This window comes from Trichoplusia ni, chromosome 2 (genome assembly GCF_003590095.1).
Source record: "Trichoplusia ni isolate ovarian cell line Hi5 chromosome 2, tn1, whole genome shotgun sequence".
Lineage (NCBI taxonomy): Eukaryota > Metazoa > Arthropoda > Insecta > Lepidoptera > Noctuidae > Trichoplusia > Trichoplusia ni.
Window position 1 is genome coordinate 15,197,370 of NC_039479.1, and position 60,948 is coordinate 15,258,317.

A 60,948-nucleotide genomic window follows, 5' to 3' on the forward strand; every position below is an offset into this window, starting at 1 on the left:
TATAAAATTTGAAGAACAGCTGGTCGTTCTTCATGCATATCTTTTTTTCTAATATACAATGAAAATATTACGTAAGTTTTTAACGGCTTTATTCATATTTAATGTCTTTTTCTTCGCTTATTATTGCTACTTTCAATACAATGAACCCATGTATGGGTCGGTAGGTTCATCTGGGTTAACTTATTTACTTCTTCTACTTTCAAAACATTTAAACAAATACATGGCATAGGTATTTTGCGAAATGTATCAGATGTTTTTAGAAAATTTTAGTTTGCTCAATTACAAAGGTAAACAGGCACGATACAAAAGCCGCTACGAGGCGGCGTAGCGAGCAACCGCTACGTAAGTTACGGCCTCGTAACCTTGTTTACGTTGAAAAACTACGAGTTTCTGTGTTTCGTAGCGGTATAACTTATTGCTATTACTTCGCTACGTATTGGTAGGCCGTTCTAAAGCTGATCAAGAAGGAATTTAAAGAATAAGTTTAGGAGTCATGCCGTCGGACAAATTACAAGGAGGTACTTACGTTGTAGGTTCATGGATGGTGGGAAGATGTGGTGGTTTCTCATGGCAGCGTCCTGCGGGCGAGCACACTGCGGTGGTGGCGGCTGGTAGCGCATACCCTGGTAGCGGTAGGCCGCCTGCGACATCTGGCCGCATGACGCCAGCTCGCCCCACGACAGCTCGCCGCCGCCGGAGCCCAGGCAGCCGCCTTCAAACCCGCCGCCAGCGCCGCTCAAGTACCCGTACTCCATAGCGACAAGCTTCAGCACCGGCTATCTACCCAACATGTGCTCCAAACAGACTCCTAATTAATTTCTTCCTTAAAACAACAATCAGGCCGCGAAAGCGCCGCGCCGCGCGGGGCGCGTGCGTCTTGTGTGTAAGGGCGCCGCGCGAAGGCTCACAGCCGCATAATTGGATGAGCCGCGACTATATCGAATTATGCCGATTACAGATGGTATCGGATCCCAGCGATAGTTTTTGCCGGCGCGGAGAACCGTGCGCTCGCCCCACTTGAAATCGAATGATAAGCCTAATTCAATAAGGACGATCCTCGAGGCCGGGGCGGGGCGCGCACCCCCGGCGCCGGCCAATGGCCGCGGCCGCCGGCGCCGCGCGCGCCTCGCATTGGTCCGCCGCCCCCGCTCCCCGCACCCCCGCCGCCGCCAGCAGGGGCTGCGTGTCACGACACTTGTCTACTTTTCTTTTCGCCGACAGTTCCTTTGTCATTGAGGAAAATAAAAAAGTTGTAATTAACGATCCAGGTAGGTACCTACTTAACGAATGACTGTAGGTATTTAGTCTTAACTCTACTTATTAATTGGAAATTTGATCGTCATTCTTAAAATGTTCATCTAATCATTCAATAAATTAACTTAACTTAAGAAGTTCATTGATAGATCTTACTTAAACTAAATTAATTAATTAAATTACGACCTCCTCAAAAGTTTTCTACAGTAAAAAAAGTTTATTTCTAAATTTCAAAAAGAAAAAGATGAAAAGTTGTATTATCAGAATAGAATGGTATAACTGATAAGAGACGTATTAGGGAGAGCCCCGAAGTCTTGTGATCCGCGGCGACCCGTAACGCTTCTCTTGAATAAGTAAAGACACAAATACTAATACATCGCGCTTGTCGCTTTGTTTTAAAAAGGGATTTTATGCAGATTTATATTTAATTTAAGCTTATTTCTTCATTAATAAATTTTAATACAAGTCCAGTAGAATTTTTAATTCAATCACAATCATATTATTGTAGCTCTTAATCATCAAGATATTTGGTAGCATAATTACTTGCCCATTAATTATCGGTGCTTAAGTAAAGGACAATCTTGTTGCCGAATCAAATTTTTAGCGTAAGGGTGCAGTGATTATTTGTTTAAATTGATGAGCGTCGACTAATATTCTTTATGACTAACAGAAATCTTTCAACTTATGTGTTTATAATAAATTAACAAACCAACTTACCATTCATTAATAGAACGTTTCCAACATCAATAAAATATCATTAGTTTTAAGTGGTGTCTGATTTTGTACATATTATAAATCAATACCACTACTGTTGCATTTTAATGTAATTCGTACCAACATATACCAATCTTCTTGAAACTCCATCAAATTTAACTTTTTTTATTGTTATCATCCAATTTTTAAATCCTATAGTCCCATTGTACAAGAACGGTATTAAAATAGTTTGATGGCAAACACTAATGGTATAGTCACACTACGTTTTATGGTAACTTTAAATAGATTAATAATAAACCTCAATGGTGTAATTAAAAATCACTCTGCTGCCAATCATGTTATGTAGCGTAACGATAAAAGTAAAAAACAATTGTCTAATGTTGAGTGAATGATAGTCAATCATTCACTTTCCCGAATTCTTAGAGTGTATGTAAAACCTCATTGAACATATTTGACCACTATTAAACAATTATAAAAGAGGCCTTAATCGGAATAGTTGCTGGCTGTCATTATGGCATTAGACACTTCAAAGATGTATTCGTTCCAAATTTAAAACTGTCGCAATATAATCAGGGATGCTACACATACATCTAAGCCCAGCGGGTGTCGCGTCAAGTGCAGGGGTCCGTGTGAGAAAATGACGCGTATAATATTCACAATATTGAAATTACAACGTCTCCAGTCCTTGGGGACTTCGCACGCGACCGCGCCCGCTCCGCGACTCACAGCCCGCTGCCTTATTTATTATTTATATTAATTACACTTGCTACAACGTTTTTTGTTGTTGTTTGTTTGTTTGTAACTTTTTGTATTTGGTTTGTTGAAATGCACCGTGATTAGCCCACTTTTTTCTTGATTGAACGGGTTTTGAGTTAGGTGAATCCATGCAGCTATTATGTTATATTTCTATAACGCTTAGCTCTATTCGAAGAAAAAATAAAATAAACAGAAAAAAATTGAAATGATCTAGCATTCAAATTTAAAGAAAAAATAATGATGCTCCGTTTAAACTAGTCAACACTAAATAAGATACGAAATGCTAGAAGTACAAACATTTTGAATAACATAACTTCCCTCTGCTAGAGCTCTCACAAATTTTAAAGTTGACAATCGACGTTAATAACGTAAGAAAGAATATATTTGTAAAAATATATTTTAAAAGACCAATGTTACGTAAAAGGGATCTACGTATTATTGATCTATGTAAGCCATTCGATATGGAACCTTCGTATCAAATTAATTATAATCAAAAATCATTAGAACATCTATTGTCCTACTTAACCGCGATCCTGTTTGACATACCATCGTACCACCATAACATCGACTCTTTTACTGTATTAATAACTCATCATCATCCTTACCTTTCCCAAATATGTTAGGATCGGCTTCTACTTTAAACGGATACAGATTAGTACTTGTGTTTCACAACGACTGCCTATTTATCTTACTCAAACTAGTTACCTGGGCAACACAATAGCCCTTACTAAGACTGGTTGTCACATTTTCTAGCCTCGTAACAAAAATGTATAAAAATAGCCGCTAAGCTAAATGTAGCAATAGAAGGGCCTCGGTGACCTGTAAAAGGTATTTCTATTCTAAACTTATATCAGCTTTTCGATGAGAAAATAAACGATGTAATTATTATTTATTTATAATCACAATCGTATCCAATCGCTTCGTTATCAGTAATAAACTTTAGCCCTCATTAGCCTTCACCATGCCTCGTACTCACACCGCTACTTAAAAAAAAAACCATTACCCGAAAAACATGCAAACAGACAAACATATTTCGACAACTGGCACTTGTTTAAGGAAAACCCCAGTAATACTTACTGAAACCAAAGTGCGTAGACAGGGGTAACGTAAATAGCGCGTATTCTGCGCCTGTCGCGTCTCGCGGGATGAAAAACAAGAAGTCTGTGCGGTAAAATATGTGATCACTTAGCAACCTGCAATCAAACACCAACTGCCGCTTAGTTTTTCTTCCCTGTCTTCGATGAATGTGCTTTTTGTTGTTTTTGCTTTGTCAGCTCCGCTAATAAACATAAATTGTTATGTTCTTTTACATTGCTCAAAGTATGAATAAATTGTCACAACAGTCATGACATTACTCTATAAATTGTGCTACCTTGCAGCCTGTGCTACAAAACAGCATTTAATTTTGTTTAAATTATTATAACACTGTTAGATAATCCCATTACATTTCTTTCTTGCTAGTCTTTAAGACAAATCATAAGAAGAAAATAGATTTTCCGTAATACAGGCTCTGTACGAGCAATGCAATTTAAGAAGTGAAGAATTATGAAAAAATCTTCCGTAAGAAGTAGATCCTATTACTTCTTTCATTCGATTTATTACAGCTTACATTGTTTAATCGCAGCATCGACCTTGACACTTGAAATCATGAAATCAGTTTAAGCAAACATTCTTAGTGTGCATGTACTTGTACCAGCACCGACGTCAACTCGCAAGTCGCTCATCTAATCTGATAATGCGTCGGTTACGGGCGGTGTGCGTGTGCCATTCTCCACTTACCCCCGCCTAATTCAATTTGCGCCCTCCGCTGAGCCACATGCCGCGCTGCATCGCGACTGTTCCCATATTCGTCCTGTACTATTTTTAATTAACATTTTTACTGAAATGTGAACGAGTTCCTCAATAGAAATAAAATAGTCTGTAAATGTCTTAACTATTTTTTTTACTTTTGCGGCAATTCAATTTACTAATTCTGCTGATGTTTTTTCGACCGCTGATCTTATTGCCATAGCGCCGCACTACGATATACATTTGGTACATTATTCAGAATTAAAAAACGACTAAGGACTCTCTCGTCCTTAATATAAAGTCTTAAAGCAACCAAATTGTATATAGTACAAGAGGCCGCGATGGTCAGGCCTTCGTTTTTGTATAAAAGCTAAGTCTTATGTCCTAACACAAGTGTGACCACCTACTTAAGAATTTGGTTTGTGATTACTTACAGTGATCAGTAGATAAATGTTGGTGCATACATAAAGCTGTACCTTAAATTGGTTAAAGTTTAAATCTCTTAATCAATCGTGGGTTTTTGTGCTCTCAGTTTCAGATGATATATGGAACTGTTTATTTCGGATAAGTCTCTTCAAAATGTTTTGTGTAAATCTAAATGTTTTGTATAACCAAAAAGGATATTTTAGATGGTTATAAACTGAGAAATATTTACATTTAAATTGAGTATATATTTCTCACAAAGCGTAAAAAATTACATCTTTTTTCCAGCCAACCGGAAAGGAGCCCAGAAGCCTGGCAGCATTGCAGGGTTGAACGGCAATGCTAATTCTCTGAGCAAAATACAGACTGGGCTTCACGGGTGGAGTCAACCAAACGATATTTATAAACTATAAAAAATATAACCAGTAATTCAAAACAGAGTAAGCTTTAAGTGTTCGAAGTTTAAATACCTTACAGGTCACACAAAAGTCATTACATATGTTTATTTGCATACAAAGGTAATCGTAAGTGTCTTATTCTTGTAAGACCGCAAATGCCAGTTAGGAAGTTGACGCCCCTCATACAATGCTTATATACAGTCTGATTGATTTACATGCATTGAGAACTGACTTCTACCTGAAACTATTTACGGTCATCTGTGTTCTGGGTCGTTTCGATATAATAATGAGAAGTATAAAATTTAAAGTTTCTTTTAGATCACTTCTTGTGAAAAAAGGATAAAAATATCGTATTAATTTACTTATATTCCTTAGTTTCCTTTCAGTTTTACGCTAAGCAATTGAAATAAATTAGTTATTTTACTCGTTTTAAACATAAAAGCAACACACTTTTACAAGTTTTAAGTCGTTTAAGCCTACTGAATACTATGTTAAACTATATTATATTTTAAAACGATGAGTGACCTGATAGCCTAAATTGCTCTAAATAAATTAAATTAATTATCAAAAAGGTCATTGATTATGAGTGAAAACATTTCAGTAATTAAAAAGTTGTGTACAAACCAACATGCTTATAAATATGTCGACTACAAACTCAGTAATTGATATAAATGACCAAACCTAACTAACATTTAGCAGTCAAGACTTACCTATACGAACTTTGTAATCCATTAAAATGTTGACTTTGTAAAAATAATAATGCATATAACGATAGTAGGAATATACCTAACCATGCAAAGTTTTAGAAAGATGTCCTCTATTAGAAATGAACATTTTTCTAATGTACTTAGACTCTCAGCAAAAATCGTGTCCGTTGGAATACCTCAACCAAGTCTAAATATTCAACCTCTGAATCAAATATTACTCGTCGACTGTCTACGTTTACATAGGCACATAGCTAGCACATTGAACTATGTTACCACATAAGACAATTCTGTAGTACGACAGCTATAATTGAAGACTGTGAGCGAGGCCCTTTGACTGTGCAGTGCAGACGAGGGCAGGGCCCGGAGGGGGGCGGCGGGCGCGGGCGGGGCGAGCCTGTAGTGCACCTGAGCCCGTGATTGATGAGCGCTCACCCATCGCCATGATTGCGAACTGACGCGCCGCCATTAACAAACAACTCGTGACGTATTTTTGACGCTTATCTATATGCCACTACTAATTACACATGGGCAAACACTTCATACTCTCTCCATAATGACTCTCTCAAACTTTAGCTAGCTGTATACAATATGTAAGTATAAGTATATGTATGTGCCTTTACCCAGAACAGCTAGTTAAGCCAGCCGGATCTATGCGAACGCCTATGCAAAGATACCGTCGTTTGTCTAATAAAACAAACCGCGTATTTACTATCTGCACTCCCGATAGCTCTTTATAGTTAGCGTTAGATCGGTGAAGGGGAAGATCGGTCCCGTCGCCGGGACGGAGGCAGGTCCTGCCGCGCTGCTTGTCAAAGTGGCCGCCGGCGTGTTTGAACAACTAATGAGCGGCTCCCGGGAGACGCCGTGTTTGCCCCGAAACGCCCCAAGCGCTCGCCTGGGTTTTTCCTACAAACGCCTGGGTTTGCCGAGGTCTCTCCCCCCACTGCCCTCGCGGCGCACTCCTTGTTTGCTCGCCACTCGGTGTCGTATCGGACTTTCGAGTGTAAATTGGAAATTTGTAGATAAACCTACCTATATAAACGAGATCAAGTCTCTGGTAAATCTTTGCACCTGTCTGTATACATGTTAAATTACAATAACCCAAGAACAGTAGCATTACTTCACAATATTTACTGACACATCACACACTTTTTATACCAGACGTTTCGCTGGCTGATTCCGTGCAAAAAAAATAAATATTAACGAGTACTTTTTTTAATAATATATTATGTTAACTTCAGCGGTCTTAAACCCAAAAGCTCCGAAAAAAAACAAAAAACTTTGATAACTATAGAATACATAAATAATTGAATGAATGCATTTGTAATTTATGTAAAGAAACAAATAATATAACCAGGACCAGCTCTACAATTTAAACTGAGACATCATAAAGCTTCATGCCTTAACATAATCATATCAACTACACATAAACTAAGACTTATACGACTTCGTTAGTCTTGCGTAGCGTATGAAAAGCTTCTTCCTCTGCATACTAAGATTTATACTTCTACATCACTTAATATACAAAAATATGTATAGGTCATACTCAATCTAAAATAGTCCTTTGGAAATAGGACAAGTCAGCCGGTTAAGCTTTGTTCATTTAAAAAGAGGCTTTACTTTATATAGACAACTAGCCTTATTGCTAGAGAAATAAATACTGAAGTAAACCAATCAATCGGGTTTTTTTAAGGTTCCATACAGAAACTGAGCCGTATTAATTACTAAAGCTTCGCTGAACTACTACTAAAGCTCACTTATCAAAGTGAAGTATTTAAATAGCAAGAACAAGTAAGTATTTACATATTAAATAATCGATAAAATTCGAGGCGACGAGGGTACGATCATAAATGGGATAGTTTTTCAGCAGCTTATTTGTAAGGAGGTTTAGAGTTCGAATCCCGACTGGTTTATCTTCTTCAATATTAATAATTCACCATTAATAATCGCCTAAAGAGAAATCCTGAGAAAAATCTTCACGTACTGTACGATAGTTGTGATAGTAATTATTTCTGCGTTCCATTTACTGTGACAAAGTATTTATGATACTAAGTGCGAGTGAGTCTGATGTCTTAGTATACGGCCCTAAACTTTTCATTTGAGAGTATACTGTAGTACATTTCAGAGAAAAAACTCGGCCTTTTCGATGTTTTCTAATGCAAAAGTAAGCTCTAAAACAAGAAAAATACCCCTTAGTATTAAACCAGTAACCTTATACAGTTTTATAATGTGTTAACTCTATCCCAAAGTTGAGAGATATTTCTAGAACATTGTAAGAAGAATCAGTCGGATGAGGCCGGTTTTAACCAACCCGAACTCGAACTGAAACCGGAGCCAAAAGGCCGAACAGTCACGGCACTTATGACCGAAGAGTTAAAAATAAATAAATTCGTTAGTGCTGCTCTCTGTGGTCAAATTAAGGTACTACTTGTTCGAAAACCGACGCAACGGGAGCTTTGTAGCGATTCGTCCTTCGGGAGCTTTAGTGTTTTTGTCATTGATGTATAGAGGGCGCTGCTTAACGATTCTATTCGCTAAATTCCTTAATGATAGAATAAGCAATTTGTTGTTAGAGTTATCAGTTTACCTCATTTTAGGTTATAATTAAGTAGCTATTTAAATTACTTTACTCAGGGTATTATGAATTGAATATAAAATTTCAGAAATACAATTTACGCTAAGCTTTCACCTGCTTATTAGGACTTTTGTATAAAGCGCGTGGACGTTTTGATAACTGCCATCTGACGGCTTATGTCGATACTATTTAGTTATAGAAATGGGCTCGTTTTTGCAGCTGTCGCTTGTGGAAGACTGGCAGGCTTTACATAAGTAACAAGGAATTTGGGCTTCTGAGTATCTATTAAAACTATGTTTGGTTGTGATCAATACCTAGGTACATAATAAATTAAACAAAAAGGGGTAACTTTAGATTATTAAAGAATCAAGCCATGAAAGCTACTACTATATCAGACGAACATTTTTATAATGCTTTCACTGTTGCTGTCATTCAGTCCTATCAAAGCTTCATTAAGTTTAGCTCAGTAGTTTTTATTTAAAGTCAGTTTTATGTTCTTGTTCTTAAATTAATATTATAAGTCAGACCCTTGGTATAATTTCTTAATTAAAATTGTTTTAATATTTTTCTTTGGTGAATTATCATTTACTTTCTTTTACTCTTTCAGAGTAAAGACTATGTCTATTTTATTTTATGGACGAGCATGAAAGCTCCCTCCGAAGCTTTTTGAGAACGGCAGCTTTTTGCAAGACCATGTGCGCGACCAATTAAAAAAATATAAATCAACAATGATATAAGACTGCTAATGATAAATTATTTTATTATAACTTTGTCATTAAGAACTCTACCAATCAAAGAATTTCAAGAATGAATGTGAACTGTGAGTTACAAAATAAAAATAAAAAATACAGACTTGTTTGTGTTTGCTTTTATTATAAAACTATACATTTATTTATGGCCAGCCAATAACAAGGCCATACCATACACTTTCATACATTAGGCATTATAATAATAGGTACCTAAACACGATCGCTCTTTAAAACAAACCTTAACTAAAATGAACAATAGCTTTCCAGTTATTTAATATCAAAATTTTCTCATAATTACAACTTTTAAAGTAAAAATTTAAATTAAATTTGTTAATCTTTTGAACAAGTTCGAGATGGACAGATAAACATGTCACGGTGTCATGTATCCACCTCTTAACCGCCGCTCGTTAACCAAAGAGGTTGAAGAACCCAATTAATTTACAGCAACCATAAGAAACATTTCGATATTATAGCAATAGGATGTCTTAAAGATACATGTCTATAAATATAAAAAAGATTTAAAAACCAAAAAAAAAACAATAAATAATTCAAACAACGGAACGAGAACTTGTAAAAGGTAACTTTTACAAGTTCTCGTTCCGTCCCTATGACACCGGCGCGCTAAAGCCGAGTATCAACGAAACAATTGTAAGCTGCCTAATCAATTCAAAATAATATTAAAACTACGTGGTTGCTTGAACATCATTTTAAAACTTATGAGAAAGTTACATCGGCTCGAGACGGCTTGGAGAGAGAAACTTGAAAGCTCGCCCATTAATTTATGACAATTAGTATAATTAACATTGCGTAACGTAACGCTCGGCGGGTCTGCGCCGCTTTATCACTTACTCTGCGGTGTTTATCCAAGTTTCTCCCTAACTCACCTTCGCCCAATAAATACACCTACATACTAATTACACGCAAGGAATTATTCTTTCTATATATTAACTAACACAGTACCAATGGTACTGTCCCCATAATGAGTATTCCATCGCCTCCTACGTATCGCCGAACAAACTAAAACATTATAATTACTTACACGATAATACTTAAACACGACTCTATACATCTAAAACATTAAGTTTGGTCGAAAACAGGAATGTGTAAAACGTTTGACTAGAATTTACTAAAACTTAACATCGACCTAAATAAATATTACATCATTTTAACATTTTCACTCGTTCAGCAAGTACTAAACACACTCTTACCCCCTTAGTAATAAGGGACTAAATCAAATTTACATAATGAGATCTTACAACATAGTTACACACAAACATAAAACATACATAACGTTTACTGAAAAGTTTGTCTTTACGTAATTTTGATTGGTATTTAGTAAAATTTTAGAGTTGATGGTCTTTTCATAAAAGTTAGTGACTTCATATGCTTTTCAGTCTTAATAAACATTTGGAATAAACAGAGATCAGACGGCACAAAAGTTCATTTGAAATGTTCAGCCGAAAACTACCTATGTTACAAATTGAACAACTAACATAATGGATCTATTTTACAATAAATAACATTAATCTACTCTAATGTTAATATTTCACATAAATAATTTGAGATCAATGAACAATCAATTCTCCTACGCAACTCTCCGCATATTGTCAGCATTGACATCACTTCTTTGGGTTGAAGGTACTTTTTTTTCGTTTTTGATGGGTCTTCTCTCATCCAGGTGCACGAAATAAAAAATATTCGTAACAATACAATCCTTACTTTCATAAACACTGAGATCGTTTGATTTGGGATGTTGATTTTGTACGATTTTATATACAGACTCTAACACGTGGTTCGAAAATAAATCGACTGCAAAAGTAGGTACAAGGGGTCTGTTTTTTTATAGTTTTTGCTTCAGAAGTGTACGTCTTGTACGTCTGTGGGTGTATCTGGTAGTTGGGTCTGTTCTGGTGAGGATATTTTGCAGGGCTGCGAAGGCCTGCTTCTGGGTTCCTGAGGCTGGGTCTCCCTGGCAAGCACGCGCTCCACATGACGCGCCACCAGCTCCGCAGCTGCAGATGGGGTCCTCGTGAGAGCACACAAGTCGCTCACAGACATGCGCACACGCAGACCTCGGGCAGCCGCAGTGATACACGCAACGGCTATTAAAGATGGTGGTACTAGAAGAAATTCCGTCTCTGTTGACAAAAGAAAAATGCCTTTATTGCGTGATCGTTTTTTGATTCCTTTAATGCTGGTTTTGATAGCAAACACAACATGTGCTCAGAATACTAATAAGGTTGATTTTAAAACGAGTTTCGTGTTTACGTGTTTTTATATCAAAATATTGTACACACGGAGGACGGAGACGCAGGTAGAACGTGCGCATCTGTTGCGAGATAATTACCGCGGAGTGCGGACAGGTGGTTCGGACACCTTGCATCTTAGCGTCCTGCGATCCGATGCGTTGCTCACATTATAAACATCTTATAACCTACTGACTGACCAAAATCAAAATTTTTGCTTATAAATAAAACTAGTCAAGCCAATAAAGACAGCTTATTCACAACAATTGAAGCAAAAAAGTGTTTCCATCTTCGACGACGAGTATAATAAAAGTCGCGTTACATTTTGCACAATACGGGAACTCCTTTGTTATAGTTTGAGAATAAGGAAGCGGAGTCGAGCAGCTGCCCGATTTGTGCATGCCGTCCCCGTCTGCATTTTTGTGTACCTACTCCGGGACAATAGACGGGGAATAATGGTAATTTACATCTTAAGTCGTCTAGGTAAGGGCGCAGCTGCAATTTGCTACGAAGGAGAGATTCTTTTGTGCGATTCTAAAACGTAACTTCGATCACTAGTTAACTAATCAATATTATTGTCGTTCACTAAGACCCCAATCTTTTGCACAGAGTTCCCATTAGATGTGTGTATATTCTAAATTCGTTAGTCAAGCAACTGTTCGACTACTGATACTATTGTCTGTTATTATAAACAAGTAACGGTAAAGGCATTGGAGCATTACAAGTTGATGTAGTATAAAGTTTAAGGCGCTTTGGGTGAAGCAACGACGTCAGGCTAAGACGGCAGATGTAACGACACCTGGCGACCCTTCCGCTCGCAACTCCGCGCAAGCATGGCACTACCGCGTAGGGTCACTGCCCACCTACTACATGCACCCTTCTAGACTCCACCGTGCCCTTATACGCCATACTTCATGACTATTTCTTAAGAAAAACAATATCGCAACACGCGAGCGCATCATAATTTTAATAAAAAACGTGGCCACACTTTATTAATGTACGCAAGCTTACTGGCTCCAGTAACCGGTAGGTCAATGAATCTAGACTAGACATGAACTTTAGGTCCGTTGCAGACGTTACACCTTCTAAGCACATAAGTGCAAGTCACCATACACTTCTATTCGTTATAAAAAGTACTGATAAAAACAAACGGCGGTTTGTATCTGCAAAACACATGGCAGTTGTTGTATAATTTCTATGAATCAGTAGCTGATTATAAAATCAAAATAGTTGGTGAGGTCGGTATCAGGTATGATCTGGTCAGCAGGAGCAGCGGTGCGTCACGATCCGTTGCGCGACAGGTTGGCTGTCAGTTGGCGTGCCGACATCTGCTGAGTGGCCCACGCGACTGCCATCGACCCGAAGACCTCACACCCACGCGTCTTACCCTTATAATTACTACAACTGCATTCACATAAGTACACTCAACAGACATCGAGGACCGTTAAGTTCCGTTTGAGAAACCTGTCAGTCTCACCCTAATAGTGAATCTTCGCCTAACACTAACAGAATGCAAAAACGCAGGGGTTGCAAATATATGATCTAACTGTCCGTAAAACTGGTTCGTATAATTTTATTGCGAATAAGAACATATTTTATTATGCATTAATGTCTTATTCAATAATATAATCAGTTAATAGTAAATTCATAACAGCATTTTATGACAGTTACGATATATTTATTGAGTGGAGGTAAAGCTTAATAGAAAAAATAGAGAGCTTTTGGATCGGATGTTGGAAACGGAAGCTTAAAAATCTCGCAAGTCGATATTATACTTATAATACGAGTAAGATTTGACATAGTGATGTTCGGCTTAGTATCGGGTTAGATAGGGTGGTACGCCAGGTGCGCGCCGAGACGGCTTTTTGTCGCGAAGCTTTTGTCGAGACTTTGGGATAGGGATTCGGGCGCGGAACAATGGCCGCGGGACGTCTTCGAGCATTGTCCCCGAGTCAGCTGGCGCGAGCTCCCCTGCGCGTACGCGCCGACTACTCACATAAGTCACCGTAACCGTGACATTACTCTAAGAAATTAGTCCGGTCAAACAGAACACGTTTGAGAAACGAAAGCTAAATATATTGGTCACAATAATTTTATAAAAATTTACGTGAAAAACCATTTGATAGTTTATATTTGAACCGGATATGATTACCAAAATTCCTTAAAAGTAATTATGATCAGCGATCATTAAGAAAGCCAATAAAAGAAGTTTAGGGTCAAGTAATGTTATTAACCCTTTCACACCTAGAGTAATGCACGATCAGTTACCGGCAATTATGCTACTTCCGGCGGTACCGACAAAACTTGACGCCCCGCTACACGAAACGTTTCTGTTTACAATATTATACTGAATAGATGCAATTGATAGTTGACCCGGGTTAAGCTTACACAACAATATAAGCAGTTCATGAATACAAGCTTTTATAACGTTTAACCTAAGTCTTTAAAACTGGAGCAACTGAAGCGATGAAAAATGCGAATTCTAATTAAATATTATGATCTTCAAACTTAGAAATTCAACTTAGAAGAACAACCTAGAAATAAGTTAGAAATAAAAGCATCGTATCTTAACAGTTATCCGTAAACATGTGCACTCTTTAGAAACCACGTGTTGTGCAACAAGTAAGCACAAAAAATTGTCATAAACATGACCGAAATATTCTCTTTTTTTCTCATTCTTCCCTAGAATGTGAACTCCATTTGTTTCGAATGTAATTAATTATATGAAATGGGTATCGTAATTTGAGCGTTCTCCTATTAATTAATGTTTAACACGTTTGAAATCTATTTCACTGTTAGAGCAGATGGTCAAAGAAATCCTTAAAATGTAAAAACAATGGACCAATGGAGGGTGACAGAGGGTTAGCGAGTGGCAGCTATAAATAACTGTTATCAGGACTCGATGGACCATAGGGGTCGACAGGGTTAAGCATTATGAGATAATTGTACACATTATGATCAATTTAAGATGAAATTGAAAAAACGGAGGACAGCTCGCAATATCAAAAACATGCAAATAATATAAGATGTCTTATCGGAGTACCGCTATTTGATATTTACACATGTAGCTAGTAAAGCTGGTACTAGACGACGCTAAAAATAAACCTAAATTCAGTTAAAAATAAAAAACCACCGGAAATATGGGAATAACGTATTGCATATTTTACTGATAATTAAAAACTGTAAAGGTGTTTAATAAAGGTCAGGTTGGTAAGTTTAATATAAACTAGTAGTTTCCACTAGTTTTTTAGTGTGTTCAGTGATCGGAAAAGCTCAACCCTCGCAGGGAGGTAATGCCAAGGGGTCATTGGTGGTTAACGTCCGTAGAGGGCCGGAGGGCACGTGTGTACTTAAAAGTACTTGAAGTTCAAGAAATACAAATACATACGGTAACAACGCAACCTTTTGTAAATTTTATTTTATATCGCACAGTATCGTATAAAACGTTTAAGTAATTTATTTAACGACTTACACAGCTAATAAATTAGACAACCTACTTGTCAGCAAAGAGGGAGGTAAGTATATATACATAAATCCTCTGCCACGTGTCCTCTTTATGATTATATTTTACAACACAAAGGTTTTCAATACGCAAACAGGTTTACCGTTTTTAATCGTAATATTAAAATGTAATGGCATAATTTGGAATTTTAAAGTGAGGTCGTTCGTGTTTTTACAATGGGAGTGCGAGAGGGTCAGTCCCGGAGGGGTGCGCAGGCGCAAGGTGTGCGCGTTATCACTGCGCCAACGGCATGTGCGCGTTCCGATACACGCGTCCAGTCTGCACCCCACATTACTCTACACCCTGTCCACCGCACAACAATCACAATTAGAAACAAAGGGGACCTCCCATTACAGAAAACCCATTATCAAATACCTTGACAAATTATAAAATGTACGCTAACCTTAGTAAGTACTACTTATCGATTAACGTTAATTATCAAAGTAGGAAGTCAGACCCGCATGTAGAGCTTACGAGTTTCGCGGGAGATTTATTGTTGCTGAAATGAGTATGAACGTAAAACGTGTAATGATCATGGTGTACATACCTGTGTAGCATACTGAGGTGAGTGTTAGCGCGTGTGTCCTGACCAGGGGGTTTGTGCGACCCCACGGCACTCGCGCCAAGAAAGGCTCCACGAAGTCGAACGCCGTTGCAATAGACAACTGCCAGTTTAATCGCTGAAGGAGCATCACTTCCCATTGCTATAACAAAAAAAAATGCAACATAAACGTCGGTCGTTTGGCCTTTGAATTTAATTATTCCCAAAGGGCACGACCCCGTGTGAATAACAGTAGACTTTCTTACATTTGTAACAACTAATTCCCTTTACTAAAGAAAGGGATGTGCGACCTATTCTAAATAGTTGATACGTAACCGTCATACTTGATGGGTTAGGCGGAAACCGCAAAAAGTAGCGAATCACGTTACAATTACTGTAGAAATGTCATAAGACAACAAGGGACAAAGGAGCCCCCGGCTGCCGATACTTTTCACATGGCCACTGATATAATAAGGGCGGACATACGACTCCTTGTTTACTTACACAACAAAACATGTAGCTGGTAATTTAGATAAAGACAGGGTGAAGAACTTTATCATAGAAATATATCAGGCTTAGTGAAGTAATCATTGTTCAGGGTTCGATAAACCATGAAACGTCAAAGTACTCCCACAGTTCTGCAGATAACATATTCAAGAACTGTTACTAAATTAAATGTTTACTAATTTAGTGGCGAGTGCTTCACTCCCCAATTAATTAACCACCCCCATAGAATAAGATATGAATGAGAAACGGTATGAATACAATTTAATGATGGCATAATTTTGCATATTTAGGCTAGTAAGTATGGGAAAGTAGAATCGGCGGGTACCATATGACAGCATTAAGTATGTGCGATGCAGGCGTATCGCGACCATCGCACGAATTAATAGCAAGGAAATACGAGCATTCCACGGTGTCATACGCGCCGAAGGAGTGACGAAACATGTTCTCACGGTATCCAAATGATATTTAACTACAACATATGGTGGAGGTTTAGTTAGCGAACACGAAAGAGGTTAGATCAGGAATGTTGAGACAGTAGCTGTATGAAGAGGAAAATATGTACAAGACGCAGACACACTTCTAAAAGTATATTTAATGTAGCAATGACAAGTGCTTCTTGTAACTGAATTATTTCTGCAAATGCGCTCATTAATAATCGAGATTGGAGCATTGCTCTAAGTGATCAGGTAAAGAAACACATAAATACGACACCAAAACAGGTATTACCGAATTTGGACACAATTGAGGAAAATTCAGTGCAATAGCATTAGAAGCGTGTGAATAAGGTGACAAAGTCAAAATTGATTACAAAGGGCAGGCCCATGAGTAACAACGAATCGCACCTGTCCGTGCGGGTGTGAACGATTATGACAATTTTGTCATTATGGGTTACTGTGGGAGTTTAGTCAATATCACATGTTGACTACAATTATAATGCATTCATTTTTAGGCCCTATAAAGTTCGAGCTGGGACATTGACTGGATATAAAGAGTGCATCAACCTTATCTCATTAAAGGCATCAAAAAGACGGCTGCTTAAATTAGTTCTAATTTAACTGGCTCTATACCGTGTCTTGTGCGGAGTAGTGCCCACATTTCCGTCGGAAGCAAGTGAGCTACTAATTCCGTGCCTTACTTCGTCACAGGCTGTGGCTGCATAAGAAGGGTGACAGTCTTACAAGCCCTCTTGAGTTCCTCGAGGAAGGAGTAATTGCCGGAAACTGGCTTGGTGTAAGGAAATGTCGCTTTGGGGCGAAGAAATGTCATTTGCCTAAACTAATCGAGTTCATTCACAGTACAATCAAAACAACAATTATGTTGTGTCGCAGGATGCGTGTCGCCGGACGTCGGACGCGATAGAGCTACTTGACTTTTTATGTAAGATCGTGTGTCGTACAAGAATTTATCACGGACACGATGTAAGTATGTTTCGTGCATTAATTACAGGAAATTCATAATAAGGCCACGAGGCCAACAAAGAACAATGCTTTCTAGGAATCTGATATGAAGTAAAATCAAATATCCACACTCAAATCGGAAAAGGGTAATATGAAGTATGGTGCATGGACTAACTAAAATCTATATCATAATGTGTTTAAGTGATAGTGAAGGTTGATTTTTGGGCAGTGCTAACATTTTGTAGAGATTTTTAAACGATAAAATTTACCATCAAAACCATTTAAGAACCCAAAACTCTCTTATCTTGAAGACACATCAAACTATCATTCTACAAGAAATTCCTTAAATTGAAACTGCAAAACAACGTTTGCCTGGTCAGCTAGTACATTATAAATAAATCAAAAAATGACTCTAAAACACTTACCCTGACTTCGTGTGGGTAAACAGAGTTATCTGTGTAAGCACACAGTAGGTCGACAGACAGCGGGTGGCACTGTCTGAACTTGGAGGCCAGCAGTAAGGAGGTGACAGCCAGGAGTTGCAGCTGCTGCCGTGAGATGGCGCGCTGGGCCAGGAACCGGTCCATGTAGCTCACGGCCAGAGGAAACACCTGCTCCTCACATTGCTGCTCTTCGCATACCTGGGTACATTAATAACAATTTACAGTTTATGCAAAATTAAACCTATGATCGTCGTTTTATCAACATAAATGGTGATGGTTACTAATAGGGATGTGATATGCATTGAGGACATCGTCCCAATAATAACGGAGTAAGGCTGATTGTACAAAATTAATTGATATAACAGACATCTAAAATTAATTTCTAATAGTTACTAACAAAATAATTACATCTACACTATCCTTAGTGATTGAGTCTTGTGAGTAAAGCTTTTTGAAGCATGTCATATAGGAATAGTTACATTTCCCAAGTATTATCCAAAGATTAGGGTCTCACAGTTACCGTGGAAGCGAAGTGACGGGCCGGGGTCATTGTCATCCGAGCGTAAATTACAAGATGAGACAGGCTACAGAACTTGGGTATATTTACAAAATTATGAGAATAAGTTTGCCTTCATTTTAATGATTGAAATGCATGTACAAGGATTTTAAGTAATGAAAATAAATAGACCAAATTAAGTGCATCCAAAATGTAAGGAGAACAACATCAATTATGGTTATTATACTTTATTTAAGCCGTTGGTTTATGCTATTTTCTGTTTAGTAGATAAGTAGATGCGAAAAATAGTTCATGACTATGAAAGGATTAAAAAAACACATAATAATATTCGTTACACCATCTACTCATTCAGTAGACAGTGAATAAGTATACCACATATGTACATAAAATTACGGTAGAGAAGTTTATAATAAATATTTTCTGCCTACCCACCAAATTTTATCGAAATGATAAGATGTTTTCAATAGTACGTCTATTAAAATATACTTCAATATGAAACTTAACCGATAAACAACAAACTAAGCAATACTTAACACATAAACATAATTTAAAGCTACGTTCACAATAGATGTAATACTCACATATCCAGGTCATTCACTCTAATCAGCTGTTAGTTGCATCGATAGTCAGGCGCTTACTACGCGGTCTATATTACACTTGGTATGTGTTTTGATTTGTGAATATTTATGTATGGTGCACGTATATATATATATTCAATATTGGCTTATTGCTATGTACTGACCTCCAACATCCAGGTAGTGACCACTTTTCGCATGAAGGGCTGAATATCAATCTGAACAGTCTGAAAGTAGTCCGTGTGGATGGCGTGTGACCTCTCCAGGGCCAGCAGGTTGAGGAGCAGTCGAGGGTCGCGGTCCAGAGCACGGTCTGGTCCGGCGACGCACATGTCGACCATCCTGCCGCTGCCACTGTTCCCCGAATGCTGCATGTTCTCTCCACAGGACAAATCCATATCGTGCACAAGTCAATCAACACTGATTCTCCACAGCCTTAATAATAAAGTTCGAAAGTACGTGAAGAAATGTTTCTCGAAGTCCGCACAAGGTTTACAAGTTTGTTTACTAAGTGGGTTCGTACACGAGGGAAGGGTCGCACGCGCACCGCACACAGCCGCCTGAGCAGCGGCTACAGACAGAGTAACACAGGGCTGTATCGGAACGCGGCTCGACACCGCACCTCACCCCACTTTAGATCTCCCTATTGTGGCCCTTGGTCCTTGACGTGTTTGGGTCTTATTCATAGTACGATCCAGTTTCGCTTTAGTAAAAAAAAAAAATATCTGCCTGTACGCTGAAAATGACAGCGTTTTTTTTTACCGCTACTTCTTAAACTGACTGTTAAAGACTGGAAACTAGTTATTAGATCTTTAGGTTAGGATAGTTACAAATAGATTTATCTTTAATTGTGTAAAATAATTAAACAGTAAGTAATTGTTGAAATAAATGAACTATTAAGTGTACTTAGTTATACCTATAAAGGGAGTGAATGAATCTTGTAAATGCTAAACTTTATTGACACTCTCTTTTAAAGTGGACTCTAAGCTAAGTAAACTTTGAGTTTAGATTTTTTTAAAGGTAGAGCAAATAAATAATTTGAAAAAATCTTAGCTGACTCGAAACTTTCAAAAAAAGTTGTAGCCGTTGTTTCTTAAGTTAATGTTTATCCACTTTACACTTTAAAAACATTTACATGAAAGTAGTGTAAATAGTTGAAAAAGCCGTATGTAGTATGTACCAACCAACAAGCGTGTACTTACTCATTGCAAATTAACGCAATTCGCAAACGATCTCACGAAATGTGTAAGACAGTTTATTAAAAAAATCCGTGTCGGAGTATACTTAATTGTGAAAGAAACCGCCTAAGAAATATTTCTCTTTTTATTTCTAAAACCAAGTACAGTTAACTGTAGTTTTTGAGTCCTAAATTTGAGCAATTTAGGAAAATTATAGTCTGAAGAGTGTATCCAATTATAATTCTTGTTTTGCCGCACATTTGCAATGTTTTATTACTTAGAGTGGAGACTCATTAACAGTGGGTTAACTCAGATGAAAGACGTAATAAATGGTATTACTTATATTCACCATTTTAAATAAAGCACAAAGTATTTTTTCTAAACAATAAATTCTACAATAGAGGTAATGTTTATTCAGAGGGCAAGCCTCACAGGAGGCACGCAGGAGGGCCGACAGCTGCGCATGCGCCGGCGCCGGCTGCGTACGATCCGGTTGACATTTTATTACAAATCCGAGCACACCTGATGCAGAGACCAGTCATTATTATAATACCATTCTTTTTCCAGATTATGCTTGCGTTGTTTCGAGCGCGTGCCTTGCCCTCCTTTCATTTGAATAACTAGCTTGAAGTAATGGTAACTTAGTAATATCACCTGTCATATTGTTCTCCTGGTAAATCTGGTATTATAGATACCGAATTTGTATATTTAATAGTACATAATAATCCTTATTTACATTACTTTTTTGTGTCTTGGAATTTTTCACTTTTATTGAAGAATGGAATGAACTTGCACACAGGTTTCCACTCCGTGATATATATTGTCGTTATTATTAGACCCATTCCGTATGATAACAGTGTTGGAAGGAAACCCGAAAGCTGTTCCATTTGCTTTTTACCAAACGAAGCCATGATAAATTATTTTATATTTTGTTTGAATTTTCTCTGCAACAAGTCAAAGAGAGTGGATCAAAATGACTACTAAATGTTCAATGACAAATAACGATTACAAAAAGTTTTTCGTGATTACTTATGACCTCCTTCGATAAAGATACTAAATCGTTATCTTTATTCAAGTCGGTTGAGTAGCCGTAGTGTGTTCATCAGCTGAATAAGATGATGATGGTGATATTTATTTATTTCTATAATAAGTCGATACTTAAGTATAAAATACCTAAATTATTTTTCAGGAAATTAGTGACGACCTACATTTTTTTTGTAATTTTCGTAACACCGAATACGGAAACCACACCAACATAAGCACGATTAAGCATCTTCCTTATTAACAATTAATATGGGTATACAACTATGTAAATTATTACACTTAAGTAATGTTATCTAACGAAATATGTTCGTAATATCCGTGTGCATAGCCGGAACTGTTTTAACATTTGGTGTCCGTCTGGGATTCTCGCAGTGGACAGTTCCCGCGGTGTCGGACATCGCGGTCGCATCACACCACACATGCCATACTCGAATTAGACCACCGCAGGGTAACCACTAATTATAAAGATATCAATTTGTCAACTCGTTCCCATCTCGAGTGATAGTAGGTACTGATACTACTGACACTTTTTTTTAATTCTGTATTTGTTGTTTGACTAAAAAATACCTAATTAAATAGTCTGAAAAACACATTTTCAAAAAAATATCAGATTCTTATACTGTAGGTATTTAATTATATGTATAACGTAAATTAAAATCTCTTGTGATGGAACTTATCAGTAATCTTTTTACCGACAATTGACTTCACTAGACCTCACTTCCATAAGTTTCACAATATTTGCTACATTACATTTTCCTTATGTTAATGAAATTCAAATTGATTTATTGAAATAAAAAAACACTTAAGTATCGAATATTTAAGAAATTTACCAGAGGATTTTTTTTGCAAATACAGTATTGTATTCTACATATTTAATTACTAGCTGTTGCCCGCGACTTCGTTAGAAGATATAAGTTATGATTTATATCTACCCTGTTCTTTCCACATTTTCCATTGTATCTTCGCTACTATTAGTCGCAGCGTGATGGTAGGTAGATAGCCTAAAATCTTCCTCGATGAATGATCTATTGAACACAAAATTGAAAAATTCTTTTTTCGTTCCTGAGATTAGCGCGTTCAAATAAAGAAACAAATAATCAAACAAACAAACTCTTCAGCTTTATATATTAGTAAGTATGAGAATAGAAGTATAGATAAGTAGGTATGTATTTAATTACTCTCTCCTTCATTTTCTGAATTAATATTTCTGATTCTGATTAAATGTGTGACGAGTAACTTATTTATGAACTGAACATAAGACCCAATCTCGATCTAGAGCCCGACAGGGACCTTAGATAAAGACTTGTTAAAAGAGCTATTTATTATACATAGCTTTTATTGAACTACTCATTACTCTTTACCTCAATAAATGTCCCACAATCAGAAACTCCTGTTCACATTCGCATAGGTTATTTTTATTCGTAATACTTGTACGCTATAGTCTCGTTATTCAAAATGAGTTAAGAATGGCATAACTACGATTATGTTAGTGGACTTATGAGTACGAATCTCACGTTTGCAAAAAATAATAAGTTGTTCCAATACACCCTCTTCTTAAGGGGTCTGGACTGAAAGCTATTGTTGTAGTCAAGCTACCCCGTATCACCGTGCACTCCTTATTTAAACGGGAATAACTACATACATACATACGAAATAATAAATTTACCGGTTACTTTTGTCCAAATAAAACTAATAGATATCGGTAACTTAGGGTGGTTTTTTTATTTGATGTTTTATAACTGATGGACTGATTTTCAGCAAAGGCACATCGAAATGCGGTGTTTTGGACTATTTGTGACTAAGAAGTTGAGATGAGAGCTGCCATAAGTATCTAAACAACAATTCAAGAATCAGAACATAATATAATGTACATCGAAGCAACGGTAGAAAAACTTGGTGGGCGAACTTAGTTATTTTAATGGTTGCTTATTAAATTGAGTAAAAGCAGATCTCCTAGATAATGATTGGTTATCCACATCCCTGCGTACCTAATTCGATTAATAATAGCATTATCTCTAAAACATATTATGTCTTTATTCTGCTAATAATTTTTTTAATATGTACTTTGTTTTTCGGATAACGCAACAATCGCAACAAGTCAAGATTATTAATTTTAGCAATAGAGATATAATCATGAACGCCTTGGAAGAATTTCTGTTTCCTAAATGTCGGTTTGGTTAGACTTTAACCGCATTACTTATGCATTGTCAGTTTACTTAGTCCGTGTATACTTTATAATATATGTAAAACTATTAATGGGTTGTTATCTGCTGAGAGAATTGTAAAAGCTGAAACTAAACAGTTTTTAATATAGTCTGCTTCAATATAGATTTTTTTTTAAGAAAATGTAATACGTCCGTAATACCCTTTTCAATCTCATGCACTTGAGGTTGAGCAAAAATGTAAGAGCTCCGAGCCAGAATAAAAGTAAAAATCATTAACTGACAGAGAATTTGACAGCTGAGTGGACTGTTAAATTTTAATGTCAATCGTGTTAAAAGAAAAGCAAACAAACGACCGTGTTTGAAAAATTAAATAAACATTATTTCTTAAAAATATAGAACTTTGGAAAAGTAGTGTTACTAAACAAGTGCGAGCGAACTGTGTTGAAATGGAGTTAGCAATGGCTTCTGAAAAAGATCCACTCGTGAGCGAGAGGTCAGGAACTGTCCGCGAAGTTGGGAATCATGCCATTTGGAGTTTGTCGTCATGTAAACCAGGTCAGTAAATCATGCAAGACTAGTTTTTATTGTATACTATGTTTTGAAGTTCTAGAAACAACCATTAGCATTCAACAAACTAGAAAAGTTATTAACTTTCTCTAAGTTAAAATTATTATCAGAATGCCAAATATTTCAATCCTCCAATTAATCCACTCCAAAATTCTAATTACAGGGTTTGGTATAGATCAACTACGAGACGACTGCATGGACACTTATTGGCAGTCAGATGGCCAGCTTCCCCATCTTGTCAACATTCAGTTCCAGAGAAAAACTATGGTCTCTCATATTTATATATACACTGACTACAAGTTGGACGAGAGCTACACTCCCAGCAGGATATCAATTAGAGCTGGGACACATTTCAATGATTTACAAGAAATTGAAGTTATTGAGTTAATTGAACCAAGTGGTGTGTATTACCAAAATTTTACAATAAGTTTATGGCATCTCTGATTCTTTTAACAAATATTTCTTGTACTTTTATTCCAGGGTGGGAAATGATTCCAATCAAAGACATTCATGACAGACCAATCAGAACCTACATGATACAAATTGCTGTACTAAGCAACCACCAGAATGGAAGAGACACACATATGCGACAGATAAAAATACATTCCCCTTGTGAGCCAACGTCATTTGACATAAATAAGTTTAGGAATTTCTCTACAGTACAGTTCCAGCAATATGCAACTATTCGTTAGGATTAATTTAATTTATTATGTAAATTATTGTATTAATGCCAAATAAAATTAAGTTTGTAAGAATATAGTGTTTATTTACAAATTTACAAATCAGTCTGAGTCATCACTTTCTTCACTGGCTTCTTCAAGCCACTCAAAGAATTTCACTAGTGATGTCTGGTTTGCAATAGGACTCTCATTCTCCTCCAAGTCTTTGTGCCATTCAATCAAAGAGTCTTCATCTACCACATCAGCTTCATACAGCAAATGGAGTATTTGGCCAGATTTTCCATCTAGCCACTCGCATTTGATACAGCTATCCTGAAAACAGATGAATACATTTTTTTATTCTATGACTCTGTTTTTAAAACTTTATATTAGGAAACATATCAAATTTTTACTTACTTCCACAGCTCTCAAACAATCCATAATAGAAGATTTAGTTTTAATGTAATTTGACAAAACTGGCCTAAAGTACTTCAATATGTCCTTCACAGTATTGAGGACATTTTTATTTTCAGCCAGAACTGGCATGCTCAGCAAGGCCCTCACAACAAAAAAGTTGACTTCATGTAGTTGAATATTGTATGCATATCTTGATGAGTTGATCTCTAATATAAGATAGTCATTTTTCAATTTCTCTTCATATCCTCTTGCTAAGCTGTCAATAACTTCTTGCAAGAATACTAAAAAAGAATTGAAATGTTATTTTAATTATTCTTCATTTTATTATAATTATTGATTTAGTGATTGCTACTCTAAGTTATTTGTAATTTATTAGATTACAATAACTTTTGAGAGCACATAACTAAAAAGAGGACTTTATTATATTCTGTCCCATTTCACATAAAGATCTTGCAACAGCTTCTTATATCCTCACACCAGGATCCAAAATGTTATATTAATTAACTAGTTATTTCTCTGTGAGCACTTACTGTTTGTATCATCTGGTATAGGAGAGTCTGGTAAAGAGGAGTCATCACTTCCATCTGAAGAGTAACAAGATTCACTGCTACTCCAGGTCTTCTCAAACCCAATGAAGTCATCACCACCACTTCCAGATGATTCATTCTCCCATTCTGTGCATTCTGATGTTGATTTCATCAATGTTTTTTCTGGAAAACCCACATAATTTAACTACAAATCCAATAGTGAATATAGGTTGTATTTCCACTCACTGCAGTCCTTATAGAAAATCATAACTCAGGCTTAAATGAATAGTGATATACTGTAGAGTACATTCAAAACAAGCATTATATTTTTTTAAACAATTAATTGTGTCGTGTGACACTTGTGTTATGAATATATAGATTGTTTGGTATTATAGCAACATTTAACTTGAATGTTTATGCAAGTTGAAGTATTTTATGATACATACCTTTATCAACTTCTGAGCTCTCCAATAATGACCCTTTTAATTGACTACCAGCATCAACCACAACATTAGATGCTATGATAGTACCATTTTCAATAACAGAATTCTCTTCTATTGTACACTGCTCATCAATAAAGCTGTTAATCACCTTGCAGTTATCTTTTATAACAACATTGTTCATAATATGACTTCCTGTGATTGTCACATTATTTCCAATGATACAGTTTTTCCCAATCATTGATTTAGATACAACTGTGTTATCGTTTATGTGGGTTTGTGATCCAATCAATACATCTTCTACCAATGAACATGATCTGTAATAAAAGATTTTTTACTAATTTGGCTGATGGCCAATGAGCACCAGAAATGTGTCTTGAAAAAATACATTCAACATACAAAATATGAAAACTCACCTGCTCAATGTTGATGACTTTTCCCTGAAGATGTGATTTCCCATAAAGAGATAATTGTTTTGTTTGGCTGAACCAGTTTCAAAGGACAAGGGGTATGCCCAGTTGTGAAGAACATCACGGCTGAAGTAAAAATAAATATATAATTTGTCTATTTGCTCTCAGGCAAACAATTGGGCATGCAAGTCCAATTTGTTGACACTTAATAGTGTACTATGTCACTTTTTTCTATTAAATTTAATATTTAACTGTATCTCACCAAACAGTCTGGTAGGTTTTCCAGTTAGTAACAGCTGCAGCATACTGGTTTCCTTTCAACAATGTATAATATAAGGAACTTGCGAGAATTTCCTCATTTATCAATATTCCATGTACAAAATCATCCCTTGTTTGAAAATCAAAGTTGTCTGAGAATAGTGGGGGCACTGAAGGTGAACAAAGGGCAATGTTTGCATCAGCCAAATTATGATGCAATTTCACCTCAGAATGATTCAATACCACTTCCTGAAATTTAACAAATTTACATTTCTAATTAACTATTCTATTAATTTTACTACAGATGAAAGTAAATTTTCATCTTTTAAAATGATGTATTTGCAGTTTTCAAAGAGGGACCCTCTGGACAGGGACAGGGTCCATCTTCATAAACTGCTACTCTATAAAATTAAATTTGCAACAGTATTAATTGAAATGATGGTGGTAAACTGTCTGATACTAATTTTAATAATAGTACTGTTGAAATGAATCACATAATTATATAAAAAAAAGAAAAATACATACCAGTGGAAGACTAATAGATTTCTCAGTTGATTTAGGTTTGTACTTATGGTGCATTAAAACCTTGTTGGTGTTAGCATCTGCTGCCAGGAATATTGGCTTATCAGAGCTTATCAAAGGATGTTCCCAGGCAACTTTCTTGTAGACCAGTGTCATTGCGGCACCTTTATCTTTTTTACATAACTGTCTGAAAATTGATTTGTTTACATAAAACTACACATATAGGGTAAACCTTACACTAGAATGTAAACAGTTAAATAATGATTATCCATTGGTTAGGTCACAAATGAATTTGAACTTTAGGTTTAAATAGTCTTACTTATGTTGTTCCAATAAGGCTCCAAAATTAATGTTGGTGATAGTATTAACCCCAGCTAATATGAAGTAGCCTCTGATAAGACCTGCCGCATCTATTTCCCGCATCACATCTCCCATTGTCTGACAACTGTCAGACATCATCACCTGAACATCCATGGTAACACTCCATATTGCTTTATTTTCAATACTTTTTCTAAAAATTATAAACAATATTTCAAGAAATACAAACAAAAAACATTAATTCAGTGCATACATAGCAATAATAATAAATTAATAAATAGGCTCCAATACTTACCGAATATAATCTTTAATAGATGGTCCATCTTGACAGCAGAATAAAATTACTTCACCTACTCCTCCGTGTGCCAGAGATTCCAGTATATAGTTAATCAGGGGTACTCCTGCAACCGGCAATAAACTCTGAAATATAAAATTATTTTAAATTTCTTACATTCAAATAATCTATTTCAGCATAAGTATCAAAATTAACTCACCATAGGCTTGCTTTTACTAATAGGATTAAAATGGTCATTAAATGTGTCCATAATAACCACAGCTTGGACGACATTTTCCTTATCTATCTCCATGTTTTTTGTCTTATGTGAAACTAAATATTATTAAGTAATTTTATAAAATGAAATTGTATCGAAAGAAAGACACGAATGTAGGTTTTGACATTGACGGATTTCCATGACGTCTATATGACAGCGGTGAGGTTAGGTTTAGTTTTTTAAAACGATAACTCAAAGTCTAGGTACAGGAAACTTGTTCAGGCTAAACTAATTAGACAACTAGTCTGCCACATCTCATTTAACTCTCCTTTATTTTCAAATCAATCAAAATATATCGTCATTCAATAGAATCGTTTATTTAATAAAATTCATAGCATCTTTGTGCTCAGCTGACCTGCCAATTAACTAGTATTTTGGTTTGTTACGTTTTTCGTTGCCAAGGTAGTATCGATGGGAATCTAATTAATTCAAGTCAAATTAAATATCTTTTCACAAAAATATGGATTACGATTTAGCGCGAATTGATTACACAGTATGTGGAATTACGTACCCGGATACTTTAAAAATAATGTCGCCTTTAGGTCCGAAGGTGGACCAAAAGGTAAAGTACCTACTTACTACAAGAACTTCAGGAGGCCCTTTAAGTACCTAGAATATAATGTACTGTAACTAATGTAAACTTTAGTTTGCAATAGGTGACAAAAACGGAGTCCTACAATGTTTGAGTATAAAAGACGAGGAACCTGTGGTTCAATTCAAGACACTGCCTGGCAAACCTATTACATCCGTGCAACTTGCGACCACAGCAGGTATGTCGTTTGAAGAATATTGTAAGCAGTGAAAGTCACACAATTTTCATTCCGTTGTAAATTACTGTAGCCGACCTTTTCTATCTGTTTTCTAGGGCAACAAGCAGATAAAATATTTACAGCTTCAGGCAATGAAGTCAAAGGGTATACGCGAAAAGGAAAGGTGTTCCTTTGTATTGAAACTGCGTTAACGGAAACCATCACGTCCATGTAAGATGACACCTACGCTTTGTTGACTCGTTTTTGAAATCATATCCAATAAACAGGGATATTGTATTCTTGTGGCGCTTGACCTCTTCTAGAGTCAGAAAAAATTGAAGTTAAAACATTATTATGCTCCGTCCAGACTAGTGACAACCGAATTCATTTTACTTTTAACATATTTTAGGTGCATAATCGGGAATGACTTAATACTCTGCAGCGGACGCACCGTCACTTTTTACAGGGATTTGCGCGAGTACAACTCTTACGTTTGTGAAGATAGAGTCCTCGACATAGCAGCGTTTGCGGTACCTAATGTTAGAATTATTTATATTTTTCCTGTCATAATTAATTGCTCATCTGTTTATATTAATTCTATGTTGTACACAGAGTACGAGGATTCGTCTATTAGTGTTGGTAGCTAATAAGGGAGCGGTACTCTTAGAAAATGGAAAACTTATTGCTCGTACGGTTATTTCATCCGGGCCTTCTCGCTTGTCAGTGCCTCCTTCTACACATGTGACGGACATCGTTGCCTTCTACGGAGCCAGTGACGGTTCCATAGGCCTGATTGCTTACGAAGAGCAAGTTTTTATTTTCAATTTTTAAATACTCATATTTACTTAACATTTCTTCTTACCTGCATGATATTATGCATGCAATGCACCAGTTGTGTTAGATGTTATGTTACTATATGTATTTTAGTCTAAATACTGTAGGTATTGGGTACTATGTAGGTAGATATACATTTTATAATAGGCATTTTATTATGTTAACAGATTAACATTGTCAAGCAAATGTTTAGTGGATGGTAGAGGATTGGGATCTGTGGTATGCCTCGGGTGGTACTACAATAATGGTAACTTCCATCTCAGCGTTGGTCGTCACGATGGCTCAATCCAATTGTACCTGATTGATATGGACAATTTTGGAGAAAAGCCAAGGCTCAAGTATACTTACGTGCGTTATCATATATGTATTTACATTAAGTAAGAACCATCCTACTTACTAGATAATATTGCTCTTGATTTCTTTTTCAGTTTTGTGGAGAACCTGTGACTTCTGTAGCTGGGGGATGTGTGAGCACAGAAGAATCAGAGTTACTCGTGGCAACGTTTTCGGGCAGAATTTTCGCACTTCGAGCAAGTCACTTAGTGAGCGGCGTTAAAGTACCACAAGATATTTTAGCAGCTAGAAGGGCGAAACTAGAGTAATCATTGTTTTATAATTTTACTTACAAAAGGATACAAAAATATTTAGTTAATAATTATTATCTTTATTCTGCATTTACCAGGGGAGAGGTAGCGCGTCTAGAAAAGCAAACAGCTAATGAGAGAGAAAAATATCAACAAAACACTCGTTCCTTGCATGCTGGATTATCCACACCACCTCTTCTGGATGTTCAACATGAGGTTTGCAACAGCCGAGGCTATTCAAACTTTCTAAGCGCATCTTATTAAGTTACTTACCCAACTTACATTTTTAGTTGTTGGGAGCAGGAAGCGATGGTTGGCAGGAAGTTAGAATGACATCGGCGGTACCTCTAGACATGCTTTTTATATATTGCAATCAAAAGTTACAAATGCAAACTGATACAGCTGCAGTCCTTACAATCTGCTCTTCAATGGTAATAATTAATAATTTTCTTTAAAACCAAATGCCATTAGTTTAGGTACCTAAAAAGCTAAGCAAAGGTAAGGTGTTATAATTATTTAATTTAACATTTAGATATTTGTTCAAGTAATATTTGTTTTTGTAAAAGTCACATGTCACAAAGATTGATTACCTTTTTTTTAAGTACCTACCTAAACAATTAAATCAAAGTATGCTGATACGTTTAATCCTAACTTGAAAAGCTCTCTCCGCATTTTGAACAGGAAACAGGTTCCGATATCCTAGCTTCTGTAAGATGTCAAGCAGGAACTCGAAGAGTGTGGATTAAGATCCGGTATACCTCAGATACTTTTATAAACTCTAGGCTGGAGGGTAAGCGCGTGTTAATCTACGTCTTACCAGCAGGCGCTCCAAGAGTTGCTCGTCTACTAAGTCTAAAATTACCAGCGCTACCGTATTATTCCAAACACGAATCCGAAAAAGATTTGGGGTCTTATGAAAGGTAGGACACTAACATATTACTTCCCTGTTTATTTCTACACCATTCAAATAACTAATAATATTATTGTTCTATGTAGAACTTTGAGTCAACTGCAAGTATCCGGAAACTATTCAGTAGCTGAAATGACATCTTGGCTCACGGAAGCTTTACCGGGTGAGCTTCCACGACCAGCGTCGGAAATAACCTTTGTCAGAATACACTCTCTTTTGGAAACTATTTTGATTTGTGAATACCAGTAAGGATTCTTTTTTCACGCGATATTTATTTTGGTAGATATTTTAAGCTTAGGTTATTAAAGGTTTTGTTATTCAGGAGGGGGAACGCAACTTTTAAATCAGACAACGTATCTACCATTGCGGTTTTACGGAATATCGTATCAAATTGTTCGGTGGAGAAAAATATAAGCGTGGAAATAACTTTCGGTAGGTCACAAATAATTTAATTTTAAGGTAGAAGGTACCTGGTGATAATAAGATACATGTAAACAGCAGTCCAGTTTATTAATCATCATATAATTTCCATTGCAGACATTCCGGAAGACTGCTGTGTACAGTCATTTAAAAACATAGAAAATAAATTTAAAGTAGAATATCAGAAAAATAAAGATTTAATTTTGAAAAACGCTATCAGGTATTTCAATCATGAATGTAATTTATTTATTTCTTTTCGAGGGAACTTTTATTCTTCAAGCTAGTTATTATTTTTAGTTTTTTATTCAAATAATAAGGTAGCTTATCTACTTATTGCAGCATGTTGGATTTGGACAGTTCAATGAATGAGGAAGGTCCTTTATTATGTCAAGAGTATGCTCGCGTTTGGGATTCTAAGGACAACATTATTAAGAATCAATTTAATGACCTTGTTGGTGAGCATGATTCACAAGCTTCCGAATTCTATTTAATGTTTGCTTTGAATTAATCATACTGGAAATAAATATGCAATGGTATTTTTTTTCAGAAATGGTTCTTCAATGGTACCTGGATTGGCGAACACTGTCTTTACACAATGATAACTATGGTAACGAATCTACGAAACTTCAAGCAGCTTTGAAAGATTGTCGACTGGACAATGTTCTGAAAATACTTTCAAGTAAAAATTCCTAATTGTATGTCAATAAAATTATTTCATAATATATACTCTTTACTTATTAACTTGTAAAAAATACACAGACATACTTAGTAGGAATGTTGCCTTGGCAAATTATTCACTTGAAAAATGTGCAGTCATTAAATTTTGACAGAATAGGGATACATTTTAGCCAATTTCCAATCATAATGATAGAGAGCATGATGATTATTGCCAAGGGCTGTCAGTTGAGCCACATGACTTGATATTTCATGTATTGATTGTATTTGCTCAGTAAGAAAAACAGAAGTTACAAATTCTGCATAATGGTAATCTTTAACACCTTCCGCAATTACCACACCTTGTTCTAAAAGCTGTAGAATAAAAACACTCATATATAATATTTAGCATAAGAACATATTACTCACAAATTCAACCCATTCTCCCTATTTTAAAATTGACATATTTCATAATAAAATTAATGGAGGCCTAATGGAGAAGAAGAATGTAAATAACTTACCTTAGTAATTTCAATTTCCATTTTATAGCTTTGTTTGAATGCATCAAGTAAGGTAGTATTTTTGTTTTTGCTTGGTGGATCAACACCACAAATATTAGGTAAACCGCCTCGCAAAAGCTGATATCTTATTAACTTTTCCATGTGATCTATTTCTTCTTTGTACATTTTAAAGAAGAAACCCCCTGCTCCATGTAAAGATTTCAAAGGGTGTAAGAATGATACAGCCAAGTTGAGATAGTCTTGGGCAGCTTGCTGTTCAGCCTGGATTTGAATATTAACTACCTCTTCAATCTTTTTACTGTAGTTATGATAGTCTAAATACCTCAATTTAAATAAATTTGAAATTTTTGTTAGTGAATACTTCAGTAATTTATGCGATTGATTTTGGAGCATTATTTTTAGGACCACTGATTCTGTTTTTTACAAAGTTATAGAATAAGTATCCTTAATTATATTTTCATATTGGCCAAAAATATTTGTATGACAATTTAACTTTCTAGTAGGCATTGAATAGTTTAAGAGATGCATTCTTAGAGCATAGATTATATTTTAGATGGACAGTAAAAATTAAAGTTAAAACAAAAAAGTACCTATATTGTTAAAATCTATTATTGACTATAATACACTAATATATTTACATCTAAACATTATAGATTTATTTACTTTTGGAAAGGATAATAATCAAGCCCCGAATTATACTTGAACTTGTAGGTAAAGCGATTAACTTGTGTTTTCCCAACGTCGATCATTTTCTGTACATCTTCGCGGTAAGCTGGAGGTAAAAGTTCTTCTTCCAAAGTACAATCATTCTTACTAGGTTCTTGAGCGAGAAAAACGCGCTGCCTTACGACGTCCACATCTCTTCGATATTCTTCCTTCAAGTCTGCTACAGCTTTAGTTGGAGTATCAATCTTAAATACGAAATAATTGGCTTCTTTGTGGACTAGGCCATGGGCAGTTGTTTTGTATGGCATTGGTCTAAATCCTAAGTTTTCTATATTTCTGATAATACCACCACGGTCGAATATAGCATGAGAAATTCTTGTGAGAGTCGTTTTGAGTTCAGGTTTTGGCATAGCCCGTAGCATTAAAGCTAACTCGTAGGTAGGCATCTTCGTTTAATTAAAAATTTACAATTCTTGAGCCCTGTTAAACTTTGTAGGTTATGAAATACAATAATTACACAGTAGCACTGACAGTTAGGTAGTCGGCTATTCTCACTCAGATGAAAACCTGTCAAAGTCATTTTGTTATACAATGTTGCCAGAACTTCGGTGGCTATGCAGAGAGTTGGCAAACTCAGGCAAACATATTTTGTAATCATTGAAATGAATACACTTTTTACGAAGCTTTGCGACTAATTGGTACTATTAAAGACGTTCAGTATTACAATAAAAAAGACTATAATAGATATTGAATGCAGGATAATAACATTTTGTACAGTAATAAGAGCAAAAAACTTAGTACAAAAAGCATAGACAAAAATTACTCTCGAAACTTATCACCGTTATGCTTTAGTATCAAAACGCACCATCTCCCGACAGGCAACAACCAATAAAAATACTTGTAAATCAATCATGGCGACAGCGTGCGCCTTACATTGCTGAGGAAGTAAAATTGACAATATTGTCTGAAATTATTTCTGTAGATCCTAATCATGGGGTCGTATGCGAAATTTGTTTCGGAATACTGTAAAACTTGGGAGAAATCCGGCAAGGAGCAATTGTAAGCTGTACTTTTCTTCATTATATAGACTAAATAATGAACCGTCCTGAGCATTCAACATGTAAATGTTGATATTTAGAGATATTTAACTTTTAATCTAGACTGTTGATATGTTTTCTACGTAAAAACTCAATAATCGAAGTTAAGTATTATTAGAGAGTATTCGCGACGATAAGTTTTGATGGATGTTTTTATGTTATTTTTGGATAATAATACTTCTTGAGATTTTACCATTAATCTTAATGCTAGATTTGCCTATTGTACATGAAAAGGCGTGTTATAGTTTTCTGAATATGATATAGATTTACATCTGAATTCAGTTTTCTGTTTAATTAAATAAAACCTTTATAAATAAAGTGTAAAACAACCTCTCAATATTTTGCAATTCTGAACTTGTTTATCAACATAAAACCTGTATCAATCTAGCGTTCAGTAATATTAAATTCAATGTTTATAAAACCACAATTTTTAGAAATGTTAATAATTAAGTATTTATCATGGCAGATATTATGAAATGTATAAAAATATTTCCAGAGATGAACACTTGATGATTAACATAATATATCTCTTTAATTTCAGTATAAAACATGTGACTCAATTTATTAAAGATCAAGATAAAAGTCCACTATTCTCAAAATCTGGGAAACTGTCTGGTATATCTCAGACTATTTATGATCTATTGCTTAGTGGTCTTCGAGGGAATCTTAAGAAAGAAGCTGTTCTTACAGTATTGAGGGATATTTCTGTAAGTTATAATTGTTTATTTTGCTGTTCTAGCTAACATAATTCCATTGGTTGTTGGACACTGGCAACAACTATTTTTGAATCCATTGCAATTTCACAGGTGTTGCATGCTGATATCCCGTCAATTATACTAGATGTAGTCTGTGTACTTGATGCTGAGTCCTGTAATGATGTGCAGAGTGAAGAACGCACAAACTTTTGTCACATTGTTAGAGAACTTGAGTCTTTCATATCAGATAAACTACTAAAGGAAAGACTGGAAATTGACACACTTCAAGATGTTGGTACATTGAAGAATAAAGTCTTTTATACAAAGTTCATTAAAATCAAGACAAAGTTGTAGTAAGTATTGTTATTTATTTATTCAGCTTTATTATATTTTCTTTAAATATTTCAAACAATCAAAGTGTGTTAAATCTTATCTGCATCATGTTTTTTTTGTATTGAATTATAAAAGATTATTTTTACTTGTTAAATTTTATGTCATGCATTTATTTCCAGTTATAAGCAACGGAAGTTTAATTTATTTAGGGAAGAAAGTGAAGGGTATGCAAAGTTGATTGTTGAATTAAATCAGGAAATAAGTGAAGACACAGAATGGAAAAACCTGTTGGAAATTGTTCAGTCGCTAATAGGTATGAATAGTTCCAGAAATAAGAACATACCCTATGGATAAATAACTGTTGTACTAATAACTTGCTGTTTCTTCTTCCAGGTTGTTTTAACTTAGATCCCAATAGAGCATTAGATATAATTTTAGAGTCATTTGAAGCACGTCCTCACTATGATCAGCTCTTTATACCCTTAATTAAAAACTACATGGGTGATCCTCAAGTGATCTCTGAAGTGTTAGGATTTAAACTAGGGAATATGGAAGTGCTTGATAATTATAAGGAACCACCACCGCTGATGACTGTTATAGCATTACTATTACAATATCAAGTGATATCTCTTGATGACATATATCCATGGGTATGTAATTGAAATTTTATAATTAAAAAAAAACTTAAGTTAAGTAGCAGTTCATTCAACAAATAACTAGGTGTTAGAAGCTAAATATTATAAACATTGATTAACCCTTTATAAATAATAACCCTATTAAATCATATTATTTTGAGAAAAAAAAATGTTTGGTGGGATGTCAAAGTGTAAATACTGAATACCATATCATATCCGATGATGTTTTTTATAGTTACGACCAGATGACTCCATAATGGCTAGAGAAGCAGATAAGGAATTGAAGGCTGTTCAAGATTACATTCGTAAACTGAGCATTGTATCTACAAAAGGACCTCAAACTAATGGGCCAACTGAATATGTAGAAGACAAATCAGACCCACAGGTATATTTATGAATTAGAAATAAATATTTGAATGATCTTTTTTGTAGTCAGAAATATTCTGGATATTTTACTGAAAAAATGCCTGTAGCTCAAATGGTTGGAATAAGTAATGCATTATAAGCTTTTGGGAAGCATGTAAAAAGTATTCTGTATCTGATCTCTCCGCGGTTGTGTCAGATTGCTATGCCTGTGTTGGTGTAGACACTTGTACACTATAATATCCTGAGCAATTGTCTGGCTTCAAAATCGATAAGACGTTTTTTTTAATATTTCTTCGTCATTAACTAGGAGTATTGGAGCAATCAAAAGTTGGTTCTGTGTGAAGCATTGCTGAAAGTGAACGCTTGGCGTGAATTTGCGGCTTTGTCGGCGCGCCTGCCGACCACAAACATGCCGCAGCGTCCAGCCGTCGCGTTGTGTGGAATGCTGCATGCTATTGTAGAACCTTTGTACAGAAAGTGAGTACTATTTTAATTGAACTCAAAAATAGAGATTGCAGCCTTTACCTTGCCTTGTACAATACAAAGAACTACATCAGCTATTTGAGTGCTCGCAATCTGTTCCGATTTGCGATATAAATTATTTTTTACGCATAATATGTTCTTAGTTGTTGCTTGTTTTATATACTGTTGCTTGTGTCATCATTACTCTCATTATACTTTTATGCCTTTCATGGTTAATCTAATATTTAAAGAAGAAATCGATCTAAGTGTATGATAGTGTATAGACCATTTAATTAGAATAAGTTTGTTTCTTTCAGCAACTGTCGAGTAGCCCCAAAGATTATCGGTAAACCCATCCCTCCACTTCAGTCGGTTCTAGCACCTCCAGCATGTGAGATATTTGAAGATATGAAAGAGACAGTCATACCTGCTTTGATTTTATTAGGACCATCCCTTCATTATGATCCTGTGTTAATGTACAAAGTAAGTAATTAACTAAGTTTCTTGTGCATGAGTGTTGTAGAACACAGTTTAAGTTTCTTATTATTTTGCAGATAATTCGTATTCTACGGACGGCTCGCTCAATGAAAGAGGACCCTTTGCATCATGAAGCACTAACAGTATTAGACGCGGCCATATTGCCGGCTCTTACTCTGATGGACGGCAACTGTTGCATGGCTGAGGAAGTTTACACCTTGTTGAAATTATATTCATATCAAAGCAGGTAAGTTGTTACTAAGCTATGATTAGTCATTTTCAAAGTTACAGCTTATAAATTGCGGAAATCACATTACAGTAATTCCATTTCATTGTAGATACTGTCTATATTCTCGTTGGAAAAATGAGGCTGCCGAAAGAATACCATCCTTAATTCGAGTACGCGGGAATTCCCTCCAAAGAATCAAACATATAATGAAACGTGTGTCGAAGGAAAATATTAAACCACAAGGTCGTCTCATCGGGAAACTATCGCATGCAGCGCCAGCTTTAATATTCGATTACATGTTGCTGCAGGTAAGTTGTTTGTCAATTTTGTTATTATAGAAGCCCCAAAAAATTTGGCTTTTGGTAAGCAGTTCATCAAAAAACAGTTAAACCTCTGTCACTGCATGTTCTGATCGGTTTTTAGTCTTTTTCAACGAAACAAATCTGTGATTTGACTACACAATTATCATCCTTTAAAACTGTCAATTAGCCAACCTTATAATAAGCCGCTGATGAAGTAGCGTAACTGTGAGCGTGTGCCGCAGATCCAGACGTACGACAACCTGATCGGGCCGGTGGTGGAGTCGCTGAAGTACCTGACGGGGCTGTCGCTGGACGTGCTGGGCTACTGCCTGCTGGAGGCGCTGTGCGGCGGGCGCGCGGGCGGCGGCGCGGCGCACCCGGCCTGGCTGCAGGCGCTGGCCGCCTTCGCGGGCGCCGCCTTCAAGAAGCACAACATCGAGCTCACCGCGCTGCTGCAGTTCGTCGCCAACCGCCTCAAGGCGCAACAGAGGTAACCAAATTTGCCTCTCAACATTTCTCTTTGAAGATAGTGTGCAAATTAATATGTTCTATTCCTTAATTCTTTTAAAAATACTGGCTTACAATCTTTGTTAAATATACAAAAGACTTATTTATTTACTTTCAGTCAAGATCTTCTTATACTAAAAGAGATAGTCCAGAAAATGGCTGGTATAGAAGCAGCGGAAGAAATGACACCTGAGCAATTAGAAGCAATGGCTGGTGGTGAACTTCTTAAAGGAGAGGTAATGGATGTCACCTTGAAATTTATCTTTGTAAACTTTATTTTGGACCCTGATGATAAAAATGGGAATGCAATTACTTTTACAGGCTGGCTACTTTTCGCAAGTCCGAAATACTAAAAGGTCATCGGCAAGGTTAAAAGAAGCTATTGTCGGCAACAATTTGGATATCTCCCTGTGCATTTTATCAGCACAGCAACGCCATTGCTGTGTTTGGAAAGGTACGCTAACTAATGCATATATATTATGTTAATGATAAAGCACAGTATTTAAAAGTCAAACCATTATAATAACATGTTATTTCGCAGAATATGAAGACGATTTTGCTTCGAGTGGGGAACCGCCGGGCTCCCAACTAAAAGTAGTTGGCAGATTAGCTGATCAATGTCAAGACGCTCTAGTTCAACTGGGAACATTTTTGGCGTCATCGCATGCTCCAGATGAATATGCCGCTAGATTGCCCCCATTACAGGTAAAAATGATTACTTTTAATAAAATTGGGGTCCTTTTTTACAACATTTCACAAGAATATATTTATGTCACGTTTCTGTTTCTCAGGAATTGCTACGAGACTACCACGTCGATGCTGATGTCGCATTCTTCCTCCATCGCCCTGTATTAGCACAAAAAATCAGTGCTAAAGTTGAATCCTTACGAAAACTCACTGATTCAAAGTCTGATTCATCTGAGAAGGCCATTGAAAGGTACACTCAGGCGGCTCAGGAAGCTTTGGAACCAGTCATTCAATCTGTTACACCTATACTCCCGATCAAAGTATGGGAGGATATATCACCTGAATTCTATGTAACATTTTGGTGAGTTATTCTACAAATATTTGTATACAAAGAGTGATAAATTTGTGCCTTTTCATGTATTTCAATATTTGATTGTTTATAGGTCTCTTTCTATGTATGATCTTCGCGTACCAGAAGAAAGCTATGATCGGGAAATAGATCGCTTAAAAATCGCAGCAGCCAACGCGACTAAAGATACGTCCCAAGGTTCAAAGGGCAAAAAGGAGCAAGAACGTTTCAATGCTCTTATTGATAAGCTGCAGGTGAGACGAACAAATACTTGTCATTTTTTTTATTTTTGAAGTACAACTTCTTTAGGCTTGATAGGAGGTACTGGACAACAAAGCAACGTTAGTCCGTTACAGCAATATGGCGATATGTTTTTGTAGAATGTAGAGTATTGTAGTTTTCGCCATCCGGGTTTGAAATATTTTTGATATTGTCAATAGCTACTTTAACAATTTGTTTTTGAAAAAAAAAATGAAGAAATTAAATAGAATAATTATAATAATTGAAATCTCGTACTAATTAGTAAAGAAGTTTTACTTCAATCGCGTGTGATGCTTATTTTTTTAAGATAAATATGACATGGTTACCTAGGAATCAAAATTATTATAATCTAGCATCAGTTATGTTTGTGGATTGATTTAAACTCTGAAACGTTGAATCGCGACGGCCTCCGTTGGTCAGCAATCGTGACGTGACACGTGGTGCGTGCGCAGGAGGAGCGGCGGCGGCAGCAGGCGCACGCGCGGGCGGTGCGCGCGCGGCTGTCGCGCGAGTGCGGCGGCTGGTTCCCCGCGCGCGCCGCCAAGTCCGCCAAGAACGAGACCGTGACGCGCCTCATGCAGCTGTGCCTGTTCCCGCGCTGCGTGTTCACGGCCGCCGACGCGCTCTACTGCGCCGAGTTCGTGCACACCGTGCACTCGCTAAGGACGCCCAACTTTTCCACGCTCCTGTGCTACGACAGAGTATGTTGTTCCGACAATTTTAACTTCTGTTTCATCTGTCTGACTGTACGTTTTTCCAGCTTTCTGAACCAGAATATAATACATGTTCACTGCTGGGCACAGGCCTCTTTCTATGTAGAATAGAACTTCACTGTTTGTTTGTAGTGTCAAAATAATTAAGAAATGTAAATCTGACTCACATTGGTACTTTACCCGTGTTGCAACTTTTGCATAAAAATGCATGCATATAACCACTAGGCCACCGACAGTCCGTATGCATACTTAGGCAAAAATTTGAATTGAAAACTGATAGAAAAAATCTTTCGGCATATTATTTGTTTTTAAAACTTAATATAAAACGCTTTTTCTGAGTGTAGTTATCGTATGTGTAGTTGTTCTGCGACATCACGTACTCGGTGATGTCGTGCACGGAGGGCGAGGCGGCGCGCTACGGGCTGTTCCTGTGCAAGGTGCTGGGCACGGCCATGCGCTGGCACGGGGACAAGGCCGCCTTCCACCGCGAGTGCGCGCACTACCCCGGCTTCGTCACCAAGTACCGCGTGTCCAACCAGTTCACCGAGGCCAACGACCACGTCGGATACGAAAACTACAGGTTTCAACTGCTTTATCTAATCTTAGTCATTTAAAAGTAAATTACCAACAATTTCAGCTTAAATTACTTGTTTGCTTTAAACGTAATTTTGTATGAAGTTGGAGTCAGTTCTTAGAACCGACGTACATGCTAACACTTCTTAACCAAGGTAATTCATGTTAACTAAAATAGAATGTGTGTAAATATGTATATCCAGTCAAAAAATAAATAAATAACCAAACGTATTTTATATGTAGCATTCAATTACTCATTGCATTATTATTTTCAGGCATGTGTGCCACAAATGGCATTACAAGATTACTAAAGCCATGGTTGTGTGCTTGGATTCGGGTGATTATGTTCAAATACGTAATGCGCTTATCGTACTCATTAGAGTCTTGCCGCATTTCCCAGTACTTGCTAAACTGGCACAGATCATTGAACGGAAAATTGATAAAGTAAGTAAAATAAAGTTGATTTATAAGTCTTAAAGTTTTATAAATTCAGCTCAGTCAGTCAATTTTATAAAAGGTTGTAGGCTCTATGACACTATATATTTTTATAGGTTAAAGAAGAAGAAAAGACTCAGAGACAAGATTTGTATGTACTTGCTACAGGCTACAGTGGGCAATTGAGAAATAAAGGACCTAATATGATGCGAGAAAGTGATTTCCATCAGGTAAATTAAAAACCCAAAAATCTTGTTAAATTGTATGAAGTCGTAATTATTTCCTATTTTTAAACATTTCTTTGGCTTATAGGTAGGTGATAAGCACAAAATAGCTGGTGCCGCTGCATCAGTACCTGTCGCTGCTACTAAGGAAGACTCTTCGGCTCCTAAACCTGAACAAGAAACTGCGGCATCACCTCCTCAAGCTGTCGGTCAGTAAAATAACTGTCTTTACTTTTATTATAGGATACATTTTGTTATACAGTGTAATCAAAGACGCACATTTTTTCTAGATGTTGACAAAAAAGAGACACGGGCTGACAGACGACGTGAAGAAGTAGACCGCGATAAGGAATCTAAACGCGAATCACGATCGTATGTATCACACACTCATACACATACATTTTTATAATAAAATTATAATTATTCCTAAATTATGCTTTTTTAAATTTCAGTACTCTCAAGGAAAGGACTAAAGAAGAAATAAGAAGCAAGGAAAGATCTCCTCGCGAACGCTCTCACAGGGTAAGCATGGTCGAGTGTGTCAGTGCATCATGTAAAATCAAAATTTCGACTGTTACATAAATACTTGTTGCTTATTGACATCACCTATATTTTGTTTTTACTTTAGGAGGAGCGTTACCTGGAAACTGTATCGCCACCACACGATCATCGCAGTATTCCCGATGATGTAGATCGAGGTAACAATCCCTTTAAATAAAATAACTTATAATGTAAAAAAATTAGGAAGAACTTTATTAATAGATCAATGTTTACAGAGGCAAAACGTCGTAAAGTAGAAAACAGCGGCAATGGCAAGGTGAGTATTATTATAATAAACCGACCTTGCATCGCGCTCAAACCGGACTGAGGATTGGGCTGGACCGCGACCACGATGTGCCGCATGATCCAAAACCAAAATCAAAAATCTGTGTTCAAGATCATCGGGACAATATGTGAAACCAGTGCTATAAAAACTAAAGACTAATAAAAGTGATAATAAAAAGTTACAAATAAAAATATCAAATCAAATCTTTAAAAACAAGAACTCTTAAAGTCAACTTCGTTATTAATATTACTTCGGAGACAATGAAGAACGTAATGATTACTTCAATCATGGTAACTTGAAGACTGCATTATGAATTTATGGAATAGCATCAAACCAAAACTATATTTAACATGAATTAAACAATAGCAGTGGATTACATCAGCGTTGAAAATAACTGAAACGATTAAGCAGAAGAAACATTGGCATAATGCTAAATAAAAGTCTGAAATAGTTTTCATCTATTTAATTATTGACGAGGATAACTTGGATCAAGACAAGGTTAACTATTGTTGAAGAAAAATCAAAAAGCGTTACCGGTCAACGTCATGAAGGAGTGGACACATAAGAAAAATAATTAATAATCTCAAATCAAAACATCATAACTAACTAAACAAATGAATGACAAAAGGATAAAGGCATCGTGTATCGTAAGTCCATTTAGCCCGGTCCTATAATACGGTAAGGCGTATCACTATTAAACGTTAAATCAAGTCAAAAGGTCCTGTGAATAAAGAGCGGAGTTGAAAGGAGGGAACAAATATTTAGTGAAACAAAGCAACTGCCGTGCATCGCGAAATCAACGTTACATCATTATTTACATTATTGCCCCAGCTTGCATCGTAAGAAAATATAGAATTATAGTTTTGAGCAACAGATATGAAAAAAAATAACAGGAGCAAATTTACATACGAAAAAATACGATAATTATGGCGAAACACAATGCAGCTCATACTACAGAGGATGAGATGAGACCACATAGATAACTATCTCTTATCAAACTACATTAAACTCAAGTGTAAACTAGAAGAAATTAACTCAAGTCTTCAAGGCAAGTCACCTGAAAACATTTATTAAAAAGCGAATAACTGTGGATTAAATGATGTCATAAAGAAGATTCGAACAGAAGCACAATATTCAAGGAATCAAAATATACTGAGGAGAATGAAATGCAGTAATACCAAGAGTCAACTTTATTCATAGTCCCTTTTGACGTTTTTATTTTAAAGATATATCATTTCAGCTCTACCAGAGTTGTTCAAGACTTGCACATATGTTTTTGTTAGGTTCTTTTTTTAATATATATTTTCTGAATAAGCAGGGTAGCAAAGAGATAGAGGAACGTTCACCAGAAAAGGAAAAACGAAAGGCTAAATTGAGAGGCGACGAACGTAAAGAGCGTAAGATGAATCGTAAGAGGGTAAGTGAAGATTAAGTCATTATAAACTAATCTAAGATTACGCTACTATAGAACATATAATGTATTTTTATAAATACGGTTAAGTGCTTATCGCAATTGTAACTATGTTAAATCCTTTAGTGTCATAATACTAACAATGCTCAATTCTTTCTTTTTTTTTAATATATTATTGTTGTAAACATTTATTTCCAGTTAAAAATAGAAACATACATTTCTTCTAAAACAGCTTGGTAAAAACAGGTCCTATCTACTAAAACCTATCTAGAAAATAGGACACCTACCTGTCCTATTTTCATGGACACCCATTAATAGTTTAAATGGTCAAGAGACAAAGGAATTAACCTTAAACAGTTAATGTTGGTATCAATAACCGTTATTTTTATTTATGTAGGATAGAGCTGAGGAATCCGCAATACTAGAGCAAAAGAGACGTCGTGACGAACAAAAAGGTGTGTATTATAAAGAGCTCTCATATGTTATACATTTTTTGAAATATTCTTTGCTACTTTAAAGTTTCATATCAAGCACGCTATGTATTATAAAATAGTGTTTGTTACGATAATGCATTTTAATGTTTTCTTTGTTTTTAAGCTTTGATCAAAATGGGAAGTCACCAAAATGGTTCTCAAGAAGATCATCACTATGAAAAGTATCACAAGAGGGTAAGAAGAAAGTCCTAGGAAATTAGGCTAGAGCTTTTTTTTATAATACTTATTAAAGTAAATCTGCACTCATTTTAATTTAAAATAGGTGTGGTAACGCTAATGACGTGTATTATCTGTTTGCAATAGTCACAAAATTTAGCTGCAGGCGGGGTAATAACTACTGTTTTTTTGGAATGATTATTTTTACTCACAAGTCAAGCATTCCGTGGTAAGTCCAGAAGGATAATTCACTCGCATTCGCTTTCTCACTATAATGATGACAACTAAGACTACTTTTATATTAAGCTGGTATATTTAGTAAAAACAACACTTTAATTTTCATAAAACTCTCATGCCCACACTATTACCGCGCCTGCAGCGAGGTTTTGTGGTTAGTTTAAATTGTTTGTTTTACAGGAAAAGTCACCATTCCGGGACCGTTCACACGAAGAGCCAAGAGATAAACAATATCCTTTTTAATAAGAATTGTAGATTTTGTGTTTAATCCACTATTTACAATAGCCGACCAATGAATAGAAATAGAATACAAATGACTCCGTTCGTGTTGTGTTCTCGTAAGAGTTTTCCCAACATAATAATTTTTGTATTGGCAAAATGCTTAGGAGAATCCGAATAGTGTCAAATTTAATCCAATTGCCATTCATTCATCGGCCATTGTAAATAGCGGAATTGGGGCCCAGGTATTATATATTGTGGCTAATATCATCTTTAGGTAGTCATGGATCAGAAGGAAAAATGATCACTTGGGTATAATTTGATTAATGAGAACGAAATTTATAATTTCAACGGAACGGAATTTATAAATTCAATGGAATTTATAATAACGTATCTAATTTTTGAGTTAAGTGCGCGTTTTGCATGGGTAAAATTGCAGGACATGGACCTAAACCGGTATATATATTAAATTAAATCCAAAATTTTAGAAATCTAATATATTATATGCATGTTTATATGCTTTACGCCAATTTTTGATGTCTAATTTCCTTAACCCTTGTGTATACTAGGCGGTCGAACGAGTCTAAAATAAGAAGATAAAGGCAGATTCAAGAGACGAAGATGGTAATTCATCATACAAGAATATGAAAATGTGGTACGATTTTACGAATTATAAGTCTTAACCACAGAAAATTGTTTTATTAACTAATATAATGTTAATATTACGATAGTTCGTACTAAACTATTCGTCCATTAATTGTAAGTTCTTTTTAGGCGCTGAACAAAGAAACTCAATCTCAAAAAATGCTGTTGGTGTCCTAGTATTGACGTTGTCTCAACGCAACTTAATGTGTCTAACCAAGAATTATGTCCGTCTATCGTTTAGGACGAACTGACCTCAGGCTGGATTAATAGTTACGAGCATATTTACTTATTTCAAACGCCCTCTGTGCGGCGCCAATGGTCTCTTTAAGTCTAAAACCTAATACATAAATGACTTATGTATGTCATTCCTTATTTAAATAATAAGCAGCAACGGTGGCAGGTGGCAGATATAAAAAAAAATGTAGTGCTTTTTTATTGTACTTATTTCATTCAACGAAAACAAACACGACTCGGAGAGTAGGCAAGTATTTTGCAGTAGGAAGAGATTTTGGCTGCATTAGAGGCGCGATAGTACGCGGCTCACCGATTTTTACCGAATTTATTTTTCTTGCCCATACCGGCGGCAGATAAAAATAGATGTCGGAGACTAATACGCAGGACACTATTACCACGAAGTGGTCACGACCCTCAGCATTGAGGAAACCGATGCGAGGAGGAGGAAGATACCTACCTCAAGTGTTATTATTGATATCAAAATCAAGGTACTTCTGACTTATCGTGATAAACTCGGGTCACATACCTAAATTAATTTATATTCATTTAGGTATGTGAATTTAGGAATAATTTGCATTCAAATCATGAGAGGTTATGAAAGTATTGTAAGTAGATACTTATCTAATACCTATTATTAGTTCCGATCAAGAAAATCAAAGAAATTAATTTCAATATTGTAGGAAAATCAATGTCACATTGACATCTAGCTCTATGCTTTCGAATCTTTCGATAGCAATAAGGATGACGAAACTTACGGTAATTTTGAAAAATATATTTCTTTTGTTATTATTATTTTGTCATCTCAATTTAAATCGTTTTGCGCATTAGGCAAGAGTACAAATACATTAGGCTCTTAGGCGACATATTATTTTATAAATGTTTAATGCAATAAACGGCATCAACTACAATAGATCGCTTTCTACGTATTTTGCCTTTTTATTCCATGTGATCCAAGTGAATTTTTTTATCGGAGCATTCAACCATCCAGCTTCCATATTCTCTTCACTAAAATGGCAATTGCGATTTGATATATTTCGCTATTTATCGTATCGTATTTGTTGAATTTGCCTAATCGATACCTAGATAATAAACGGTAATGGCATTTAAAAATAAAATTTATAAACGGTCATCACATCATGGTCACACCTAAATATGTTAAAATATAATCTATAAACTGATATGTAGATGTACTAAGCAATGGACGTTATTCTAAGGATATAAAAATCCAACGAATGAAGTGCGAATTTAAAGGAAAACAAACTTAAAGTTAAATAAGTATTAATAGTTCCTTATTTTATAGATTATCGGAAGTTCGCTACGCAACGTTCCTACTCTTTAAAACATCATAATGCACCATTATCTCCTTATTCTAAGGTAAGGAATATATGAACTTGATTCAAAGAGAAAACAATTTTTTAAGGGCTTGATATAAAATCAAATAATGTAAACTAAACATTTAACAAGGGTTCCCAGAAGTGAATTTCAGGTAACTATATTTTATCTAAAAGACAAAGCCATACGAAAAAGACTTGGCCTTTTGCTACCTCTATGCTAAACATGCTGGAATCGATATGTAAACATACCATCCATCTAAGCATAGAGTATTTTCCACTGCTCTACGCATGTACGTTAGTCACAAAAGTAGACTAGTTGTAGGTATTTTATTTATACTGGCAAACATCTGCACTTCATGTTCCTTGTATGTTCATAGGGAAATTGTGATTTGTTAAGACGTGTTCTATACGCTCACGTGAAGTATAAACTATTTATGAAACTGATGAAAAAGGCAAACAAAGTAAGATGACTTAAAAATTAGGTTATGTATTTGGAACGAACGCACCCATTTTTTTATCTGTGGCGTTGTAGTGAGGGTGGGTCCCTGTGAAAATTACATAAATAGGTAATAATAAATAAAAATACTAGTGTAATTACTTAATTTCATTACCAGAATATACAAAACAAAATAAGTTCATTGTAATAGCTATTAGATTTCGGGGATTTAAATAAGTTAAGTTTTCAGTTCTAAAGATGTAAGGTGGCCATTTTGTTGACTGCGCGTGTGCGGACTCCATTTGCGATATTGGGGTATGTACTTAATAAGGGTTTTTTCCTTAAAAAAATACCTTTTTTTCAACCATTATGATAACTTATATAACTATTTAGCACCCTGTTATTTATAAATTTTCGTATCTCAACATTTGTGTTATTTTTTTTTATAACCTCAATGTTTCCATTGTGTTTAATATCTAGCTTTAGCTTTGTAAATTTGGTTAGTGGTACCTACTTATTTGTCTCGGTTTGTTTAATTAAAACCAAATGCTACACATATACCTATATTTTACAAATTTATCGCGTGATCTATCTTATAGCACTTATGCACTCCCGTAATTTTCTCTTTAGTTTTTATCATGTTTTTACAGATTTTAATGATTGTGTGTTTTTAGATACGATAAATCACTTAAGCTTTATGAATTTTTAAGTTCGATCTGACATCAGAAACGTCAGCCGACCTCGTTAGCGACGTAAGCGCAGAAGGACTTCGTCGATGTTTAAGTAGACATCTCTAAAATCAAATCTTACCAAATATACGATAATAAATTCCAAAGTCTTATGCAATTCGAGACTGGCTAGTCGAAACAGGAGTATAGTTTCCGTCTTCAATAGCTGACATTCGATCATTTCCTTGTTAGCTCAATGTTCCCGTGACTAACTTGAGGAACAAGGCGAGGGATTTAAAATCGACATACCCTCAATTAATACCTGTTATATTTGAAATTGTATGCTTCTAAAAATGGTTTAAGCGTTACACTAGCCTCTTCTAGGTAAAATAGGGAGTTGTGGTCAACAGCGAAGTGCTGATGAAAAAACTAACTCACCAATAATGGATTGCCATGCATAAGTTTTTTTTTTCCACCATAACTTCGGAATTGATGTATGAATCGATTTTGATATCTGGGAGGGATTATTGGAATCTCTTGTTATGGAAAAATAAAATAATACCTGCTGTATAACGTTTTCGGGAGGGTAGTATAGCTTTCAATATCGATTTCAATCGTGTGATGTTCTTTTTATGTCATCTCAACTTTTTTAGCGACTTATTTATTTTATTTTGAGAAGACTCACTCAAAATCTCCAAATATCGTGAACGGTTTACTACCTATTACTACTTTCTAAGTAAACTACAAGTCAGAAGCTTGAAAAGTCTAACAGCCAGTACTTTACAGACACTATGCCGCCGAAAGGATCTTTCTTCAAGTATATGAGGGAAGATGCCTTAAAGCGATAGACGAGATTGGAAAAGAAGTAATAATTTGAGAAACTGGTTCAAAAATGGTTTAATTAAATTCATTAGCGATAGCGATTGAGCCTTGGAGAAATTAAGTTGAAACTTGTAGACTGGAATAAAATGAGTTGACTATTATTCAAGAAGAAACCTTGTTAATTTTGTTAATAATAAAGAAAAGGTATTAAAATTAATCGGTTTATTTACCTACTAGTTCAGTATTGGTACAATGTGTGCTTTATTGCTTTTACAGTCTGGGCAACGTCAGGTGAATTAAGACTTTCCACATTAATTCTTAAAGATAAAGATACCTTAGAACAATTAAAAAAATCGAAATAAGCTACCTACATGATTTTATGGTAACAAAAAGTATGTTATCTTTTCGCAATTATCGTCGTAATAATTGAATCACATCATTAAAAATACTTTCAAAATGACGCTTAATCGGTGTGGCATAGGTACACCCACCGTATTTCACTTATTGACTAATTATCTATTTAATGTGTATTATCACTTAAAGCACGAAACTAGAAATGGACTAGATTTCAAAAAAATAACTGAACTTAACTAATCCTGAACGCTCAAACCCTCAGTGGCGCATGTGTCCTTAGCGTTTTGACACAACATGAAATACGAAGTCACGCTGACAACTGCAGCTAGCGCGTGCCACGTGCCTAGCTTGCGTTAGCATTGAATTTGAGTAACTTACGCGTGTACCCTTAATGTCAACCTATGTAAGTAGTAGTAGCCTCACACTAGTACAAATTAATTCTAAGTGAAACAAATCATTTCATGAATTAGTTTTAGTTCAAGAAATGACCAGTTAAAATTCGCCATATCAACGTTTTTCAGTCATCATTTGATTATATTTCCTATATAGGTAAAGAAATTACCTACGTAAAAATTACAATATATGATAAGATGTTGGTTAGGTTTTCTTTGTACCTATTGTAATTTTTATCATTTTCAGCATTCAGTATTCAGTATCAGTGGTTTAATTATCTTCGGCTGTCCAGAATATATAGTATTTTAAGTAAAAAATTGTAAACGTTTTTTTATAGATATATCCAGGGACCGGCCGGATACTCATTGAAAGGGTTTTTGAAGGGGTTTTTTTAAGCGCTTCAAGAAAAAACCCTATGACATATGTTACACCTTCGAACGGATTACTGTAACCCTGTTCCGAACAGGTTACCCTTTCACTACCCTGTAACACTGTAACAGGGTAACCCACTCCAACCTAAGACAGTGTAATATGCACTCTTTATCATAGTCATTAGTTTGAAAATAGTATAACCACGAGCGCACGTGACGTCTTACCGCCCAGCGGCGCCATTGTTGCATTTACCGAGCGACTTGTAAACATGGAATAAAAATCATTGTGGATATGACCTTACAGTTTAATTTTTCTTGTCGCACATTTCAAACGTTGTGATATATATTTTTCGTGTCTATACTTGTACACCAGGGTCGATAATTTTTAATTTAAAAAAAAAAATAGTAGGATGAAACCCATTAGAAAAGTAGGGGAATATTATAAAAATGAAAGGAATTAAAATTTACGGGCGATCTGAGGTCGGGAAGGGGGTGGGAGTGACGTTTAAAGAGTAAAAAACGGTTTTTCTCGATTTCCGGCAAAAGTAAAATTCGTATCAAAAAAAGTCAAATGGCAAAGTTGTAGGTAATAAAAAGATCTAAAACTTTTGTGTTTACATTTTTTTCACATAACCTCAAAATTTATGTGAAAGATCCAAAAAACCAAGATTGTGGTTTTTTATTTTTATCTTTTACAAAAATTTATTTTTGTAACGAAATTTGGTGAAAGCTTACTTTTTTGTGTCCCAAATACGCTGTAATTTATTTGATTAAAAATATTTATTTTTTCACCTTATTTTGAATTAATATAAAAAAACACTCTAATTTTCAATCGAAAATTCACCCGTCAAATCTTCTCAGAAAATGCAAAAAATGAAAAAAAAAATGATTTTTTTTTAAATTATTATAAATAATTTCATCTAAAAAATTTGATTTGAGGTTTTAGGCTAGGTATATAAAATTACGCTGCAACTAATAGGAGCGAAGATTTAATGGAAAATGCGGCAAATACGGGGAAAAATATCAATCTTCGAGGGCTTTCGTTCAAAAATTCCTAAGAAGAAGAAGAAGATATAAGATCTTCTAACCACGCGGACGAAGTCACGGGCAACAGCTAGTTACCTATATGAAGTTTCGCGCGTAGGTAGTTTGTCCGAGAGGCGCGAGTCGCGGCGCGACACGACGGCGATAGAAGAAAATCAGCTGTAGTCTTAGTAAAGCAATGAGGGGCCGCTAGGGTGCAAGTATGCAGCTCAAGTTTAGTGGGTAATTCAGGGTAACACGAATAAAAGCCTTTCGTGAAGGTAACCACTTCAAAGGGTTAAGTTATTGAAGGGGTTAACCCCTTCACGTGGTTACCCTAATGAAGGTGTTAACCATTTCGCTGGGTTTCGAGGATGTAACTCGAACAAAAGGTAACACTGCGATATGAGTTACCCCGTGTACGGGTTACCCTGTCAAACGGCTTAACTCTAAAGTGGGGTTGTCCGGTCCCTGGATATATCTTAAAATAAAAAATACAAAATAAGCATTTTTTGTAAACTTCTCAAGATGAAGATACCTTTGTTACAAAAGACATCAACGACAAAAATTACGAACTACACATACCTATAATAAAATGAATGAAGCGTTCTTATTCACCCATTAAAAACATAAAGTTTATACTACTTCTAGCCGTGAACCGCGATTTCATCCTGCCGGCCCGGCAGGGTTCCACAGCGTTTCCTTTGCGGTTCGCGTGGAATTTAAACGCGTCGTCTGGCCCAGGCTGGTCCTAATTTGGCGGTGAACTACCCGCACGCTCGCACTTATACTGGGCAGGAGTCATCACATGGCTCCCGATGCCCGGAGCATCTCCCGCGGTGGCTGGGCCTGCTTCGCAGAAGGAAGCGAGTGCGTTATGTACTACTGCAGTGAAAACCCTAAAGTTTAACACTCATGAAGATTGTGTACGTACACTCATAAGCCGAAAACATTGCGTAGTTCAAACTTGACAAGAATAAAAAAGATGACTATAGCTAAGACTATGAGCCGAGGAGTATTTGAAAAGTAACGTGTTCATTTAGAGGAACACCAAAATCGTAGTCTGAAATCGTGAATGTGTGTGAGATGAAATTACTAATTTTGACTTACAACCTAATATAACCTACCTGTACCTACAATTTTCACCTCTATGTTATGTTGAACATATTTTGTCAAAACCTGTTTAACAGTTTTAAATTGTTCTCTTAGCCAGTAGCACTTAACTGAAAATTTTCGGCCAAAAACACGGAAATTTCCAATTTTCCAGGAAACTAATTAAGTGTTACCGATACAAGACGGGAGCACAATGGTTGCGCTCTTGGCATAGATTTTGGTTTATACCTCGGTATAAGCATACATATGATAAGCATGCTTGCAAATAGTATATAAGGTATAATTATCGAAGCGCAAAGGAGAGAATATTATAATTACCGTGTTATTTGACCACTTAATTTTAATCAGATAATGAAATAAACTCAATAATTCAGACAGCATATTAAAGCATTTGAACTTTTTCCATTTAAGTATTTTATACTTAGTTTTTGTTTCAGATAATCAAAATCATGGAAAATGACGCAAAAGTATTCGTTTCAAATATTACCAGAGCTGAAAATAATCAAAACAACAATCTGTACGATTTATTAAATATAGTTCCTGCTAAACCCAAAAGACCAACTGTCTTAAAAACACATAATTGCGATTTCAAACCTCAAACTGATAAGTATTACGTATCGAAAAGAAAAACAAAACTTAAAGTAAAGACCGTCGGAGATATAAGAAAAATATTTGAACAGGACACTTATTCATATCTATCAACTGATTTGGAATCCCAAGAAAAACTTTTATTTAAAAGAATAAAACGTGGTTCTTCTAGAAATGATGATACAAAATCATTAGCAAGCAGCATATTAAAACTTGATAGACCCGTTTTTAGATCAACATGGGAAATGTTGGTAAACCTGAACCCCGAACAGCATGCTTATCCTCGCCAATTTGTCATATGGAATGGAAAACATATTCAAGTCAATGGTAGTTGTGGAGGCAGTAAAAAAATTATTTGCAATTATGATTTGGCCTATAAAAACCAGACTTCTCAAAATTTCAACAAAAACATTTGTACTCACTCTACTTTCGACCAAAAGAAAGGACTCATACGCAATTCGTTAGCAGTGAAATTTAAACCAGGGCCTTTACGAAAGAAGTTTTGTCTTGACCAATCACATCAAAAATATCACATTGGGAACGCAGAACTTATAAATCTTCCAAAACCTTACTTAGATATTCAACCTACGTATGGCACTGCGTTAGAATCAACTTTGAACAATTATTTAAACAACTTTCGCCAGGAAGATGGGACTATTACTCAAAAGTGGGCAGAGTTAGCCGTTTCCGTCTTAGGAAGAGTTGAAAAATCGAACTTTGTTCAATTGAATAAAGATTGCGTGACATTCGAATTAAACTATAAATATGATCGACATCAAATTCTCATGAGACGCGATAAAGAGAACGTGTTAAACAACCTAACTGTAAAAGAATCGGACACTATTGCCAAGAGCACAAAAATATCTGAATGCAATGTGCTACCTGAAGTAGAAGACATGATGTCGAAAATATTAGATTGTGTAGAAATAAGCTTAATTCAAGATAACATATACAACAAAGACGAAAATGAGTCTAACATCTTAAAAGATTTAAACTCGAGCTACACTGATAATAACGTTAAAACGAAAAGGAGGTACTGTGAATTAGACAGGTTGGACGTCACAGTTATAACTATGCCTGAAATCAAAAAACTAGATGTTAATCAATGCGGGAAAGCACACTGCAGGTTAGGATGTATTTGTGTCTCTTTAGATGGCACGCAAAACTTAAGCCAACATTGTGGCCGAGTTCGGTGTATGTTCGAATGCAAATGTGGTTATAGCAACAAAAGTGGTTTGTTATCTGCAAGAGATAATGATCTAGAATGTATTTCTAATCTAGACAAGAAAATAAATGTAAAATTAGCCAAAGAGGAAAAAAAGTTTCATCAAACGGTTATAGTAACTGGAGAAAAACGAATACTATTAAAGGCAGAAAGAAGAAACTGTAAAATACCAGAAAAATATGCTGAGTTCTATAACAATATTCGTATTAAACAAGAAAACCAGAAAAATCTTGCGGTATCGATAGTTATACCCAAATTTAACTTTGAAAATGTAGTACCGTGGTGCATGGTTCATAAATTATACAAGTGTTTTTGTAAAGGGCGTTTCACAGATACAGGCGAGTCACTGAATAATGGAACTGATATAGCACCATCTTTAGAGCATAGTGTGAATGTTGTGAAAGACCAATGTACAAATAGCTCTATAAATACATCTGAAAGTTTAAGAATAGATCAAGATGACAAGATAAAAAGAAAAGATAGGCCTATTACTCCAGTCAAAATTACAGAATCTTTGGAGGTCACTTCAGCTGTCGATAACGCAAAGTATAAAACTAGGTTTTCAGTAAGAAATTTAGAAAAAGCCCCTAATTACAATGATGAATTAACCGAAGAAATTTATACGTGCGCAAGAATAATGCCTTACGAAGGTAGAAAATTTAGCGATGGTTATTACAGGCATACTAATAACAAAATATTAGAAATGGAAAAAAATGACAAAAGGTTACAAGACAGATTAGCTGTTCTTAACCAGGACCAGCATGAAGTTAAAAGTAAAAATAAATCACGCATTAATACCACTATTGATTCATCTATTTTGGATATGCTGTATAAGGAAGATGAAACGAATCCATTAACAATTGAAAAAAATGAAACTATTACCTCTCAAACAAAGCGTAAAAGGTTGTCCAGTAAAACAAAACTAGTAGCTTGGTTAGAAGCCAATTACAAATTGTACAAAGAAAGAAGTGACCAAGGTCTAATAAAAAAATCACTTGAACCACCAAAGTTGGGAAAAATAGTGCTCCATTCATGGGAGTTTATATTAAACAGATATAGGGAACAAAAAAATTTGTTTTTGATATCTCAACAGAAACCTTTCAGAATTTTTATGGCAGTACATACACGTCACCCATTTTTTGATAATTGTTTGAATATTAATGATATTCGATTTGCTGATTTACATAAATATCCACAAACAGTTAAAAATTTACTTATTAATGCAACTGACTTAAAAGATTTCTTTTGTATATTACGGGGTTTAGCATTCTGTTGGGAACTAATTGGTTCCGTTGCCAAAATAAATGAAGATGTAGATGGTCAAGAAATTAACGTAGAATCGTCAGGAAAGGAAACGTTTGTTATATACGACAGTGATGATTCTTCGGAAGATAATACATCGCTTGAAACATGTAATAAAAAGGCAGAAGAAAGATCATTAGAAATTTCAGACGAAACTATTGCATCGAAATGGTTTGTCATGACAATAGAAAATGATTTCTCAGAAATTCGATTTCCTGAAAAAGGATTCTTTGTCACGCATAAAAGTATTATGAAAGTAATTTGTATGGCTCGCCTAGCTAATAAAACAGTGCGTCTGTCTTCCAGACAATGTGTGGAGGAAAGCGAAAATCCTTCCTTTGGAATTTACGCAATGCCCAACACTAATGAAAATTGTGTATTGGTTGGCCCGTATGAACTGAAAGATCCCTTAGGAATCGAGACTGTTAAAACATTTTTAGACTTTAAATCTTATCATACAAAAATGACTTCAACTAGAGGTTTTTGGATGAAAACAAGCAAAGTCGATAATTTACAAGTAGTAGAGAATCCGTTATCATTTATGTCTCTTGCTAACCCTCATAGTAAGCACTCAATACCTTTAGAAAACCATTGCCTCGAGGAAGGAGGTTTTCATCAAAATCACATATTTCCTGGAAATCATGATAAAATTGAGAAACCAAAGCCATCAAATTCACCACAAAAGGTTGTCAAACCCATTAAGATACGTAAGACAAATGGTTTTTATCATCTCGCATCGGACGGTGTGTTGAAAAGAATAGCGTTACCACCAAACCTTGCTAAAGCTATGCCAGTTGTACTAAATACGTGTTTAAATACTGGGAATGGTTCAGTATTGCAACCGGCAGCGAATAATATGAAAATCGTCCAATTTTCTCCAATAAATTCAAACATTAAAACTACTTCGTTAGAGTCGAATGTCAGAAGTATAACATTACAGTCAAATGTTAATGCTACACCATTTCATGTTAATAGTATAACCTCAGAGGCAAATCACGAAACGACACAATTTGAGTCAAATACTGAAACTGAATCGTATGTTATTAATACACCTGAAAAAGAAGTTGATACATTTTCATTACAAAACGAGAATTCTCCGAAGAAACAAGAAAGAATGTTTGTTCTAAAACCTGAGGAAATTAATAGGAAGCTTTTACAAGAAAGTACAAGTTCCATGTCAACTGCAATAGCTGTAACTGAGTATTGTTCTGAGGATGAGCCATCAAACGTTAATATGACGGAATTACTCCTAGAAAATACATCTGAATCTGAGTATTTGGGTGCAAGTAATGATGATGTCTATGTTATTTCGGATGATGATGAGTCAATTACGGAATTCAAGACAGAAAATGATCTCAGGGACGTATGGATAGAATGCACAAATGTCATAGATCTTGGCTGGATTACAGGCAGAAAAAATTGTTACAATTTGCTGAGTTTTAAGTTTCCCGGATATGATTATTCTGAGTTTTACCCTGAGGATAGAGTATTCTTCTACATAAATGCGTGAGTATTACATTTCTTTAATAGTTAGTAGTTCAGTGGTGTTGATGTTATTGATTGCAGAGTTGATACATCCACATGTTCTTTTACCTTGTACTAGTACTCTATAAATTCTTTGGTGCAGTAAAGTGCTTTTGCAAGTGCTTAACACTCTATGGATTTCATACTCGCATAAAGCGCGCTCTACACTCGCGCACGATTCTTGCTGTGAATTCACGCCGCCATTCGCGCCGTGCAACCGGCAACGAACGCGGAACAGCGCGAACACACGCGTTTCGCGGCATTTCGCGCCGCGAGTGTAGAGCGCACTTAAGACGAATTTGTCAGGATAATTAATAAAATAAAATCTTGATACTTTTATTCCTCGTTATTTTATTTATTATTTTCAGAAAATTGTGTGAAATGAGTAACAGTTCAATGTCAAAAGAAATAAAGTGGAAAGTTGTCGAATCACCCGAGCAACTCAGAGGAAGCGAAATTGATCCGGAAAAAATATTAAGCATTAATGTAAGTGGCCATGTTACTATCATAATAATTAATGATACGATTTTTCTTCCATTTTCACGGTATAGTTTTTTGGTTTAGTCATTATAAAGTTGTTAATGGAATCAAATAATGAGCTTACAGCGCTGTGCAATCAAAAATCCGGCTTGATTACGTAGCGCCGTTTAACAGGCTGCACGCAAGACACTCAGCCTTTAGCAAACCGTAATATAGCTTAATTGTTTACTAAACAATTAGAATTATTATAAGTATCAACTGGAGTTTGAAAGTCCAAGCTTTTTTTTCGCTATTCATTTTGTTTAAAAAAAAGGAATCACTTTTACCGTGTTTTATTATTTGTTTGATGAACTCGTGACAATTCAATTACAAACTGTTCAATGTGATGTGTTAAGCTATTCGCCAATCTGCATCTTTATATCCAAAACGATTTGGCAAAGGTATGCTAACTTATGACAACATTTAACACATTTCGCGTTATTCTACGTAGTACTTTTGCTATGCATAGGTGTAACGTATAAAAATATAAAACAACGACTATATGATAAAAGTAGGTACTGTTGTTATTACCACTTCACATCAATTTAAATTCCACTATACTTATGGAAACTAAAAAACTTCAAAACATGTCTAAATTTTACCTACAGACAGATGAAAATACACGATTTTTCCTAAAAAGGTATAACAACAACCTTCCTCAGGTACATTATAAGGATGGGCAGCTAACAAGTGATGCATTCGAAATTGACAGGGATAACTTAAGAACTTATAAGAATAAAACACGGAAAGTCAAAACCATTTCTCCCTGTTTTCAGCCTTCCTTTTCCAGGGAACAGGAATCTACTGCACAGGTAACTAAAATGCTATTTTTTTTCTGCCTACTTTCTTTGGATCCACGGGGATTCAAAGTTCACTTATTCGTAAGTAGGTGTACAGTGTTTTATCTCATAAACTGTATAGCTCGACAGTTTGAATTTTGACGTTTAATGGTGGGTGACGACAAAAATTGAGGTTGGGTAACTCAAAAATTTATCCCAATTTGTTTTTCTTTAACCCACTCGTACTGTACACACCCACTGTACCCTCAGTGTCGTGAGTCCGACTCCAATCTATATTGTAACCTAAACGCGTCGATTCTGTTATAGATGTTAATTATGATACGTAACCAAGGTAATATTGTGCTACAATTAATTATTTTAGAATATATGAATGCTACATTTTTTACATGAATACGTTAACTTTCAGATTGACTTGCCCGACGTGAAAGAAACTTTTGTAACCAGGAAAGTGCAACATTAAATTTAAATGGTTTCCGAAATATTGGAATATCTTTAGTTATCTCCATTTTAAGAGATGTTTGACTGATTGTAAACTATTACGTTTGTTGTAAAGAAGTGATGATAAAATCTAGGGGTTTTCGTGAAATTCCGTAATTAATAAGACTTTGACAACATTATTTTATTGTTCGACATTGTATATAAGTACTTTCGATACTTTTAACTTATTACCTGGTTTACTACGTGCACAGTTTGTAGGATCTATGTTCACTTTCTAGAAATGTAACTTAACGGAAATCTTAATAGCGGAGACCAGTAATTGTTTTACATACTACCTTCATGTTAATGTACAAATTATGTACCCTAGTACTAAGAATTCGAACCTATATCCCATTAATGACTTTTTCTAGATAGCTAGATAAATGTAATTACATATATTGTATGTTTCACATCATTATTTCTGTAGTAAGTAGGTATAGTGTACGGGCAATTCTGGTTTGCGCGTGTCAGCAATAGCAGTGTTATAAAAATGTTAAATCAACCTTCTATCAATGTTGTGCTTAGCTGGAAAAACCTCGTACAAGCGCGGCGTTATGTGAAGTTAGAAATTATTTTTCTGATAGACTGTTATATATACGATGGTTTTGATTGTGCTGAACATAAGCTAAACTTTCCCGTTTAATATCACTTTTGTGCATTGAAATCTACAACTTTTCCAAAACCGCAATAGACTATTTTGAAAAAAAAAAATGTATCACATGCGCTATTTTAGTTTAGTCTCTGTTCAGCTGAATCAGTTCCAAAATTGTGCTTAGTGTCGTTTGTCTGTGTAGTGTGTACTAGCTTACAAGCTTTAGGTGTGTAGTATGCGTAAAAACATTTGAATATTCTAGAATAGAACTGAGAATACAAGCAAAAACAGCAGACTTATAAAATTGCATTTCGTTATTAGTAAAGCAAACTATCTGTGATAAGTATTACAAATTGAACATCCTTTATTACAAGAATAGAGATTGTTAACTAAGTCTGAAGTAAAGATTATTTTTAAGGTACTACTTAATGAATTACTTTGATTACCTAGTTATGGGCCGCTGCGCCGACTGCCATTGTGCGCCATTCGCGCGCTAGATCCCGCATGGGACCATTTTATTTATGCTTTCTAAAACAGTAGATTTAACTTTGAAAGCAGTTTTCTAGTGTGAAAGTCGTTACGTACCTACAATTGAATATCTTGTGATAAATTAGTTAAGTTTTAATATAATTTACCAAGGGGTTGTACCTTTTTAAGATCTTTTATTGTCTTATGCTTTTCATATTATACAATAAAAAAGCGTCGCCAACCACGGATGCTGCATGAGCCATATGTAACATTGTGGTATTTCGAGCGAAGCGATGAGATCTAAAACCTTAGGGTCCGGGTCCGGCACAGATTACGAGAACAGAGTAGTAGTTTTCTATGGGATTCTATGGGACTATCTGACCGATACTTTAAGTGTTTTCAAATGTCTTAAATAAATCCACTAAGCTTTGATTATAATGTGTGTAGCATGTTATGTGGGTTGTCATTCCGAAATTAAAGAAATATAAGTTTTATATTGTTTTATTTTGGCATAAAATAATGTTACCTTACATGTCGGCAGTTATGTTTATTATTAATTTTCTTTATAATATTACATAAATATTTTCTTTTGATCTATGTACCACCTTTAATTTATATTAGGAACATGGACTTTATTACAAAACAAAATAAGCTAAGGCATGCAAAACTGAACATATAATTGCATATGTCTTAAAATACTTCATAAATGTTTCATGTATCACTGAACCTTGAAAGGGTTATGACGTTTGTTATCCTGTGAAGTACCTTTATGAATGTAAAACATATTTGTATCGTTCCAGAATAACCATATTTTGTTGGGTGTTCTACAGTTTTAAATGATACCGCCAAATTGAACGAAATAATGATTAAAGACAATTATTATCAA

General features: G+C 35.5%; 8 protein-coding genes across 13 annotated transcripts; 4 read left to right on the forward strand and 4 right to left on the reverse strand.

Annotated features, from left to right (window-relative positions):
* Positions 1-9,468: 9,468 nt before the first annotated feature.
* LOC113508375 (G1/S-specific cyclin-D2-like) lies at positions 9,469-19,939 on the reverse strand. The gene is made up of 4 exons (XM_026891369.1): positions 19,260-19,939; positions 17,983-18,198; positions 15,660-15,816; positions 9,469-11,502 (listed from the first exon to the last, which is right to left on the reverse strand). The coding sequence occupies exons 1-4, from the start codon at positions 19,488-19,490 to the stop codon at positions 11,219-11,221; spliced, it is 888 nt and encodes a 295-aa protein (XP_026747170.1). The 5' UTR covers positions 19,491-19,939; the 3' UTR covers positions 9,469-11,218.
* A 3,852-nt stretch (positions 19,940-23,791) lies between these two features.
* LOC113508381 (anaphase-promoting complex subunit 10) lies at positions 23,792-24,801 on the forward strand. The gene is made up of 3 exons (XM_026891382.1): positions 23,792-24,034; positions 24,210-24,446; positions 24,527-24,801. The coding sequence occupies exons 1-3, from the start codon at positions 23,926-23,928 to the stop codon at positions 24,736-24,738; spliced, it is 558 nt and encodes a 185-aa protein (XP_026747183.1). The 5' UTR covers positions 23,792-23,925; the 3' UTR covers positions 24,739-24,801.
* Positions 24,792-28,274, reverse strand: LOC113508379 (translation initiation factor eIF-2B subunit epsilon). Its single transcript, XM_026891379.1, has 10 exons — positions 28,092-28,274; positions 27,893-28,017; positions 27,599-27,790; positions 27,283-27,466; positions 26,762-27,006; positions 26,506-26,625; positions 26,096-26,406; positions 25,653-25,832; positions 25,123-25,403; positions 24,792-25,038 (listed from the first exon to the last, which is right to left on the reverse strand). The coding sequence occupies exons 1-10, from the start codon at positions 28,182-28,184 to the stop codon at positions 24,829-24,831; spliced, it is 1,941 nt and encodes a 646-aa protein (XP_026747180.1). The 5' UTR covers positions 28,185-28,274; the 3' UTR covers positions 24,792-24,828.
* An 82-nt stretch (positions 28,275-28,356) lies between these two features.
* LOC113508378 (Bardet-Biedl syndrome 7 protein homolog) lies at positions 28,357-32,367 on the forward strand. Of its 4 annotated transcripts, none has more exons than XM_026891375.1 (15): positions 28,357-28,710; positions 28,795-28,918; positions 29,014-29,128; positions 29,307-29,436; positions 29,510-29,703; positions 29,899-30,079; positions 30,160-30,329; positions 30,414-30,531; positions 30,606-30,746; positions 30,997-31,235; positions 31,312-31,470; positions 31,548-31,657; positions 31,763-31,865; positions 31,985-32,100; positions 32,193-32,367. In XM_026891375.1, exons 1-15 carry the CDS (start codon positions 28,609-28,611, stop codon positions 32,336-32,338), a joined length of 2,148 nt encoding a protein of 715 aa, XP_026747176.1. In that variant the 5' UTR covers positions 28,357-28,608; the 3' UTR covers positions 32,339-32,367. The 4 variants fall into 4 exon arrangements, with proteins under 4 accessions (XP_026747176.1, XP_026747177.1, XP_026747178.1 ...); XM_026891376.1 differs by having other exon boundaries at positions 29,307-29,427; XM_026891377.1 differs by having other exon boundaries at positions 28,805-28,918.
* A 43-nt stretch (positions 32,368-32,410) lies between these two features.
* On the reverse strand, positions 32,411-33,312 carry LOC113508380 (ferritin-2 heavy chain-like). The gene is made up of 2 exons (XM_026891380.1): positions 32,821-33,312; positions 32,411-32,674 (listed from the first exon to the last, which is right to left on the reverse strand). Exons 1-2 carry the CDS (start codon positions 33,211-33,213, stop codon positions 32,462-32,464), a joined length of 606 nt encoding a protein of 201 aa, XP_026747181.1. The 5' UTR covers positions 33,214-33,312; the 3' UTR covers positions 32,411-32,461.
* An 81-nt stretch (positions 33,313-33,393) lies between these two features.
* On the reverse strand, positions 33,394-34,045 carry LOC113508382 (probable 28S ribosomal protein S6, mitochondrial). Its single transcript, XM_026891383.1, has one exon. The coding sequence runs from the start codon at positions 33,930-33,932 to the stop codon at positions 33,480-33,482; it is 453 nt and encodes a 150-aa protein (XP_026747184.1). The 5' UTR covers positions 33,933-34,045; the 3' UTR covers positions 33,394-33,479.
* A 296-nt stretch (positions 34,046-34,341) lies between these two features.
* Positions 34,342-45,862, forward strand: LOC113508377 (THO complex subunit 2). The gene is made up of 30 exons (XM_026891374.1): positions 34,342-34,545; positions 35,125-35,290; positions 35,390-35,631; positions 35,791-35,924; positions 36,005-36,261; positions 36,482-36,631; positions 36,920-37,089; positions 37,392-37,557; positions 37,629-37,798; positions 37,890-38,088; positions 38,325-38,572; positions 38,708-38,825; positions 38,911-39,043; positions 39,131-39,294; positions 39,381-39,637; positions 39,720-39,879; positions 40,339-40,587; positions 40,959-41,179; positions 41,448-41,616; positions 41,724-41,837; positions 41,920-42,040; positions 42,122-42,203; positions 42,284-42,353; positions 42,460-42,529; positions 42,608-42,648; positions 43,976-44,074; positions 44,466-44,523; positions 44,666-44,736; positions 45,136-45,185; positions 45,741-45,862. The coding sequence occupies exons 1-30, from the start codon at positions 34,478-34,480 to the stop codon at positions 45,772-45,774; spliced, it is 4,251 nt and encodes a 1,416-aa protein (XP_026747175.1). The 5' UTR covers positions 34,342-34,477; the 3' UTR covers positions 45,775-45,862.
* Positions 45,863-47,814: 1,952 nt separating this feature from the next.
* On the forward strand, positions 47,815-60,556 carry LOC113508376. Of its 3 annotated transcripts, XM_026891371.1 has the most exons (6): positions 47,815-47,953; positions 48,074-48,138; positions 53,005-57,188; positions 57,575-57,692; positions 58,388-58,537; positions 58,932-60,556. In XM_026891371.1, the coding sequence occupies exons 3-6, from the start codon at positions 53,017-53,019 to the stop codon at positions 58,983-58,985; spliced, it is 4,494 nt and encodes a 1,497-aa protein (XP_026747172.1). In that variant the 5' UTR covers positions 47,815-47,953; positions 48,074-48,138; positions 53,005-53,016; the 3' UTR covers positions 58,986-60,556. The 3 variants fall into 3 exon arrangements, with proteins under 3 accessions (XP_026747172.1, XP_026747171.1, XP_026747174.1); XM_026891370.1 differs by lacking the exon at positions 47,815-47,953 and having other exon boundaries at positions 47,960-48,138; XM_026891373.1 differs by lacking the exon at positions 47,815-47,953 and having other exon boundaries at positions 47,960-48,138; positions 58,502-58,537.
* Positions 60,557-60,948: the final 392 nt, after the last annotated feature.

What these genes read in the sequence shown, in the direction of transcription:
- LOC113508375 (XM_026891369.1), bottom strand. Translation starts at nt 19,490, where the DNA reads ATGGATTTGTCCTGTGGAGAGAACATGCAGCATTCGGGGAACAGTGGC. An exon ending in TCACTACCTGGATGTTGGAG is followed by an intron (nt 18,199 to 19,259) that starts GTCAGTACATAG and finishes TAATGTACCCAG; the next exon opens with GTATGCGAAGAGCAGCAATG. An exon ending in TTTACCCACACGAAGTCAGG is followed by an intron (nt 15,817 to 17,982) that starts GTAAGTGTTTTA and finishes TTTTTGTTATAG; the next exon opens with CAATGGGAAGTGATGCTCCT.
- LOC113508381 (XM_026891382.1), top strand. Translation starts at nt 23,926, where the DNA reads ATGGAGTTAGCAATGGCTTCTGAAAAAGATCCACTCGTGAGCGAGAGG. An exon ending in TTTGTCGTCATGTAAACCAG is followed by an intron (nt 24,035 to 24,209) that starts GTCAGTAAATCA and finishes TTCTAATTACAG; the next exon opens with GGTTTGGTATAGATCAACTA. An exon ending in TGAGTTAATTGAACCAAGTG is followed by an intron (nt 24,447 to 24,526) that starts GTGTGTATTACC and finishes CTTTTATTCCAG; the next exon opens with GGTGGGAAATGATTCCAATC.
- LOC113508379 (XM_026891379.1), bottom strand. Translation starts at nt 28,184, where the DNA reads ATGGAGATAGATAAGGAAAATGTCGTCCAAGCTGTGGTTATTATGGAC. An exon ending in GCCTTATTGGAACAACATAA is followed by an intron (nt 27,467 to 27,598) that starts GTAAGACTATTT and finishes ATCAATTTTCAG; the next exon opens with ACAGTTATGTAAAAAAGATA. An exon ending in AAGTCATCAACATTGAGCAG is followed by an intron (nt 26,407 to 26,505) that starts GTGAGTTTTCAT and finishes CTTTTATTACAG; the next exon opens with ATCATGTTCATTGGTAGAAG.
- LOC113508378 (XM_026891375.1), top strand. Translation starts at nt 28,609, where the DNA reads ATGGATTACGATTTAGCGCGAATTGATTACACAGTATGTGGAATTACG. An exon ending in GCAACTTGCGACCACAGCAG is followed by an intron (nt 28,919 to 29,013) that starts GTATGTCGTTTG and finishes TCTGTTTTCTAG; the next exon opens with GGCAACAAGCAGATAAAATA. An exon ending in GCTAGAAGGGCGAAACTAGA is followed by an intron (nt 30,330 to 30,413) that starts GTAATCATTGTT and finishes TGCATTTACCAG; the next exon opens with GGGAGAGGTAGCGCGTCTAG.
- LOC113508380 (XM_026891380.1), bottom strand. Translation starts at nt 33,213, where the DNA reads ATGCTCCAAAATCAATCGCATAAATTACTGAAGTATTCACTAACAAAA. An exon ending in TGGAAATTGAAATTACTAAG is followed by an intron (nt 32,675 to 32,820) that starts GTAAGTTATTTA and finishes TTTATTCTACAG; the next exon opens with CTTTTAGAACAAGGTGTGGT.
- LOC113508382 (XM_026891383.1), bottom strand. Translation starts at nt 33,932, where the DNA reads ATGCCTACCTACGAGTTAGCTTTAATGCTACGGGCTATGCCAAAACCT.
- LOC113508377 (XM_026891374.1), top strand. Translation starts at nt 34,478, where the DNA reads ATGGGGTCGTATGCGAAATTTGTTTCGGAATACTGTAAAACTTGGGAG. An exon ending in GAGAAAGTGATTTCCATCAG is followed by an intron (nt 41,838 to 41,919) that starts GTAAATTAAAAA and finishes TTTGGCTTATAG; the next exon opens with GTAGGTGATAAGCACAAAAT. An exon ending in ATCACCTCCTCAAGCTGTCG is followed by an intron (nt 42,041 to 42,121) that starts GTCAGTAAAATA and finishes CATTTTTTCTAG; the next exon opens with ATGTTGACAAAAAAGAGACA.
- LOC113508376 (XM_026891371.1), top strand. Translation starts at nt 53,017, where the DNA reads ATGGAAAATGACGCAAAAGTATTCGTTTCAAATATTACCAGAGCTGAA. An exon ending in AAAAAATATTAAGCATTAAT is followed by an intron (nt 57,693 to 58,387) that starts GTAAGTGGCCAT and finishes AACCTTCCTCAG; the next exon opens with GTACATTATAAGGATGGGCA. An exon ending in AACAGGAATCTACTGCACAG is followed by an intron (nt 58,538 to 58,931) that starts GTAACTAAAATG and finishes GTTAACTTTCAG; the next exon opens with ATTGACTTGCCCGACGTGAA.